Below are 72,089 nucleotides of genomic sequence, written 5' to 3' on the forward strand. Positions count from 1 at the left end.
ATTAATAAGTAAAGAATTAAATAAGCATGAAACAGTCTCACGAATTTATATTTATATGATGTGTCAACCTAATAAATATATGTTTGTTAATATGTTTTTGATATAAAAAGTAATATATAAGTTGGAACAATGATATATGCGCCTATTTCATAAAATATAATTAAATGATCCATAAGACGGATCTGAAAAGAGTCTTTTGTGCTATATTATATCAGTATAATTGGACACTCAAAATCATTGAATTAAAGAAATTAAAATATGAGTATGTCTCTTGTGAGACGGTCTCATCTTATCTTACTATATTATTATAGTAGAGACTCTCTAATTAACTAACTTCTAATTGATTGGTGAAACTTGAGATTAAATTACGATTATATCCTAACTTAATTTCCAAAAAAACCAAAATTATTAGAAAAATTAGTCATTTTATATAATCTCCTCTGTTTTTAGCCACCAGAAACAATATTATTTATCAAAATGACACTTGCTATCTTTGTTTGTATTTTTAAATTTTTAGATTAGATATATTTTTTTTGAAAAATTTAGATTAGATAATTATCACTTTTAAAATTTTGAATCTAATCATCATATGAGTTCTAAAATAATATGAAAACTAATTAACATAAAAAAATTATGTATAAGCATGTATCGCGTGCAACGGACCCTAATAGCAGGGGCGGCCCTGAGGTAGGGCGAGTCGGGCGATCGCCCAGGGCCCCACCTTGAGACGGGCCTCCAATTATTTTTAAATTAGTATTATATTAATATTTATATAATTTTAGTTAATAAAAAAATTGATTGTATAATTTTATTGTAAAACTTTTACTTTATCAGTTAAATCACCACTCTCGTAGCCATTAATTTTTTTTTTTAATTTCATCTTCTCTCCTCCTGCGGTCCTGCAAACAATTTACTCTAAATACAAAAAATTATCTCAAACCTCCATTGGTTCATAGGTAGGCATATCGTTATTTTTTTTTTGTTATTGTACAATTAAACCATGATAATTACTCGGATTGCAACTTTGAAATTGTGTAATTTTACAAAAATGTAACATTTTTTCATTTATTCACTTACTAATTACTAATTGATTATTGCATTGTTATGTTATTAATTCATATTATACTAATTTATTATTCTCCTATGTATGTTTATTTTTGTTCGTTTTCGAGTTCATTATTTAGTATTATTTTTATATTGCATATGAGTTTAGTTAACATAGTTTTATTCTTGCATAATTATTCATCTTACGTAAAATGTCAAAAAAAATAATGACTTTGCTTCAAAAAAATGCGAGAAGAGTGCAATTTAAATATTATTGGTTATTGAATAAGTTATTTTGAAAAATTACGTAGAACGTTTGTGATGCGTAGTTTCTTTAATTACATATTATCATTTAATTTGACTATAATATTCGAATGGTTTATATATATATATATATATAAATTTTCAGTTGTCCAACCAATGATGTTCAACTCGTTCCCGACAACTAAAACCCAGTAATGGGTTTTAGAGATACGAAATTTTTTTAAAAAAAACAACTAAAACCCGGTAGTGGGTTTTAGTGATCGGGGACGAGTTGGGCAGGAATGGTTGGGCAGCTAAAAATTACTCATATATATATATATATATATATATATATATATATATGTTCAAATTAATGAAATGATGAATTTTTTTATTCGCCCGGGCCTAATATGTCTCAGGACCGCCCCTGCCTAATAGATCATTATCCGTGAGACGTGTCAATCCTATTCATATTTACAATAAAAAAAAATTATACTTTTGACATAAAAAATAATATTTTTTTCATGGTTAACCCAAATAGAACATCCGTCTCACAAAATTGACCCGTGAGACTGTCTTACATAAGTTTTTGTATCAAAATATAATGAAATCAATCTAAATACACACTGAATTTGAGAGGGGAGGAAAAAATGAACTCCACACTAGAAGAACCGCTACGGTTTACTTTCCTTTTTCCCACATTTTACAATATACCTTGTCTAAAAGATTCGAAAATTGGAATGTTAGGTACAAAATTTGAACATATGTGATCAACCGGATTAAGTTCATGCTAGTATAAGGATAACTTTTGATAATAATTTCAATTATCCAAAATTGATTTGGATATATATATGGAGTCTAAAAACATATATGAATGCCGCATAGCCAAATTAAAATTGGACCATTGAATATACTGTTTGGGTACTACGTACGCTAATATTTAACGGCCGGGTACTTATAATGAAATGACTTCGTTCATTTGCTGTGTGATTACCATGGCTACTCATGAGAGTATTAATCTATCTCAACGACATTGTTTATGATATGATTTCATTGCTTTAATACTCTACTGTTTGTGTTGTATTTGATTTATTGGAAGAGAGAGGTTTGATTTAATTTTTATACATTTTAATAAGGTGTAAAGTCAAAAGTTCCTGTTTTATGAAATAAATGAAAGACTAGTTTACACCTAAAATTTGATGCTACACACGAGGTATTACCCAAAAAATTAAAAAAAAATTAGTAGTATATAATTAATATATTTGTGAACTAACTATATATTAAAACGGCCCCTTTAAAATATTTTTCCTCCTCTTTCACAACGGTAATTTGTTCTTATTATTTCTCTCTTCTTCTTTAACTAAATTATTGTTATTATTTAATTAATGATTGATGATGGTTTTAAAACCAGGGCCCGGGTTATCAAGGTAGTGTTGTGGGCCTGACGTGGTGACCGGGCTAATGAAAGTGATATATGAACTGCCCTTCCTTAATCGAGATGAACTGCACACCAAAGAAGGAGATAAAAAGCACGTTAGTGGGACGCCGGAGGAAGTTCCGGCGGGGCCACTCCGATGCTTAAGTTAGACTTAGAAATAGAGTGGGCTTTTTAGAGAAAAATGAATATAGTGCTTTGGAACTTTAAGTGAACATACCCCTACCAATATCTGTGACCAAATATTTAAAGGCCTTGGAGTGAGAGTGTCACTCCGCAATTCCAGAGTAGTGGCCACGATCTGGATCGTGGGTGTGGTAGTTGCCCATGTTTGCCTGTCATGTACGATGAACCCGGAAAGCTTGGGTTGGTGATAATCGTGGGGATCATGCCCCTAAAACACGGGCCTTATATAAGTCCTGCAGACCTGGTTTTCCGGGCGCCTGAGGCTACTGGGCTACCTTAATACAGCCCTACCACTCCGGGTCATTCGTGTCCCGGTCCCCCTGGCTTACCGGGACATCACTACTCATCCCAAAAATAGTCGAGCTAGAGTCTTAATCGCTGTCCCGACTTACGGTTCCGCCACCCTTGCTTTAATACAACCCTATAATCCCTGACTGTTTATGCCCCTGTTCCCCAGGGCATATGCGGCCCTGCTCCCCTGTCTTGCCGGGGCATCACTACTCAGCCCAAAAATAGTCGGGCTAGAGCCTTACTCGCTGTCCCGACTTACAGTCCTGCCCCTGGCTGTTCAAAGGTTTGCTACCCCGGCCTTGTAGGTGTATCGTCCAGTAATGTCCAAAAATTGCAGGGCTGACGTTAACCCTAGAATTTTGAAAAGACGGGCAGGTGTCAGAAGCCGTTACCTGTCCTTTCGACTGCCCGCGTCATCATTACGCTGCCCGGTTCAACTTCCCAAGATCATCCTTACCCTTCGATCATCTTTTCATCTACGGCCAGCATTGAAGCTCTTCGCCTATAAAAACAAAACCCCCTTTCTTCACTGTTCCTTTACCTTCCCTATTCGCATATTCCCTCCCTGCTACCAAACTTCTCCGGCTCCGGCGACTCCGCGTAGCAAGCTTGCTTTCTTCTGTAAGTTTTCTATCTATCTTACCTTAAAGTTTTCCTTGTCCTTTGAACATGTCGAATTCCACATCTTCAACTTCCGGTGGCCACGTTCGTGGCTCCTCTGATATAGAATCCGAGGCCTTACGCCACGATTCTCCCCCTCCTGTCACCTCCCATGTTCGATCCACAGTAGCTCCCTCCTCCTCTCGTCCGAAGAAGGCTAAAATCGGGCCTTCTAAGGACAAGGGTAAGGCTAAAGTATCCGAGTCTGGGCCTATTCTTCCTTTGCCCAAACCAAACCCCGAAGGTCCCTGGTTCTCCCACTTTACCAGTACCCTCCGCCCAGAATCCATAGAGGAACTTAAGCTTATGGGTAACATTCCCCCGGCGTACTCGATTATCATTCCGGGGCCCCTAGGCCGGGCTGACCAGCCGCCCGAGGGGTTCTATACCTTCTTCAGGGAACAGCTCAGGAATGGGCTTCGTTTCCCTATTCATCCCTTTTATTATAAAATTGCTTCTTTTTACAAGGTTCCCTTGAACCAATTTCATCCCAATGCCTTCCGCATGATGGCTGCCACTTATGTTCTTTTTAAAGCGAACAACTTAGCCATCACCCCTCTCATCTTTCACTACTATTATGCCTGCCGTTTCACGGAGATGGCTTTCTCTTTGAATGCCCGGCAGCATGCCCGGTTTCTAGATGATACCCCGTCCTCGTGGAAGGGATGGAAAGAGAGATTCTTTTATATTCAACTCCCTGGTGCCCGAACCAGACCTACCCAATTCTTGACGGCCCTTCCTCCTCAACCCGAGCTCCCTAAAAATTATAAGTTGGAGGAACCCTACCTCCGAACCCAAGAGCTAGTGGAAAACCAAAAGTTTCCTTCAGCCCCTCTCCTGGAGGAAAAAAATTTGAATGATTACGGGCTGGGTGCCCGGGTAACTGATCCGGTTGACCGGATTATTGATGAATATGATGAGTCGGCCCCAGTCCCTGGTATGCTTTACTGTTACCATATATTTGCTTCTCTTATATGCTGTTTGTAATGTACCGATTTTTATCATTTTTGCGCAGCATCCCCAGCCCCGCCTAAGAAGAAAAAATCTCGACTGATGAAGCAGGCCTTTGCTCAGAAACGGGCAGCCGAGAAGGCAGCTGCCCGGGAAAAGGAAGAAGCCAGGGCTGCAAAGGCAGCGAGAAAAGCCCGAGTTCTTCAACTAGCGGAGGAACGCAGGGCTCAACAAGGCCTAGGTGAGGAGGCTGCCACTGCAGTTGTCATCTCCGAGGTCGTCGCTCCTTCACCTTCTGCCATACCCCTGCCATTTCCATCTGTGGAGGCAGGGTGGACGAATGAGCCGGCTCCTTCTGCTGCCGGTCCCTCCTCTCCTTTGACGCGGAAGAGGAAAACCCTAGAGGAGCCAGAAATGGTCATTCTTAGTGACCCAGAAGAGGTGGCTCCTTCCTCTCCCTCCTTCCCCCCATTGGCCCCCTTTTACCAGGCTGCCCAGGGATCTAGTCCCTTTGGTGCAAGGGAAAATATATTCCAAGCCGGGGCCTCTGGCCGGGGAGTGCGGATGCTGAAGGACCTCTTGACTTCTGTGGAGCAGCTCCACCTCTACAACCAAAACCCAACCGGGAAGTATTTCGAGGGCACCAACCGGGTTATATCCGTAAGTTTACTTCTCCTAGTCTCGAACGTGTCATGTTTTCTATTTCTAACACCTCTGCTTTCAGGGATTGCATATGCTGGTGGACAGCTATGAAGATGCAACCAAATTTGGTCGGATTGAGACTGATCGGGCACACGTAGAGGCTGAGAAATCTTGGGCTGCCGCGGAGTTGATCAAAAAGCTGGAACAAGACTTGATGATGGCACAACAAATTCATGATCAAGTGGCGTCTAGTCTCCGTTCAGCCCTGGAGGCGGCCGAGCAAAGTCTTCACTCTGCTCAGCTGGATCGTGCCCGCTCTGAAGCTGATCTAGGGCAGGCTCGAGATGCTCTAGCCACCACTACGGGTGAGTTGAGAGCGGCAGAAAACCGGGCTGCAGAGGCTCAAGCGGAAGCGGCTAGCGCAAGGGATAAAGCGGAGAAAGCAGTGTCAGCTCTGGAAACTCGCCTGAAGTCAGAGAAAGAGCTCAAAACAACCTTCCTATCTTCTGCTGAGTTTCAAGAGGCAGTGGTGGACAGATCGTACACCTTTTTCCAGGTCGGATTTTACAAATGCCGAGATCAATTCGAGGAAGCTGGCCTATGGTCTGCTGACAAGAGAGATTTTCCCGACTTGGATAAGGCCATCGACTCCCTCCCCGCCACCCAAGGAGCTGAAAATGCGAGGGCTGCCCCGAGTCAGACAACTGTAGATGTCGGTCCCTCTAATAGCCCCGCCCTTTGAATTATTATTTGTAATTGGGCCACAAGAGCCCCTCCTCTTATATTCTGTTGTCAATGGAACTCCTCTATTCTTGTTATTCATTATGTAATGCCTGATATATATAAATAAAAGAGTAGGTAATGCCAAGGGCTTATGTATGCCTTGGGCTTACGATGGGTGTCGGGGCCTGGAACCTCCCGGGCTTATATAATGCCAAGGGCTTATATATGTCTTGGGGTTATGATGGGTGCCAGGGCCTGGAACCTCCCGGGCTTATATAATGCCAAGGGCTTATATATGCCTTGGGCTTATGATGGGTACCGGGGCCTGGAACCTCCCGGGCTTATATAATGTCAAGGGCTTATATATGCCTTGGGCTTATGATGGGTGCTGGGGCCTGGAACCTCCCGGGCTTATATAATGTCAATGGCTTATATATGCCTTGGGCTTATGATGGGTGCCGGGGCCTGGAACCTCCCGGGCTTATATATGCCTTGGGGTTATGATGGGTGCCGGGGCCTGGAACCTCCCGGGCTTATATAATGCCAAGGGCTTATATATGTCTTGGGCTTATGATGGGTGCCGGGGCCTGGAACCTCCCGGGCTTATATAATGCCAAGGGCTTATATATGCCTTGGGCTTATGATGGGTGCCGGGGCCTGGAACCTCCCGGGCTTATATAATGCCAAGGGCTTATATATGCCTTGGGCTTATGATGGGTGCCGGGGCCTGGAACCTCCCGGGCTTATATAATGCCAAGGGCTTATATATGCCTTGGGCTTATGATGGGTGCCGGGGCCTGGAACCTCCCGGGCTTATATAATGCCAAGGGCTTATATATGCCTTGGGGTTATGATGGGTGCCGGGGCCTGGAACCTCCCGGGCTTATATAATGCCAAGGGCTTATATATGTCTTGGGCTTATGATGGGTGCCGGGGCCTGGAACCTCCCGGGCTTATATAATGTCAAGGGCTTATATATGCCTTGGGGTTATGATGGGTGCCGGGGCCTGGAACCTCCCGGGCTTATATAATGCCAAGGGCTTATATATGCCTTGGGCTTATGATGGGTGCCGGGGCCTGGAACCTCCCGGGCTTATATAATGCCAAGGGCTTATATATGCCTTGGGCTTATGATGGGTGCCGGGGCCTGGAACCTCCCGGGCTTATATAATGCCAAGGGCTTATATATGCCTTGGGCTTATGATGGGTGTCGGGGCCTGGAACCTCCCGGGCTTATATAATGCCAAGGGCTTATATATGCCTTGGGCTTATGATGGGTGTCGGGGCCTGGAACCTCCCGGGATTATATAATGCCAAGGGCTTATATATGCCTTGGGCTTATGATGGGTACCGGGGCCTGGAACCTCCCGGGCTTATATAATGCCAAGGGCTTATATATGTCTTGGGCTTATGATGGGTGCCGGGGCCTGGAACCTCACGGGCTTATATAATGTCAAGGGCTTATATATGTCTTGGGCTTATTATGGGTGCCGGGGCCTGGAACCTCCCGGGCTTATATAATGCCAAGGGCTTATATATGTCTTGGGCTAATGATGGGTGCCGGGGCCTGGAACCTCCCGGGCTTATATAATGCCAAGGGCTTATATATGCCTTGGGCTTATGATGGGTGCCGGGGCCTGGAACCTCCCGGGCTTATATAATGCCAAGCCTTCTTTCATGATAAAACTTCTTCATTAATAAAACATTAAATACAAAGCATGACACAAAATACTTCTTCAAATGTAAAGCATTCCACGGTCGCTTGAGGGGGCGTCCCTGGCCATCTTGTAGGTACCAAGTATTGGCACCGACTTTTCTGATAAGCTTATATGGTCCCTCCCATCGGGCATCTAGCTTCCCTACTTCCCCTGCTGGATTAACTCTTTTCAACACAAATTCTCCCTCTTGGAATTCCCGAAGCCGGACCTTCTGATTATAGGCTCTCATCACCCGAGCTCTGTAGGCCTCTATTCTACGAGCCGCCTTCTCTCTTCGCTCTTCAATGAGATCCAATTCTTGTGCCCGGGCTCCTTCGTCTGTGTCCTCATATGCTTTAATCCGAGCTGAAGGCTGTCCGATCTCTACAGGCAAAATAGCCTCCGACCCATATACCAGGCTAAAAGGTGATTCTTGTGTTGCAGTGTGTGGAGTGGTGCGATAGGCCCATAACACACTCGGGATCTCTTCAACCCAATCTTTCCCCATTCCATGCAATCGCGCCTGTAAAGACCGAACAATAGTACGATTGGTTACCTCTGTTTGGCCATTAGCTTGAGGATAGGCGACCGAGGTGAAAACCTGCTTGATGCCCATCTCAGCACACCAGTCTGCCAATTTTTGGCCCTGAAATTGCCTGCCATTATCCGAGACCAGCTTTCTTGGTAGCCCAAATCGACATACTATACTTTTCCATAAAAACTTCATCACCTCGGCCTCTGTTATTTTCGCCAAAGGCTCTGCCTCCACCCACTTGGAAAAATAATCAACAGCTACCAACAAGAACTTCTTCTGTGCCCGGGCTAGTGGAAAAGGTCCCACTATGTCCAGACCCTATTGATCAAAGGGGCAGGATGCCCATATCGGAGTCAAGTTGCTTGCCGGGCTATGTTGTATAATTCCGAACCTCTGACATCCTTCACAAGACCGGGAAATCTTGTATGCGTCTGCCTGCATAGTTGGCCACCAATATCCTGACAGCAACACCCTTCGGACCAGACTCATAGACCCTCCATGTTTTCCACAACATCCCTCGTGCACTTCCCGCAAGACATATTCGGTTTCTCCTTCCTCCAAACATTTGAGCAAAGGGCCCTGGTAGGAACGCCTATACAGGCTTCCTCCCAAGATAGCAAACCTGGCTGCCTGTCTTCGTATGATCCGGGCTCGTCCTTTGTCCTCCGGGAGGCTCCCCTGAGTTAGGTACTTGACAATCGGGGCTTTCCATGTGTTTACTTGGAGGACCGGTTCCCCGGCTTCTATGGCAGCCACCGTTTCCCTTTGCAGAAGGGATTCGCTACAATCACCTTCCCCCGCGGCCGCTTTCTTAGCCAAGGCGTCTGCTTCCATATTTCTTTCCCGGGGTATCTGCTCTATACTCCAAGTGTCGAAACTGGCCCCGAGCTCTTCAATCATCTTACAATATTTTATCAATTTCTCCTCTCGAGTACAGAAGGTTTTGTTTACTTGTTGAACAACCAACTGAGAGTCAGAATAAATTATGATATGACTTACCCCGACATCCCGGGCTCGTTGCATTCCCGCTATCACAGCCTCGTATTCATCTTCGCTGTTGGAGGCCTGGAAGTCTAGCTTCACGGCTATCTCAATCTTCTCTTGGGCCGGTGAGATCAGGATGATCCCCACACCACTGCCTCCAGCACCACTTGCTCCATCTACAAAAACCCTCCACACTTCTTCTTGGCCAAAAACGGCCACCTCTATCAAAAAATCTGACAAAGCCTGGGCTTTGATGGCCTTACGTGGCTGGTACTCAATATCATATTCTCCTAATTCCACCGACCATTTCACGAGTCTTCCCGAGGCATCTGGATGAGTCATAATACGCCCCAGGAGGCTATTAGTAAGAACAGTTACCGGGTGAGACAAGAAATAAGGTCTCAATTTCCGGGCCGTTATTACTAGAGCCAAGGCCATCTTCTCAATTTCCGTATATCTAACTTTCGCCCCCTTCAAAGCATGGCTGACGTAGTACACAGGCCTCTGATCTCCCTTTTCCTCTTTTATCAAGACAGTGCTGACCGCCTTTTCTGTAGTGGATAGATATATCCACAATCGTTCCCCTGGTTCCGGCTTAACCAAGATAGGCAAGCTAGCCAGATGCTCCTTCAACTCCTGAAAGGCCTGCTCGCATTGCTCAGTCCAGCCGAACCTCTGGGCTTTACGCAACACTTGGAAAAAATGATAGCTGCGATGAGCTGATCGAGCTATAAACCGGGCCAGGGCTGTAATCCGGCCGGTTAATCGTTGTACCTCTTTAATAGATGTTGGTGAAGGCATTTCCCGCAACAGCTTCACTTTTTCAGGGTTGACTTCTATCCCCCGTTCAGTGACCATGAACCCCAGAAACTTGCCACTTTTCACCCCAAACATACACTTAGCCGGGTTCAATTTGATCCCATATCGCCGAACTGTCGCAAAAGTTTCCTCCAAGTCGGGTAAGAAAATATCCCGGGTCCTGGACTTCACCAATATATCATCCACATATACCTCCACATTTCGGCCCACCTGTTCCCGGAACACTCTGTCCATCATCCGCTGATACGTAGCTCCTGCATTCTTCAAACCAAATGGCATCACTACGTAGCAGAAAGTACCTCCCGAGGTAACAAAGCTGACTTTGTCTTGATCTTCCAGGGCTAAAGGAATTTGATGATAGCCCTGGTATGCATCTATGAAGCTCAGCAACTCAACCCGGATGTAGAGTCCACCAACTGGTCAATTCGGGGCAGAGGGTAACAATCTTTGGGACAAGCTTTATTTAAATCCCGGAAATCCACACACATTCTCCACTTCCCCGTGGCCTTTGGTACTAGCACTACGTTGGACAACCAAGTAGGAAATTGTATTTCCTTGATGTGCCCGGCCCGCAGTAGCTCTTGAACCTGCTCCGCTATCACCTTATCCTTATCGGCCCCAAAATGCCTCTTCTTTTGTATGACAGGTCGGGAACCTGGGCTGATGTTTAGTTTGTGTTCCGCCACCCGGGATGAAACTCCCACCAAATCACCCTGAGCCCAGGCGAACACATCTTTATTCTAAATGAGGCAGCCTCTCAATGCTTCCATCAACCATGCATCTAAATCCCGAGCTATCTTAACAGACTTCCCTGTTTGCCCGGGTTCCATCTCTACCTCTTCATACTCGCTTTTAGATTCCTCCACCGAACAGACTTCTCTTCCCCCCAAGGCTCCTACCTTTCCATTCTGTTTTGCCCTCTTGTAGTCTATCTTCACTGTCTCGGCATAGCATTTTCGGGAGGAAGTCTGATCTCCTCGAACTTCTCCGACCTTATCTCCCACTGGGAACTTGATCTTTTGATGGTAAGCTGAGGCTACGGCTTTGAAAGAGTTCATAGCCGGCCTACCCAAGATGACATTATAGGAAGAAGGTGCTTCCACTAATGTGAATCTTGTCATGACCGTCCTCTTCTCATCTCCTGATCCCAAGGTGATAGGCAGCAACATTTCCCCTTGGGATTGGACAGTGTGCCCGGCAAAACCATATAAGGCGGTATTTACCGGGCTCAACTCATACCCCTGCAAATCCATCTGCTCGAATGCTTCTTGAAAAAGGACATTCACTGAGCTTCCCGAGTCAACGAACACCCTTCGAACATCATAATTGGCGATCCGAGCTTGTATAAGCAAGGCGTCATTATGGGGTAAATTTACTCCCTCCAGGTCTTGGGGTCCAAATGTAATGATTGGCCCCGCCCCCTGCCTTCCTTCCTCCACCCCTAAGCTTTCCCTCCGACTCCAGGCCTTCCTAGCCCGGTTGGAATCTCCATCCGTAGATCCTCCCGATATCATGTTAATGATACCTTTGGTCGGCCCATCTCCAGATGTTTTGTCTTTTTTTGCATGATCCATTTCTTGTTTTCCTTTTTCCCGAGAGCTGGTGGCATCCCGGGGAGGAATCGACGTCTGTGACCCCCGAAACCAAGGCACGCTTCGAGGCTTTTTTGGGACCGGCCTACCATCTCTAGCATAAGGCAGTTGGTGTCTTTGCTGCAGAGTTCGACACTCACTGGTGTCATGAGTGCACTCTTGATGAAGTGCACAGTACTTCCAGAGCTTCTCCTTAGAAACAGGGGTCTGCGTGTCGACCCTTTCTTCACACATATGAACAGCCTTATCTCGGGTCCCTCGGTACGGAGCATACCGGGACAATCGCCCCATGGGATCATGGTTCTCCCTACTTCTTCCTTGTTCCCGGCCTCCCTCCCGCCGGGCCACCTCCTTTTTCTGCCTCTGAGCTTCCTCCATGTTAATGTATTTTTCAGCCCGAGCCAGCAAATCTTCGAAGGTCCGGGGTGCTTTTTTCACCAGTGATTTGAAAAATTCCCCCTCCCGAAGACCTTGAGTGAAAGCCGTGATCTTGGTCTCCTGGGCACAAGTCGGGACCTCCAAAGCAATTTTGTTAAACCTTTTGATGTAGGTTCGTAAAGACTCCTCTCCTGACTGCTTTGCTTCAAAAAGGCTATAGGCAGTTTTCCTATACCTCTTGCTACTACCGAAGTGCTGCAAAAACACTTGCTTGAATTTAGCAAATGATTGAACACTCTGGGGCTCCAACTTCTCAAACCATCTTTGGGCAGAATCCACCAAAGTGGTTAGGAAGACTTTGCATTTGATCTTATCTCCATAGCAATGTAGCATGGCCACATTTTCAAACCGAGCCAGGTGCTCCTCTGGGTCTGTGCTCCCATCGTATTCCCGGATTTTAGCCGACTTGTAATTTAGTGGCAAGGGTTCCTCTATCACCTCTTGTGAAAAAGGGAAACCCGGAATTTTGATGGGGCAAGCCATTTGGGAACCCCCCTCCTCCAACTTCTGTACCTTTCTCCTGAGCTCATGCAACTCATCTGCCATGGACGGCTGTATTGAGTGCATCCAAGAGCTTTCTTCTTCTTCTCCTTCTTGAACCTGGGCAATAGGGTTTGGATTACCCTGATTTCCTTCTTCCTCCACTGTTATGTCCTTTGATTGTGGTTGCTTTGCAGCTATCAACGACTTCCGTACCACATCTTGGACAAATGATTCTAATTGCTCCAAGGGAATGGTAATATTCCGTCCTGGCTGATGGTCTCCAGGTAATGTTTGATCATGAGAAGCCATATCTACGTCTATAGAACAAGCTTCCCACAGACGGCGCCAATGATGATGGTTTTAAAACCAGGGCCCGGGCTATCAAGGTAGTGTTGTGGGCCTGACGTGGTGACCGGGCTAATGAAAGTGATATATGAACTGCCCTTCCTTAATCGAGATGAACTGCACACCAAAGAAGGGGATAAAAAGCACGTTAGTGGGACGCCGGAGGAAGTTCCGGCGGGGCCACTCCGATGCTTAAGTTAGACTTAGAAATAGAGTGGGCTTTTTAGAGAAAAATGAATATAGTGCTTTGGAACTTTAAGTGAACATACCCCTACCAATATCTGTGACCAGATATTTAAAGGCCTTGGAGTGAGAGTGTCACTCCGCAATTCCAGGGTAATGGCCACGATCTGGATCGTGGGTGTGGTAGTTGCCCATGTTTGTCTGTCATGTACGATGAACCCGGAAAGCTTGGGTTGGTGATAATCGTGGGGATCATGCCCCTAAAACACGGGCCTTATATAAGTCCTGCAGACCTGGTTTTCCAGGTGCCTGAAGCTACTGGGCTACCTTAATACAGCCCTACCACTCCGGGTCATTCGTGTCCCGGCCCCCCTGGCTTACCGGGACATCAATGATAAATTATTTTTTTACTGAAATTTTTAAATTTTATTCTCTAAAATTATATAAAATAAAATGACATTATAATAACAAATAAAGTGGAAGAAGATACCATATTAATCGAAGAAAAACTTCAAATATCTAAAATATTTGTATATTTATTGATATCTTTAAAATTTATCATTTAAAATTACACATTGTTTCATATGTAATCACTTTTTTTTATTTTTTTTCCAAAATATATAGACTTGTACGATAATTAATAATATTTTTACCACTATTTTTTTTATTAATATTTTCATGAGATTTTCATTAAATATATAGATTACTTTCAAAAAAAATTTTACACCATATAAGTATTCATTAAATAAGGATAGATTTGAAAAGTTATTTACCAATTGAAATTTTCAAAAAAAAAATGTTGATATGTGTCAAAAGGAAGTAAGTATATATATATATATATACAATTTTGCTATTCTGCCCACTCACCGTGCCCACCTAATGTGCCCACCACGAGGTGACACTCAACTATTGGATGTGATGAATTGTGCGTCCAATAGTTGAGTGTCACCTCATGGTGGGCACATTAGGTGGGCACGGTGAGTGGGCAGGATAACAAAACTCTATATATATATATATATATATATATATATATATATATATATATATATAAGGTGAATTGAGTATAAAATAAAATGATATATACATATAGAGTTTCTTTCAAGTGCCCACCTATCATGCCCACTACCATGTCCACCAATGATGTGGCACTATTCTATTGGATGTGATAAAGATGTGATAAATTATAGGTCCAATAGAATAATGTCACATAATTGGTAGGCATGATAGGTGGGCATTTGAAAGAAACTCTATATATATATATTTGAAAATAGACATATATATATTTTTAAAGTAATAAAATAACATATTTGAAATAAATAAAAGAGAATGAGAAACAATAGAGATATAGGATCTTGTTTTTAGAGTGATCGTATTTGTGGTTACTCTTTCAGTTTCTATCGTCATTATAGAAAAAAGTCATTCTCAGCCATGGATATTAAGAAAACTAGGTTTTGGAGCAAAAATCGAGGACGATTTTCTCTTGGATGCATTGATGATATTATCATTGACAACTTAAAAAATTCTAATGAACGTCGAATTCCTTAAATGTACAAATATATTCGAAACATACAGTTGATGCTTAATTAGCTAAATATAACTATCACTGTAATTTATATTTTATCTTTTAATCGTGTTTTGCTTGTAGGCGGCCCCCCAAGCCCGAAACCCTGGATCCGTCTCTGCTCCCTAGTCACTCCTCAGTTACCACTTAAAATTAATGGTAGTGAACTGAAGGTTGCATTTTGATATAAGGATTTAGATTTGAGGGGACACATGCATAAATATATGATCAAGGGTTGATTTGAAATGAATCTTTAATTGAGATGGATTTGAGAACTTAAAAAATAATTAGTTTAGGATTTTAAAAAATAATTAGTCTAGGATTTTGATATGCATATCTGCAAATGGTGATGAACCGTAAATGTATATGTATATGCATGTTAGGATTTTGATGGTATTATCATAACGAATCTTACTGCAGGTATCAATATTGTACGTTAGTACAGATTTTATAATCATGTATATAATTCAAAATGTTAAAATATTTAAGTTGCAACCATTTTCCAACTAAACAAACACATACATATAATCAAGAAGCTATTTTAAAAGTTTCAATTTACCAGACAGAAATGAACATGTCCACGTTACTTCATGTCTAGCATTCTTATTAATTATTTAAACTTTGACACGAACTTTGAATCTAGCTACTCACAACGATAAATTAGATACAAGGAAAAAAATGATTTGAACATAAATAATAAATATAAAGTATGATTGAAAAAAATAAATTTAAATTATAAATTGTTCGAAACTAGATTTCAACGTAGTGAAGATCGCCCGCCATCCAGCCTGCGTTGGATGCGACGAATCCCAGAAAAACGAAGACTTGGGATCGCTGCAAACTGTGTACAATTTCGTGCCGTTCAAATCCACGCCGCCACAAGAACATCCGGCGCATGTGCCAAAACAGCAGGGCTTCAATGGAGATTCAAATTTCAACTTCCCTGCTTCACGTACAATTATATAATTTTTTTATATATATAAGATCACGATCCATATTCGACATGTAAAAAGCGAAACTAAATAAAGAAAGAACATGATACCTTTCAAATCGTTCTTCTGATCGAGAAGAGTGGTGAACGAGTCGTATAGATCGAGAACGAATACGCCAGCTCGATTAGTCTCGTTATTCAACTTGGCGACGGCTTGGCGCAACAGGAGATTGTGAAATTGGACGGCGGTGTTCTGAGTAGCGTTGCATTGTTGGAAGGAATTCAGCTGAGTGATGCGAGGGAGACACCCCAACGGCTGCAACTCGGTCACCACGATTTTCCTTGCTCCCAACTCGCTGATCCGCTTCAGGTTCAGAGCTAGTTGAGTCACCACTCGAGGGATAAAGCCTTGCAAACCCTACATGCATGTGTAGTAGCAATTAAATAACAATATCAATACAGTATTATAATGCACGAGGGTGTTAGAGTAACCGTTTTTGTTCATTTTAATGGTTAGACCAAATTACCCCTTCTATTATTCACTAAAGATAGCATATTATTACCCCACTTTCTCACATTCTTCCTCATGATGTTCTTTCCTTAAGCACCTCTTTTGTAATAATGAAAAATAAACTAAGTTAAGCGTGTACTTAGATGCTAGTATATATAATTAATGTTACCAACAAACCAAACGCATAATTCTAAACTGCTGCATGTCATTGAATGTGATATATATGTAATAAATTTTACCTGGAGAGTGCCACCATTCTGCAGAAAAGCAGCATAATCATTGCCTGAAAGAGTGACAAGAACAGCAGACGAGTGAAAATCCCATTTCGTGTACACCGATTCATTGACGAGATTCTGGAAGAAATCGATTTGGGTGGTCATGTTGGGCAGAAAAGGCCCCAATGTATCGAACACGCCGCTTCCCCCGACCGCGAAGTTCATCCCATACCGGAGCCTTTTGGGCCCAGCCATTTTCCTCAATGCGTAGGCTATCGGAGTCTTCAGTCCCAAGGATTTCGCTGCACGTCGAGATAATATTTGAGAATTAGAAGTGCATATATGTGCATGCCTCCACATATATATATAATTGCTCAACCAAACCGAGTAAACGAGATCCTACCTGTACAGTAGGGCCTAAACCCAGCCTCTAACCAGATTCTAGGGTTGAATTTATCTATGTAGAGTAGGGTCTACAATTATTTCATTGAACCCCATAAACATTATTTCATTGAACCCCGTAAACATTGATAAATCTCTACCTTAAATATATGGTTGAGATAACACGAGGTAAGATGAAATTATCTGCAAAGTATAATAATGGATTATATTACCAGCTTCATTGATCATGCCTTTTCCCGATAAATAATAATTGGGGGCTGTATTTTGAAAAAGCAGTCTCCTGATTTTAAATGCAAACACGGTGCGTAATGTACGTAATTAATCGCTAACCAATACAAATAACGTTAACCGACACTAATAAGGTCTAATTATTAGGCTGGTTCCACGTTTTATTATTTTTTTAATCATAAAAAAGATTTTTTACTTATGATATATTAAACTTTTTTAACCCAAAAAAAAAAAAATAGAAAGCACATACATAAGTTCTTATATATATGTGGAGAATTAAATTTGTGACTTTCAGCTATGTATCTCACTCAAATTTTGTTGAAAAAATCTAAATTTAGGCATTCAATTAATTAGCTTTTACTCTACTGTATTTAATTATTATCCTGGAAGCAAGGTTCTTCACCAAACATTGCCTATGCTATACATTTTTTATTGGTTCCGTTATAAAGAACACACCAGCTCACCAAAAAAGGCAAATCGAGCATTAAACTCCAATAATAAAGAAGGAAAATAAAAGTAAAAGATAAAGTGCCCCGGCCCCCAAATAATGATACAAAATGTTGAGTATATAAAAATAATGTCATAATAGTTTTTACACGTAAGCCCGGCCCGCAGTCAATTATATATAACCGTATAATTAATAATATAAAATCAATAATTTATTTCACTCACCTACATAATCGGTGAGAACCCGGCCGTCGGAGAATCGGCCGGAGGGTTTCCCCGGAAAAGTGATCCCGTAGGGTACATTCCACGAGTTAGCCAATGATTTCCCGACGTTACCAGTGTCCGCATACGAGTCTCCGAACACAAACAGCTTCGTGTGCCCATAATCGCCACCGTGTCGGTGGCCGCGGCCGCCGTCGTGGTGGTGAGATGAACCTTGTGCACCTACACAAATTAATAAGTACTTAACATTATTAATCTTCCCAGTAAAATAGAAAGAAAAAAAAAAAGACATAAAACTAATTAATTTTATCATAAATTATATTCATCAAATCCTTTCTGTAAAGAATGAGACTTGAAGAATTATTTGGCACCTGAGATTATGAGAGAGCAGCAGCAGAAGAAGAAGGAGAATATAAGAGTAGAGAACTCCATTGAAGAGAATGTTAGGTGCTGTGAATTCAGAAGAAAAAGATTGTTGGGTCAAGTGTAACAATTTACATGGCAACGGTGTACATATATATATATATATTACGCACGCACTGATTTAATTAAGGCAAGGAGTTTGTTTTGGAAATATAAAATATTTTTGGTCCAAAAAAAAAAAGCCATTCTAATATTTTCTTAGAATAGATTGAATATGAAAACACCAAGGTTTGGTCAAATTTGGTTTCTCACTTGGTTGACCTGATCTGGTTAGCTGGAGTCGAAAAGTTCTGAAGGTCGATCCAATTATGCAACTGTATTAATGTACTATATTATATATAAAACAGATTATTTTATGAAATTAATTTGTGGCACATTGAATTTGAAAGATGGCGGGTGAGAAATTTATATAGATATAGAAATAAACAAAATTTAATAAGATAATCCCACAAGTTAATGTTATGATATGGATTTTTGACTTGAGTATTTATAGAAAATGTATTATTTTTATTTTATATCTTATCTTATAAATATAAATATAAATATATTAGATTGTCACGCAATAAATAGTGTGCATCTAGATTATCAATTCCAAAAGGAGGATTTATTCCGGCTGTAAACTTTTTAATGGCAATTCCCATTGAAATACTTTAACGATATATATGCACATGCATTTGGTCAATAATATTAAAAGAATTTTTTGAAAATATCAATAATATATTTTTTTTTTATTTGGAAAATGGCATTCATATAATATAATTGTGTATCGAATTAGAACTCCGATATGTATGTGATAGGTTTTGAATTCAAATTACTTCTCATTATTATACCAAATTGGATTTGCTGGAGTTTAATTATTTATTTAATTTACATTTGATTATATGGAGCAGTTGTTATTTGAATTCCAATTAAGTTTGTGTTGTTGAAATGAAGCTTCTGAATTGCAAGTATATATATATATATTGAATATAAAGATAAGTGTCAACATGTCTTAATTATTATATTATTGTGGATATATAAAAAGCACATCTATACCTGTATATTAAGATTCGGCATAGGAAACGACCTCCTTGGGTGGTATGGCACTTTTTTTTTATTATTATTTTTAAAAAAAATTATTTACTTTTTCCTTTTTTTTTTTTTAGACACTTCAAAATTTGCCGAAAGAAACCGATCATTTTATAATTTAAACTAAAAAAAGCTAGATGTCAAAATATTAAATACTACAACACGTATATCGAAATACTAATATATGTTATTGTCACGTGGAAGGTGGGAACTGGGAAATTATCAATTATTCGATTAAAGAATTATATTATAATTATAACATAAAAAATTAGAATGACTGGAATTATTGAATGGAAATTAATGGGACTTGTTCCTAGATATATCCTATAGTTTTTTTTTTTTTTTTTTTTTTTGAGAATATATCCTAGAGTTTACATAAGGTGGAGTGAGTAGTTTCGTGGAACCCGCAATTAAAGTCCGCGTACGTGTGGCCACCCTCATAAATACTTATACATTCACCAAGCCATCATTGACTATCTTCAAAATGATAAATAAGATCCTACGGGTACTTCAATTCAAATTCAAGAGTTGAGATTTATAGATACATATGAGATTACTATTTTTTTCTATTGACTTCACAAATATTGATAAATATTTACTCTTAAATGTATTGTTGGGATAGTGCCGAAAAAATAAGATGAAATTATCCCTTCAGAATGGGGTCATCCATCTTGTATATTCAAATTTTAAATTTCTTTTTTTAAAAAAAAAACGATTTTTGGCATGCCAAAGTTTCATTATATATATATATATATATATATATATGATCAAATTTCGTTGTTTATTTTATATTTTGAAGGAATAGGTTTTTCACATTTAAATGAGCAAATGGACGGCCGATCAAGTCATTTTTTAAAAAATATTATAGACCTAGTGTGAATTGGCTAGGACGGTGCCATGATCATTAAGAGGACAGTTGACTATTATCAAATAATTAATTAATAATGTTATATGTCCAACGATATCTGCACGTAAATTTTTATACTATAAAATTCAATACAAAATTATAATTTATTAAATCACATGATACATTGAATGCAAATTCTTAATATATAATATCAAAATCTCATAAATAATAGCAAAATATTATGGCATGATCGTAATAAATATCGTTGTACTATATATATATATATATATATATATATATATATATATTGAAACTTTAACATTAATTATTCTTAATTTATACATATATTTTATTGAGAGAACCGTAAATCTAATTTTTAGCCAAGGAATCTGCTTCTTGGACTTATAACGTATAGTTATTTTAATCTCAACTAGGTCACCAAATGGATACTTGTTTGCTTTCTCGCATTCAAAGCTTTTAAACTTTATTATTCATGAAACAAGAAATCTACACGGGAAAATTGCGAGTACAACTAATTTATGTTATATGCAAAAATAAATAAATATTTTAATTATTTTAAAATTTTAAAATAAATATGAAATATGATAATTATAAAGATAGATAATAACTCAAATATGAAAGTATGACTATTTGTACATTATTATATAATAAGATAATAATTAAATGCATTACTTGTCTATGGCTACAGCGGCCCAAATTATTGGGCCTTCTCTTTGAAGGTATGTTCTTGGGTCGAAAATTATGTAGGAGGCCCATAATAAATGGGGGGTTGATAAAAGATGTCATTTACGTGGTAGACGAACCGGTTTGACTTTGAACTCCATCCAGCTTCAGCTCAATTTTATCTGGTCACGAGATTGTCAGATTTAAATTATTTTTTATATATTTTTAAATAGTATATAAACCGAAAACTAACATTTAAAATGTGATAAATAGATATATATTATATTATAATTAATTTAACATGTAAAAGTTCGCGATCAAATCATGCAGCTTAAGTTAGTATGATCTCGACTCATCGTCATCTCAACTCGCGAATATATTTATGAACTCACAGTGAACCTGTGATCAGTTTCGAGCTCGAGCTTTCAAATAGATACCGTAAACACTTTTTTGTTACTTCTCTCCTGTGAAGTATATATATATATAGAAAAAACTGCAAATTTGGTCATGTATGTTTGTCACTTTGCGATTTTGGTCCTCTATGTTTTTATATTTCAGTTTTAGTCCTGCATGTTTTGATTTTTTGCAATTTCGTTTCTTTTTATTCGAAAATTCTTGCGTGGCACTCCACATCGGCACTGAATTGTAGCCAAGTCAGCGCCACGTCGAAAAAAGGACTAAAATTGCCAAAAAAATAAAGATAGCGGACTAAAACAAAAATCTAAAAATATGAAGAACTGAAATCGCAAAGTGACAAACATATAGGATCGAAAAAGCAATTTTCCCACACACACACACGACTTGATCCCTCGCACCCTAAGGTGCGGGGAATCCGTGCACACCCGTGCTCAAAATAATTCCGATTGACTTGAAATTTTTATAGTAGGAACATTTCAAAAATACGAATCCAACGATATATCATATGCTATAAATTTCAATCTCGATGGCCAAAATCGTGAATATGACCAAAAATTATAAATTTCAATCTCGATGGCTAAAATCGTGAATATGACCAAAAATTGCACATTTAACCCTATTTCCGGCCATCTTCACGATTCCGGCCATCGAGATTGAAATTTGTAGCATGATATATCGTTGGATTCGTATTTTAAAAACAATCATAATGTAAAAATTTTAAGTCAATCGAAATTATTTTGAGCACGGGTGTGCACGGATTTCCCGCACCCTAGGGTGTGGGGATCAAGTCTCATATATATATATATATATAAAAATAGAGAAATGCTATACGTACATCTTGGTTTATACATTTACTTAAAATTTCTCTCGTTACTACTCATAATAAGAAATAAATATCTAGTTGGCCGGTCAAAAAAAATTTTGTAATTATAATATATAAGTGAGGATGTAAATCAAGTGTACATCTAGCGTTACTGGTATAAGTATATGACTAAACTTACAAACACCGCGTATTCGACTCAACTAGATTCGTAACATATAGCAACTACACACAAAGCCTCCTCCGATCAAATTTTTTCCAGATGAGCCTAATAAACCTTAAGTGATGCACCTTTCAAAGGCGTGATCTTGATTACCAAACCCGGGAACACATCGTCCGGGTCATGAATATGCGGGTTCTCCTCGACGATATATGGATCCCCACACTTGTCGCTTATAGTTTGCAGCGTCTCCCCTTCCCTCACGACGTAGATTTCGTCGCATGGCCTCATGTCGTGCACCACCGGAGATTCCTGCGTCCAAAGGTCGCCTCCTCCGCTCGACTCACAGCTGCTCAATATCAACATCAATGCAACCAACAACGTACCGTGCCACAAAATCGCCTCCGCAAATGCCATTGACTGAGAATTTGCTCCGGACATGGTTGGCTCTGAGATTGAACTCAGAATATGTATGTATGTGTTTTTCTTGTGTTTTAATTTATTGTATAGATATTATCTCCGAGTGTTGAGCGTGGGGTTTATGGGGTGGTTGTATGTATATATATGTAGTGTGAGGAGGGAAGATGCGTCTTTTGACTTGGCTAATGGAAAAGATAATTGGCTAAATTCAACAACTTCATTAAGTGCGTTTGGTATCTGTCAATTTGAAGAATCCGACTGAACAATTAATGAGAAGAGAAGAAAATTTTGGGTGTTTGGCCAATAAATTTTGTTAAGTCGACGTTGTTAAGTTAAAATTTTATATCGATTTTTTTTAAAAAAAAATAATTATTCTAATTTTGTTGAAGTTTTAAAATTAGAGTTTTCAAATTCTGAATCACACTATAAGTGGCTCAAAAAATTTTGTAATTTCTTTATTGGAGTTCTAGTGGCCAATAACAATCGAGTGGTATACAAGTGTCGAGCTTTGCATATGCATATCCTTTTTTGCATCAAAGATTGGATATTTTCGGGTAATGCGCAAAAACATTTTTGGGCGACTTTTTATTACGACAAGGAGTAAAACTTAGGTTTAAGGAATTTTGATTGTAAGCATGCAGTACTTGATGAGCTTATTGGTTTGAATTCAGTCTACATATGCAAGTGAAGAATTGAAGAAATTTACGCCCAAAATTGTTGGGGTAGCTGGGTGATTTAACGTATTTCAAAAAATAAAATGAATTTCTTTATATATAAAAAAAATTATACTTAAAATATTAAGATAATCTCGTTATCTTGAGAAAAACCTTGATTATGGCCATCTCTGTTTATCTAAGCTATATTTGACTTCAATGTATCTTAATTAGTGTACTTAGTAAATAGGTCGAGTATGTGTCCTGATTCTTGATTTTTTCAAATCCCCTACCTTCTGACTTAAGATTTCTTATTCGAGCCTTGAGAATTAAAATTGGAAGAGGTCAAACCCGTTGACTAATGTTAAACTTTACTTTATTCGTCAGCTTAGATACAGGTAGGGGACTGGTGGAACAAATAATTAAATCAATATGGGTCAAAAGTTAAAATCTTATTTGCATTAAATGAAAGTGCATCTCTTATATCTCGATTATGTATTCTTCCAGTCTCCAAACAAATAATTAAAAATCTTCATTGGTTCCCTTCCCCGAGAACTATATTCATTCTGGAGTTTTGGCCAAAAAAAAAAAAAAGGAAACTGCTTGATTGAATTGTGATCCTATCATCTTACAAACTAGGATGTTGGAGGTTCGGTTCCGATGGTCTCGATACACATTAGCATGAGATTAAAGTAAAGTAAATTCGATGCCATGTTTTAGCTGTTTTAAATAAAACAAGTCGTTTTACTTACATAGTCTACATTGGCATGAATGTACAATATTTACGAGAACTAGTATTACAGGAAACTTGATACAGGAAATGTTTGGGAGATATTTTCACTTCAACCTAAACGTGATACAGGAAACTTGCCCTCTAATGTTAAAAAACAATACAGGCCAAAAATCCCGAGTCTTAGCTCCAACTACAGTATCTATGCCAACACTTGCAATCCCCTGTTATATTGTTATACAAAAGGGGATTCGTTAATGGGAAAAGTAGCCACAAGAATCCCAGCATCCCCGCTACAAATGCCACACTCACCATCCCTGGAAGAAAGAAAAGCAAGCCAATTCGACGTGAACACAAAACGACCAACACTTGGGAAAGATAAACCCTTGCATACATTAAGACTGCACTCGAAGGAATAAACTTTCGAATTTCAAGTAATACAGTCGCCCGCTGAGGTATAAGACCAATATCACAAAAACAGGTTTGGTTTGTACTCGAGTTTTGTCATCGATTCATTGCACTTGTAGAGAAATCCAAAATAAAGAATTTACTTCATAAAAGTTGGCAACAACCAGAGTGAAACATACCAGATCTACGTGAAAACATTGCAGGCAAACCCATGAAGTTGCAAAAGATATGAGCAATTAATGGAGCAGATAAATGTCCTGCCATTAGTAAAATATTACGATGCATTAATAATGCCAAGTAGTAGTTGAATGAAATATGGGAATGTAATGTGATGCACCCCAGGCAATCTCATTCAGGAAGGACGACTCACCAGTGCGAATAAGAAGAAAGGATGCATAAGCCCCAAATATGACAGTGTAGCCTAGTTGGAAACCTGAACATGTGATACGTGTAACAAGAAACTGCAATTACTAAAATATATCTTCAAAAATGGAAACTCAAAACCTAAAAATCAGAAGGATGATAATATAAACCCTCATCCAATCCAACTGGATTACCTTATACCTCTACTGCTGAAAACTCGCCTAAGATTATGAAACAAGATACATCTACATTAATGCAATTGGCTACAGTACAACCATTTCATAAAAATCCAAAACTCAATGTAAGACTCATCCTTTATCACTCTGCCAGGTCAGTTACTTGATTTCACGCATCAGCAATATCAAAGCAAATTAGACAATATTTTACCTACAACCGAACAAGCTTTGAGAAAGGTATAGTCTTCACGGACATAGAACTCCAAAAAGTGGTTTAAATGAGCTGCAAACAAAAAAAATTCAAACTTTTATTTACTTTGTTATAAACAACAAACACAGACAATTGGAATCTTGCAATGTGTATAAATGCAATAAATATTGGAGGGAGGATATAAGTGAACAATGAGCCTGACCGCCTACGCCATGCCCAGTAGCACAGTACACCCACCCCACCAACTTCCATAAGCCAGCCAAGTGCTCCAGGGAAAGAAAGATGAAGAATTTTGATAAAGAGCTCGTAGTAATAGCAGCATAATTTAGATCGGGCCAAGACATTGGGGTCAAGACAAGTAAGTGTTATCACTGAAGACATTTCCCCTTCATAGCACCCCTTTACTCCACAATCTTGAACCCTACTTTCGGAATATACAAATCTTGATCAAGAAGGTGCAAGAATATGCTGATATGAACTTCATACATTTACCTAAACTGAAAAAAGTAGGGCAGAGGAATATGACAACAGAAGTGCTGAATCCTCCACAAAGTAACAAAGGAATCATGCAAGCTCTGAACACCAATTCTTCCGTCAGTGGTGCCTATTCAAAGGAGGAGCAATATCAAAGTTTTAGCATAGCCAAAATCGAGAGTACCGTAAAGCTTTCTTCTATGCAAGGAGATAGACCACAGCTCTGCTTTGGTTATCATCTATCAGATCCTCAAGAAGCTCTTGACTTATGTGATCCGGGGGTGGGTTCTTAAAAAACTGTTAATTTGAGCCACATGCCGCCTCTTTTATCTCTCAATAAATAACTCCACAGAGATCCATAAAACTTCTTGAAATACCTTTAGGCTTTAACCTACATATACGCTCAATTCATGACTCTCGGCTCTGTAGGCTGTAGCCATTAGATCGATGTCCTCTTACACCTTTCCAGAGTTCAGCGAAATAAGCAGGAAAAATTGAAATTAACACTGAAATGATGTTCATAATCTAGAACTTATTTACCCTTTGAATTGTTTGACAATGAGCACAATCTACTAAATTCTAGATGCAATTGAATAAAATACATATAAATTGGTCCTTTTTTTTATCACAAGACTCAGATCTGTCATAGGGCCACAGCACTCACCAATCTTTAGAAGTGCTAAGCAGCGAGAGTATATTACTTATTAGTGTACAAAACATAAGAAGTGAGAGAAAAATATGAACATGAAACTATTAGATGTAAAAAAGAAAAAAAAACAGCAATATTCCCAAACATGATAAGCTAGTGGAAAAATACGGCATTCAGACACACAGAAAATATGCAAACAAGGACACTAACCACGAAATAGTTACGCAAGGATGAAATACTGTAGACCATTGGAATTGCTTGATTGATGAACCTTTGAAGAAAGTTTTTGCAAAAAAGTGACGGATTTCCACCAGCATTCAAATATTCATTCCTTGCTTCGAGTACTGAAAAAAGATTCCGCACAAAAGACCCCATGTACATGCAGGAAGTCAGTGAAATGGGGTAGATCAAAGTTTGCCACTGTACAAACATAAAATTGCATTAAGTAATCAGTCACTCTTTTCAATCTGCACATCACAGAAGCGAATAAATCGCTAAATAGTACTATACCCAAAACTATTGAGTTGTGTTAACATCAAATATTGTTTTTCAATTAAATTACTCACGGCGTGATCCAGCCTGATGCCATAAACACCAAATAGAAGTGATGCATCCCACTTCCTTATCTATTAACAAGAAAAGGAGGTAATAAGATAACAATTCAAGAACATACTTGCTCATGAGCTAGCAGACTGCCATAACGGTTATTAAAATATAAAACTACATCACCTCCTACTCAACGTGGTTTCACAATCAGGAGGTCAAAAGCTCGAAACTTGGGGGCAAAAATTCCATACATTTCTTAAAGTTAGTTTTAGACCTTTATTACCTAATATGTCCGACCAACTTGTAATGTCTGACCAACTTATCTGTTCACATAATCTTCCCGTCTTTAGTTTGTTAAACTAAAGTACAAAAAACATTCTCATTTCCACGAATATTGTATAAGAAGGGTCAACCGCCGCAAAGAAGTGTTCACCAGGCATATGTATACCAAAAGCCACCGCCAATTCATTTCAAGTAGAAATTCAAGAAGCAATTCATCGATTATAGTCGCAGATTCCGAACCCTAACAACACATTCTTCAAAACCATTGAGCTGCACAGGTTTTCTATCAATTAATTGAGGGAACAGAGGTAGAAGGCTCACAGGGAGGACGAGGGAGCAATAAACGAGACATACGACTGAGGAAACTGCTGCGCATACGAAACGTCGCACCATAAAGGATTTGAAAGAGGTTGGCTGAGGTAGTCGAAGAATCAGCGTAGGAGAGTAGAGAATCGCCACGTAAAACACAGCCATCGCCGTGCACGCAGCCACCGCCCCTGACTTTGTGAGGCCATTACCCACGCCATCGTAGCTGTGGTGTTCCATCGTCGCCGTCGTATTGCCGTCTACGGGATCCACGGGCGACAAATGCACCGATGAGTGTCTGAAGCTTGTAGGTGCAGCGGACTGTTCATTGACTTGGAGATGGGCTTGATATCGCTTCATTGGGCCAGAATAAATCGATTTGGTTGAATTTATTTACTTTAATTGGTCCGTCCTGTGAGGCCCAATAGAGCAATCAATGTAGTGAAGCCGAATTCTCCTTTTCTTTTTAAACTCACTTCAAACTTATATAACAAATAAATATCTCATCACTTATCCACGATGGTCATCATATCTTAATCAACATCATCTGATCTATTGAATTTTCAAATATTTTATTTTGATCCAAACTGTTGTAGACTTGTAGTTATTAATTTTTTTAACCAACTCGAATTATAAAAAAAATTGTTACACTTAATAATATATATATATATATATATATTTCATCTCTCAATGTCAATGTCGACCCAGCAGAGTGCTTCGCTGCACCCGCATTGCGCGTGTTATATAACAATCTTTGCATTGCGCATGTTATATAAGTATATAACATCATGATCAGAAACTGTTTTCCACAAAAGATAGCCCCATACAACAAATTGCACAAGAAAATGTACCAATGCATTCAACGGCTATGATCCGTGGATGAAAATATGCAGGCCCTTCCCAAAGGATATCAATATGGTGGTCGAATGGGATCTTTCGACCCTACCTATTGGATATTACTTCATGGATGGTGTGTAATTATTTTATTGGTCCAATCATGTGGACTTCACAAAAATTATGTAGGGCCCACAAGATTTAAAACAAATCACATCACTACACACCACCCATAGAGGCATATGACTGAGTTCGAAATTTAATGTTGCTTGAGTAATAACTAATAAGTAACCCTTTAAAAGGCGGCACAATGTACCATATTCGATATTTCTCAATTACAGACAAATGTCACTTGATTGATTTTTCTTTTTCAATAATTTATTTAAATTTATTATCTATTTCTATTACATATATAAATATGTGAGTTGAATTGTAAATTTAGTCATATGCCCTTCTCTCATTAATGTCTTCAATTTAATGTGTTCTTTGTTTTCTATTACATATATAAATATGTGAGTTAAATTGTAAATTTACTCTTATGTTCTTCTCTCATTAATGTATTCAATTTAATGTGTTCTTTGTTTTATTATATATCTATTATCTATCTATTACATGTATATTAATTTCAGTTAAAACATGATGTGAAAAATTATGGCTTGACATTTCTATTCTAAGCAGAAAAACCAAGATCATACAGGTATCCTTGAAACTTCGACAATCTCAATACCCAATACTGCACGGGACATACCATTTATCTGTAATTCACCATTCTCGAAATTCAAAGAGAGAAGAGTTGACTTGCGGATTTTGATTGGTTAAAATCAGTGGACCCCACATTGGGATTACACGTCGCCCGCTGGGTAGTACCCCGCGGGTGGCATGAACAAACCGTGAATGCGAGTCACTAGGTTTAATTGATATAGCCAAAGCCTGTTTCTCTGTCAGAAAAAATTTAAGCTGTATAAACTATCTGAAGTTTAGGACTCTGTTATGATTTCCAGCTATCACAAGCAAAGTAGATTGCCACCTTCCGAATCCATTACACCCCATTTCTTTGGAAAAAGTTTTGGATCCCATGGAGTCCAAGGATGAGTGCAAATGACATGGAAATGAAGAATTATTTATCAGCGTAATGAAAGCAGTGCAATTCACAATTCAAGAATGTATAGACAAAAAATAGTAGCACATACAAACATAGCCTTAACTTTAATACAAAGAATGCAATCAGTTTATATCGCTCTCAAGTCCAATAATTTTCACGGAAAGACCAAACTGAGGGCATTATGAAGAATCCACTCTTGACATCAAACTCCTGTGCGATAAAAATCTACTCATATTCAAATTGAACCTCTATGTGTAGGTATTTCCGCATAAGTTTTACGATAGATGAGGTAAAGTTGGCTAACATGTTGCACTCTTCATGGGTTTTGGTCTCTGACACGACCCCATGGATGACCAACTTTCTGAGATGAGGGCATTTTTCAAGAAGTCCCGAAACCCACATTGTAAAGAGGTCGGTTATCACCGTCCACCCAAGTTCCAACAAAATCACATTATCTAAAACAAACGAACCTTGCAAACCATACTGCACCGCTGCATCTTTAAGATCATAGTTCAGGGATAGATGATTCAGTGAGGGAAAACACGAAGAAATAGTCTCCATATCAACAATCTCATCCTCATCATCAAATACAACACCCCAAAGTCTAAGTTTTTTCAACTTCGATGACCGTGAGATCATGTGGTGAAACTTTGCCCACATGATTGTGAAATTGCTCACATCCACAACCTCGAGATTCTCAGCATTCTCACCAATATCAAGATGAATTACACTGACATCATCAATCTTTAAGAATTTCAACATCCCTTTGCCGACGAGCTCGAAAACTTCGAGAGTACAATCTTTCAAGTGCAACTTCTCTAAGCTGTCAGCTTCCAGTATAAATTTATCCAAGCTGATCGCCTCAACAAAAATATCCTTTAACGAGTTACTACTTAGGTCCATTGTTGCTTGCAGATCAGACATGACAATATCGAGATTAATTAGGGTCAAGGATTCAATCTTGGGACAAATGGTAAGAAGAAGACTCAGATCCAAAGCCGATATACTGACATAACTCAGAGAAAGAGATCGCAGGCAGGGTAACTTCTGATAACTCGGTTCAACTCCAGTAATAGTATTGTGAGACAAAGCCAACATTTCAAGCTTCTGCCTACCACATTTTTCGAGAATGTTAATGTTGGGAGTTGTCCTTACATTATATCGTAAGTGGCGCAATGTTTCTCTAGTGTACATGAGCCATGCAATAACAGGGGCAGCTGAGAATTCATCCACATCATCCATAATGATCGAAAGGGACTGCAGTCCATTGGTTTGGAGAATTGTTTGAGTAATAAGTATCTCAAGTCTAGTAGTGGAAAATTCATGATACAAAGGCCAGTCACTTGAATCAAACGAAAGTGCATGGAGATGATTCCTCCAAGCCTCTTGCCATTTCCGGCAAGTCGCAGATGCAATTACAACATCCCGAGCAGTCCCAAGCTGTGATAATATGTTCCCAACGACCTCAACAGGAAGAAACTCCATGTGAAATCAAATAAGCAAGAGTAAAACTGAGAAAGTCTATATTATACCGAACTCAATCAAATGGCTGAACTTTTAAGGCGTGGGCCTAATTAACCAAATACAGAAAATAAGTAATCAGGTTTTTCAACCCTAGCATCAAACCAAAACTCACAATAGTCTGCCTCAACTTCCTGTATTGCTCGAAGCCAAAGCCAACTGGTCGGGCATTCAAACTCAATCAATATTTTCGAGCAAGTTCAGAATATTTGATCTGCACCAAGTAATTTCCAATAAATTATCCTAGACTCTGATTATTCCCGAAAAAAGATTAATTATCCAATTTCAACCAAAACAACAATAAAGCACAGCATCAGAAGCCCCTTGTCTCCTGAACCAAAGGCATAAATTTTCATCGCCCAATCAAATAGAAGCCGTCAATTTTCCCCGACTTTAATCCTGAATCATAGGTTCAAGAAATTACGCAAATACCAGCATAGCCCTTATTTCTATCAATGAATCAGGAATAATTACGATTAAATAAATAAATGAAACGGGGGTCAGTTACCAGAAGAATCAAATGCCGATACAACAGATCCGGAGGCCGAATAAAATCGAGCAATCTTGTGAATATGGTATCGAAAATTACAAGTATTTCAAGAATCAAAAAGCATCGATTTCCCGTGAAAGGGAGGAGAAAGGAAGAAAAGGGTGGAAGGGCAGGAATCTGATTCGCTGGATGGTGGGGGCTGGGTTGGAATTTGGAAATGGTCAAGCTTTTTTCTTGCGAGGGTATCGTATTTCAAACTGTGAATAAAAATACACGCAGTCACGGTGTATACGTGCATACTGGTGTACGTCACACAACGGAGCCGGTCGGGCTGTCACATCCAACAATCGGTTTACATCGATGTTTTTCACGTATGTCCGATCCGATCAAATGGTGGATTGTGGTAACATAGAGGCCAACCGTCACTAATTCACTTAATTTAACAAACAAATAGTTACGTTTGTAGGTTTAACTCGTCCCACCTATCAAACGATGAATCGTAATTGATATCCCGATAAGATAACCCGCGTAGTCCCGAAAGACCCGGATGGTCTCGAGGACCCGGGTGGCCTAAAGGACCCAGGAGGACCTAAACGCCCGGGTGATCAGGGGAGCCCGGGTAAATTGCGGGAGCCGGGCATTCAGAAATAGGCTCCCGGGAGACAGGAGAAGAAGAAAGCTGGTGGGGCCTGGACTTTCTATTTTAAGGGTCAGAAAGCGGCCACGCCTACCTTGAGTTTATCAGGCTCTTATTACGGACCGAATCATTGCTAACCATGTTTCAACGGTATGGGTTCTTCCGAAAGTTACGGAGTGTCTAATCACAAGTGGTAACTGTCTCATCGCATTAAAGGCCGTCAGTTAGCTCATACCATGTAATCATTAATAACCCAGACCGATGATATAAATACCAGGCTCCTGCGCCTGGCCAAGGTACGTTATTATCACCTATCACTATTGTCTCCATACACTCACTTTACTTAAGCATCAGAGTGGCGACGCCGGAAACCCTTCCGCCTCCCCACTTACGAGTTTCTTTGTCTCCTGGTGTGTAGATTGCATCCAAAGTGGGACGAAGGAGCTTGCTGGAATTTCATCAGGTACTCTGTCCACTACGCGGGAACTCATTTTATGATAATCGCATCAGTAACGAATTCTTGACTCATCACAAGCTATTTAGACAAAACTATGTACTCGTAAAATGCCTAACTATATTAGGTGTATTTTGAGTTTTTCTTTTCTTTTCTTTTTTTTTAAAAAATGGACAGACCTAGGATTCCTCGTGAATTCGTGATAAGCTAGTTTTTGCAACAAAATATTTTATCTATACAAAATGGATCAATCAAAATATCGGGTTTAAAATAAAAATTATGCACGTTTTAAAAAAAATTAAAAATATATAAAAATTTTAATTTTAAATAGGTTTTTTTATTTTTTAATCAAAAAAACGTCATCTCATTAATACATCAACAAATCATTAGATACAACATTTTTATGAACAACGGAATTTTTAATAAGTTTACAATAAACTAATTTAACATGAGAGATAAAGTCGGAGTTGAGAGGTCGCTTGCTCGTTAATTTGAGAGAGAACTCAGGATCAAATAACTCGTCTTCTCTCTCGTATATAAAAAAAAAAAGAGTCGATCCAACTAAAAAATATGATTGATTTTTTTTTATTTAACCAGACTATCTTTTATACCCTTTTTAATGATATAAATATTTTAAAATTCAACCATTATAAATAATATAAAATTTTCAAAATTAATCAACAACTAGCGTATCGGTGCACACAACGTATTTTAAAATTAATTTGATTTATATCCAAATAGAAGTAAATCATAGTTGTAAAAATTATCGAGAGATTAGATAATAATTTGAAATGTCAAAATAAAAAAAACAAATATCAATATCACGTAAAGGTGATTTGGACCAAAAAAAAAATCTTCTTTTGTTTAGTAGACATATTCTTTATATATAATCAATCAACAATATGAAAATCATTATAAAATACATTGTTCAAAATTATAAGTTATACATGAACTATTATAAATAATATCAATCGCTTAAAATTAATCAAGCATACATAAACCATCGTAAACAATAGATTCTGAATATTTCAATAGCAGCTTTTATAAGACATGTTGATATAGTTCATACTCTAAATGAAAAAGTCATATTTTTAACAAAAAACGTAATAATTTTTTACCATTGGATCGGAATAGATATTCCTCTCGCCAAATGACATGTGAGACTAACTCGTATAAGTTTTCAAAATATTTCAAAATTTATCAAATGAACATCTAAAATCATAACTCAATTTGCTTTGTTTTAGTGGTTGGACGGGTCCAACCCAAATGTCGAATCTAACATTGATAAAGACTTATTTATGATTTATTTTATAATAAAAATTATTATTTTAATTTAAAAGCTAGATTACAAAATGATTGGAAAATTTTTTTAATATCAAATCGGCTCTTTCCTTTTTTATGCAAAGTTGAAGTTATTAAAAAGCGTTAAACGATAGATGAATGGCCACTCACCGCCAACCGCCTAAGTGTCTAAGCATCGAATAGACTGTGTTCAAGTGTTTTTTAAGAAAATATTGATTAATTATAAAAATATATTATAAAATAAAAAAAAATTAGTAAAAAATTTATGCATAAATGTGTTCAATATTTTCATTAATATTTTTCAACCATGCTTGTTAATGTTTATATATTTGATATTTCGACCAAAAAATTCATAAATTTGTCCAATCAATTTTTTTAAAAAATTATTATTATTGTAAATTTAATTTTTTAAAAACAAAAATCAAACCATTCAGGCAATTTGTTACTCGTCCAGGTTGGTTTTGAGCTGCCAGGCAGCCAATTTTTCCAACGACGTCTAGACCACCGTCTTTCTAAAAATTGAGTCGGTGCATGGGTGACCATCTAACGCTCAAGCGCCACTTAACTCCTAACTAACAGGAGAGTTTTAGACTTCAGTACAAAAATTTGTCATCGGGCTACATTTTATTAATATTAGCGACTTGCACATACAATGCGTGTGTTTGTTAATATATGTATTATTAAAACATAGAAGATAAAATATATGTAATAATTGTAATTATTATCATTATTATTTATTTATTAAAAAAATATCCTCAAACAGTGAAGTTACTTTTCAAAATCGAAAAATAAACACATTTGATTTTAATTAATTAAAAATTACTTTATTAGATGGAGAATAATTTTGAAAATTCACTTAAAAATATCAAAACAGTTACTATAATCTCCTATCACTTTGTTAAATAGTAATAGATATTCGGACGGACCGGGCCGAAATTGGCTGCAATTACAAAGACGGGTCCCAAAAAATATAAATCTTTTGATTTTAACCTTTCTACAGACAATAATACTTAATTAAATTCATAGGCCCATTGCGTACGTCTTGTACTGAAATTTTGATTTAAACATTTTGTTGTTTTCAAATTAATTATTTTTTATATTTTTTATTAGGAGTGATGAAGTATTTAAAAAGAAGTAATATATATATAAAAAAAATGTTTTGATCTCTCTGGTGACTACAAGAGCACGGACTGACGATACAACCAATAAATGAATTATATGTCAGTCGGTATTTATGTAAGTGTCCACTGTGGTTGCCCAAAAGATCAAGTTTCTAGATAAAAATATAGATAAAGATAGAATTGACTATTTCAAAAGTATGCATGTTATATGAAATGAAAAAAAAAATTAGCAATAAATTTACATGATGATCGTCCCGTTGTAATTATAAATAAAATTTCATCGACTTGATTAGAAGGTTATTAGTACAGAGACTTCAAATTCGATAGCAAGGTAAGACATTGAGTCCACTGAAAAAAAAAAAGATAAAATGTTGAGTTCCTCATATATATATATATATATATATATATATATATAGTGACGTACTTAAGATTTTTATCCAGGAGGGGGAAGATCAATAAATTTAAAATTTTAATACAACGCAAAATATATAATAAATGTCATACATAATTAACTTCATATGTTTTTACAATAAAACTTACCAAGAATTCATAATTTGAAAATTAAGAATAATACGCAATAAAAATAATAATAATAATGCATATATTATCAATTGTCTCAAACACACATCGCTCAATATATGACATCAAACAATAATTTAACAACATTTCATCTCCCGGACTATTACGAAGTGATTTTTTTATGATTTTCATTGGTGAAAACACAATATTTACAGTTGCAATAGTAATAATAATGCTAAATTTAAAAGTAAATCTATGTACCAAATGTATAATTGATTTTTTTAATGAACAATTCTTTTAACAAACTCAATAATCACAACAACTTCAGATAAGTAATTGTTATTTTTAAATGTAAAAAATAAAGCTATCAAGTTAGTACTAAGGTACCTATACTTTATGAAATCAAATGGATAAACTTGAGCAAATTATAACAATTTTCCCTTATCATATTAAAGTCAAAAAACTTTTCGTTTTCTTTAAAAAAATATTGGACAATAAAAAGCATAATGCCAAATTTATTATAAATTTATTATAGCTTAAAATAAATTTATTCTTATCTTATTCATCAAAGATCATCTTAATCAAAATAAAATTAAATTAACATTTTAGAGAGATATATATATATATATACATACATAGTACTAAGTTTTTATTAAAAAATAATTTCGAAGAGGCGACCGCACGATTAAATTTGTATTTAAAAGTGATATTATGTATATAGTACTAATTTTTTTTTTAAATTTCAAGAAGGGCGATCGCACCCTTTCGGGACTATGTAGGTCCGCCAATGCATACATATACACTGTAACACACACACACATATATATAATAATAGAATGAAACGATTTAAACTATTATCATAAAGGTTCTTTAGAATTAAAAGAATCGTACATTTAATAATAAAAATAATAATATATTGTTACATAAAATTACTAGTTCTTAACACTTTTTTTTTATAATCACTTTGTATAAAATTACATCGTTAGTAAGGATTTTTATATGTTAAAACTACGCAAAGGTAGTTTTGAGAGAGTTTTTATATAGCATGTTTTTAGCTTTTTTCATGAAATTTTGAAATTTTGTGAAAAAAAGTTTTAGAGGGTGTTTGTCTAATCTTATTAAAAAGAGCTCATAAACTTATAGGCAGTTAGAACTCATTTTAAAAATAAGCTGTTAAAGTGTTTGGATAAACTTATTTAAATAACTTAAAGATGTTGATGCGTTTGATATTATAAGATCTTTTTATCGTCAAAATTACCAAAAAAAATATAATTATATGAAAATAATGTTTCGAGTTATACATATATGAAAATAGTTTTAGAATAAACATATATTAAAAAATAAAATTGTTATAATATTTTATTTTAGAAAAAATTATGTGATTTGTCATTTTTAAAAAATTAATATTTAATATTTAATGGGTGGAGGATATGATGGAGATTTATTAAAATATTTAAGGATATTTTAGAGAGATAGAATGTTAAAATAAGATATTTTTGAAAAAATATCTCCCCCCTTGCTTTTTTAAAAACAGCTTATAAGCTGTCAAACGGTTTATTTTGACAACTTATAAGCTGTTTTTAAAAAAATTTACCAAACAAAAAATTAGAACTTAAAAATTTGTTAAAAAAAATTTCATAAACACTTTTAGAGTTGCAATTTGTTAAGAGAATATCCTTAATCAATGGCGGCCCAAAAAAGTTATATATATATATATATATATATATATACATATACTAGCAAATTTGGAAAAAAAATCCCGGTTCAGTCCTAAATATTTGGACACATTCCCGGTTCAGTCCTAAATGTTTGGACGTTCCCGGTTTGGTTCTAAATATTTCTCAAAAGTTCCCGGTTCAGTCCTAAATGTTTATACGTTCCCGGTTTCGTCCTAAATGTTTCCCAAAAGTTTCCGGTTCAGTCCTAAATATTTTTACTTTGCCGATTTCGTGCCAAATATTTCTCAAAAGTTCCCGGTTTGATCATTTCATCTACTCGTGTGTTAAAACTAACACCGCGTAGTGTTATATCATTTATGATTGAGTTTTATATTATTTATTATATATTTAATATTAAACAAGTTGTAAATAAAACACAAATTTATTAGAGTTTTTATCCAAATTTAAATCAATTTTACACAATGTTCAAAATGAAAATATTAAATTCATGATGCTACAAAATAAAAACTTAAATAAAATAAACAAAACTTGAGGAATTAAAATTTAATGATGTTATTTCACATTTCTTTAATTTTGTTATATTCTCATTCACGATGCTTGCAAATTTAAGAAAAAGTCTGGAGGTTGGAAAAAGATATATATCTTTTTAAAATTCTTTTTATAATTTAAAAAATTAGTATTTGAGAAACATTTACTATTAAATAAAACTTAATTTCATATCACTACTTCAACCGTGGTCAAATAATTCATTATATTTTCTCAATTGTTAACCATAAGTATTATTCTTCTGAAAAATTTGTTGAAAATTTCAAATATTTTGTGAAATAAGTAATATTAATTATTTGATAAAACATTTGTTTATTTGTTTGTGATTGATAATTTTTTTAACTATAAGATTGCACGGTTCAATTATTTTTTTATTCTATAATTTTATTTTGCATAATTTATATTATATTTTCATTTGAAAGAAATTCTTGTTCATTTATTATTATTATTATTATTATTATTATTATTATTATTATTATTATTAGCTTTTATTTTATTTAACTTTATCTTTTGTTTGTAAGTTTTTTTTTTATCACACTTTGTTTGTAGATGGAAGGACCAAATCGATAACTTTTGGAAAATATTTAGGACGAAATCTGGAACCTAAAACATTTAGGACTGAACTGAAATTTTTTTAAAACATTTGGGACCAAACCGGAAACATAAAAATATTTAGGACTGAATCGGGAATTTTTGGAAAATATTTGGGATCAAACCGGGAACGTTCAAACATTTAGGACTGAACCGGGAATGTGTCCAAACATTTAGAACTGAATCAGGATTTTTTCCAGCAAATTTAATGCAATTTATGCACAAATTTAAATTTTTGCGTGAAATTTATTGAGGTTGAAGTATCTTTGAAGTTAAAATAATTTGATGTTTAGGTATGACACTAACATGATCTTACTTAATATATAGTCTGTATATATTATGTAAAATTTTTAGATTCAAATTTTTAATTTTTTATTTATATGCTATTATTTACATGCTTAGTTGTTCACACTAAACCCAAAAAAATAATTATTTTTATTTTTATAAATTTTTAGACCCAAATTTTAGATTCAAATTTTTACCTCATCTACACATTTTGTACAATGTATTTTTTTCATGAGTCACGAGTGTCATGCGTTTGAATTTCGATTAACAACCACTTTAATTCATGTTACTTGTTTCATATTTCAAATTCTTTACAAAATCCACAATTTCACCAAAATTTAGGTTTACTTTTTTCTTTCAATGTTTGTCAATTATTAAATTGTTTGTAGATTTTATATCATTTTTGTAATTAGGAGTTAATATAATTCATGTTTATTTTTCGAATGAAGATTTTAGGTCATTTCCAACCCTACGCTAAAATGGTGCAAAACACCATTTTAGCACCGAGAAATTGCTTTAACGGGGGCGCCAAATTCTGCCCCATTTTGGCGCCCCCACCTTGTTTGCCGCATTCTTTTTATTTTTTTTTATTTTTTTAATTATCTTTTATTTGTTTTTTTAAATATTTAAATATTAATTTAATATTTTTGGTATTATTTTAATAACTAAATATTAGAGAAAAAAAATAATATATAATAATTTAATATAATAAATAAATAAGTATTTTTATTTATATTTAATTTAATTTTTAACATTTAAATAATTATTAAATAATTATTTTATAATTAATTTATTTTGTAATACAAGTGCAAATAATTAAACTACAAATATAAATTGGACTACAAATATCAAATTCAAATACATAAAAGAATACTACTAGTTGAAAATTGAAATACAAATACAAACTGAAATACATACTCAATCTAAAAATACGTGATTGAAATACATGATAGAAACAGACATGCAAATTAGAACACATAATTCAAAATACAATTAGAACGACATCATTGAAACAAATAATCAATACGGTGGTAAATTAGATCCAGATCCTCCAATATCACCCAAATATTGGCCATACATGTCACGATCTTGTTGTTCAGATGCTTGTTTTCTTTTTTCCTTAATTTTTGCCCGTTCAATTCGCACAATTTCACGCATTTCTGGATCGCCAATTGTGCTCAAATCCATGTACAGAACTCTATTTTCCTCTTGAAGTTCAGCCAACGCCAATTGTTGTTTTCGAGCTTCGATTTTATTTTTCTGATTTTCTAATTTTAATGCGATATTGTGCTGCTCAAGCATTTTAATATCATAAGTTTGTTGGAGTTCAGTAGATCCCTTTTGTAGAACATCAATAATTTCGCGATGCCCTTGTTTAATCATCGATAACAATTCTGCAATGTTGTCATCCTTTTTTTTCTTCAATTTTGCTTTTTTAACTCCAAGAGGTCGACCGGATGAAGTGTCACCTACAGTTTCATCACTACTTAAATTAATAGTAAAAGAATTTATTCCTTGAGAACCTGATTCTGGTGTCTGAGTTTCTGACTGTGATGAATCCAAGTTCGTGACATTGGTTTGAGGTGCGAAGCTCGATGGATGGATGTCACTAGAAAATTTTTCAAGATCTTTCAAAATTGGCCATACATGATCAAACGTGAGTCCTTTGTTGTAATTAGGATCTTGAATGAACAGATCTTTTGCTCTGTGTAACTACGAAAAAACCAAATCATATTAGAGTCTTTATAGCAAACTATAGATATATATAAATAATACTCACAATGTCCTCGTCAGATGCACCACTTGGTTTGAGAATTTCGATTTGACGAATGCATGCTCTTAATCTTCCAACTTCACGGAGTATAGTTTTCACGCGGCACTGCAGTGATCTTTTGTTACGTACTTGTAGGGTGTTTGGTTTGCTACTATAGTAAGCTTCTTCAACACGAGCCCAAAACTGATCTTTGGATTGATTGATACCGATAATAGGATTATGTGTTATGTCAAGGTACATATGACATAAAATCTTATCTTCTTAAATGGTGTAAGAAGCAGTTCTAGCATTAGATGTCATTGTGTTGCTTGAAAAAGATGATAAGATTGAGTTTGTATAAGACTAATGTACCCAATTTATACTGAAATCCAATCCATCCGACGGTTGTGATTTAGCTATGAAAACACACATCCAACGGTCAGGATCTTGATTCGTGTAGAATCCATCCAACGGTTGTGATTTAGCTCTAAAAACACATATCTAACGGTCAGGATCTTGATCCATGTAAAATCCATCCAACGATTGTGATTTAGCTCTGAAAACACACATCCAACGGTCGGGATCTTGATCCGTGTAGAATCCATCCAACGGTTGTGATTTAGCTCTGAAAGCACACATCCAATGGTCAGAATCTTGATCCGTGTAGAATCTATCCAATGGTTGTGATTTAGCTCTGAAAACACACATCCAACGGTCAGGATATTGATCCGTGTAAAATCCATCCAACGGTTGTGATTTAGATCGGAAAACACACATTGTTACGCCTTAAACGCATACAAATTTCATGATATGAGATTAATGTTTTTAATGCATTAACAAGTCTCATAATATTATGTTTTGATGATTACAAAACTCGGTTAAATGTTACTAAATCTTTAAAGTGAGATTTTGCAGATTAGATATTATTGACAAATAAATTCTTGAAAGCTATTTTGAAGCTATAAATGTATTTATGAAGTCTCATATTGCTCATATAATGGACACAATGTTATGTGGATGATATGGAACATTGTTATGAGGATATGAAAAAAAGGACAAGAAGAAGCCAAAGTATGGAGCAGCAACTTCTGAAAATTATTGGGAATTATTTAGGAATTGAAATCCGATCTCCACTGGTCATAATCTAGATGAGGAAGTGTTACATGTACTGTTCAAATTTCAGTAAAATCCAACGGCTATAATGAGAGATATGATTTTTTTCAAATATGCTGCACAGTGCCCACTTCTGCAAGGAACGAAACCATGAAGATTCGACTTAAGAAAATAACTGGGAATGTTTGAGATATCTAAATCAAATCTCCACCAATCAGATTCAATATTAGGATGTTTTAAAGCTTATGTCCAAATTTCAAATCAATCCAATGGATAGATTTGGAGATATGAATATTTCAAATTTGTTGCACAGAACAAGTTCGAAAACATGATGAAGCGACTTCCGAAACATACTGGGCATGATTTATTTGTTCAAATCAAATCTCCACTGTTCAGAATGCAGATCCAGATTTTTAAAGCTTCAGTCAAAATTTCAGATCAATCCAACGGTTAGATTGTGAGATATGATTTTTCCACAAAATCCGCTCAGTGCTGGGAAAAAGTAGGCAGCGACGCCGAACACTTTTTGTCACTCCTTGACTTCTTAACACACGCTCCAAGCACTCAAATCAGATTCAAATCTTTGCCAACTATAAATAGAGGTCATCCAAGTTCATTTGGACATATCCCAACTCATCTCTTCTCTCCTTTGCAAGCAATTTCTCACTATCAAAGTGTTTGTGTGATATATTTGAGAGTGTTTGTAAAAATAGTTTGTGAGTTGGTTGTACTATTATTGTAAGCACTTGAGTGTGAAGCCAAGTGTGTTGTGCTATCGTTGTAAGCACTTGAGCGTGAAGCCAAGTGTGTTGTGTTGAGGCTATCCTTGGAGCCCTTAAGGCCAAGTGTTGAGTTGTATCGGCGCGGTGATCGTGTCAAGTTGTAAGGCTATCCTTGGAGCCATCAAAGCCAAGTCGTTCGAAGTTCTAGTGGATCCTTAGTTAATCGATCTTAACCAAGAAAGGGAGACTGAGACGATTTATCGTCGAACTTCCATAAACATCTCTTATCCCTTTTACTGATTTATTTACATTACGCATTTATTTACCGCACTTATTATTAATTGCTTTAAGTTTTCCGCTTGCGTATTTTCATAATCGCTTTAAATTGCTAAAGTTGCCAATAGAACCTAAATCTCCCCCCCCCCCCCCCACATTAGGTTCTAACAAGTGGTATCAGAACCACCTTTTTCAAAATATTTTCAAAAAGGTTCTTATGGCAAATCTAGCGAGCGACTATGCTCAAGGGCAATCAACAAATCGTCCTCCTCTTTTCAATGGCATAAACTACGGATACTGGAAAAACCGAATTTCCCTATATATTCAATCCGTAGATTATGACCTTTGGAAGGTTACTGTAAAAGGTTCCTACATACCTACTAAAGAGGTTGAGGGTGGTGTCAAAATTCCTAAGGGAATGGATGACTTTTCTAAGGAGGATATGAAACTTATATCTCAAAATGCTAAAGCCATGAATATTCTTCATTGTTCCTTAGATATGAATGAGTACAACTGGATCTCAATGTGCTCATCCGCTCAAGAGATATGAGACAAGTTGAAGATATGCCATGAAGGGACTAATCAAGTCAAATAAACGAAGATCGATCTACTCCAACTCAAATATGAAACATTCGAGATGGAATCAAATGAAGATGTAGATACTATGTTCCGAAGGCTTACTCAAATTATCAATGAGCTATCCCAACTCAGGGAACAATATCCAACCAAACAAATATGAACGAGAGCTCTACGCGCCTTACCCAAGGAGTGGGATGCCAAGAGGACGGCTATCATAGAATCCAACAAAGGCGACACCGCTTCCTATGACCTTGATCAACTTCATGGGACTCTAAAAATTCATGAGTTGGAACTGTCAACAAGGAAGGAAATAAAGAAAGAAGATATCAAGGCAGAGGGGATTGCTCTATCTAGCCAATCCAAAGAAGATGAAGATGATGATATGACACTCTTTGCAAGAAAATTCAAAAGATTTATGCGAGGAAACAACTTCAAAAAAAAGACGTACAAAGAAGTTACCTGCTACAACTGTCAACAACAAGGGCATTATGCAAATGAGCGTCCTCTCAAGAAAAAATCTGACAAAGGAAAGAAGAAAGCACTTCTAGCCACTTGGAGCGATAGCGACGATGACGAGGAGGAAGCTAACATTTTCCTCATGGCTAAAAGTGATGACATCGTCTCCGACGACGATGACGAGGTACCTTCCTATGATGAACTACTACATGCATATAAACAAATGTTTGATATGGCTAAGTCACTTAGAAAGAAAAATAAAAACCTTAAAAATGAATTAGAAACTAAGGGGCATGAAAACATAAGATTAAAGGATGACATAACCCACTTAGAAAAATCTTTTAATAAGTTCAATGTCAGTAGTAATAAATTGAATAATCTACTTAGCATGTAGAAATGTAGTTTTGATAAGGGTGGACTAGGGTATGGTAAGAAATCAATTGACTTTACTAGCCTAATTGCTAAGGCAAAAATGAGATTACCCCCTACATGTTCTTATTGTTGTAAAATAGGTCATGTTAGACATAAATGTAGATCTTTAAAATTTCAATATGATCAAAAGAGCTATATGAAATGGAGGCCTAAGAGTACTTAACAACTCATCAGTTGGCATTATGAGATCATGATCTAAGGGAGTTCATCATAGACCGGTTTAAACTGCCTTGACTTGCGACTGGTCTTCCTGATGAACGCTGCTCTGTCCAAGGAAATAGGTTTTTAAAGAGGCCATAGCCCTACCTACTACTGGGAGCACTCTTGAAAAGTGGCGATGATGTTGCTATGAGAGACTGAACTCTTAGAAGTCTATTTTGTATCTCTCTTTTCTAACACTGTGGACCCAAAAGAACTAAAGGGTACCAAAATAAATTTTTGCAGGGAAATAGGAAAGCTGTTCTTCCAAGCATATGGTATCTAGACAGTGGATGTTCTGGACATATGACTGGAAACAAAGAGCTACTCCAATCCATCAAACCAAAGGAGAAAGGAACTGTCACATTTGGAGACAACAACAAAGGAGTTATCGAAGGAATCGGCTCAATAGGTATATCTGAATCCTGCTTGATTGATGATGTACTCCTAGTGAAAGGGCTTAAGCATAACTTACTAAGCATAAGTCAATTGTGCGATAGAGGTTATGAAGTCAAGTTCACTCCCCAACACTGCACTATATCACTCACGACTGACAAATCCATAAATTTCAAAGGATATAGAATTGAAAATGTATACAAGGTTTCTTTAAACAATTTATCTTTATCAAATATTAAAAGCCTTGTATCCTTGAATGTTGATGACAACATTCTTTGGCATAGACGACTAGGTCATGTTGGTCCTAGTACCATAGAAAAACATTTTAAACTTGATTTAGTTGTTGGTATGCCAAAACTTAATTTAAAACTAGATTCTGTTTGTGATGCGTGTCAACTTGGCAAACACACAAGGAAATCTTTTAAAAGCAAAAATTTTGTATCAACTTCTAAGCCCTTGAACTTCTTCACCTAGATCTATGTGGTCCCTCGAGGAACGCTAGCCTAGGAGGGAAGCTTTATGCATTTGTCATTGTGGATGATTTCTCACGTTACACGTGGACATTGTTTTTAGCCCACAAAAATGATGTCTTTGATTATTTTAAAACTTTTGTCAAACGAGTTGAGAATGAGAAAAATCTTTAAATAAAACAGATCCGTAGTGACCACGGAACTGAATTTCAAAATGAGAGTTTTACAATTTTTTGTGAAGAGAAAGACATCGGTCACAATTTTTCTTGTCCTAGGACTCCTCAACAAAACGGGGTCGTTGAGAGGAAAAATAGGACACTTGTGGAGATTGCGAGGATCATGATATGTGAGCATTCTCTACCAAAATATTTTTGGGCTGAAGCAATGAACACTGCTTGTTACATCATTAATCGTGTATCAATAAGGTCAATTTTCAAGAAAACTCCATATGAATTATGGAGAGGGAGAAAGCCTAACATTTCATACTTTCGAGCTTTCGGTTCCAAATGTTATATTCATAATAACGGTAAGGACAACCTTGGCAAATTTGATGCCAAATCCGACAAAGGTATTTTTCTCGGATATTCTACCACAAGTAAGGCTTTTCGAGTATTTAATAAACGCACTTTACTTGTTTAAGAATCCATGCATGTTATCTTTGATGAATCTATAGTTTCTCGTACTACTAACGATGATGTAGAATTACTCGAAGAAGAGATGACTTCATCAAGTCTAAATGATTTAGATGTTTTTGTTGAGGAAACACCACTTCCAAAGGATTGGACGCTTCACAAAGATCATCCTTTAGATCTTATCATTGGTAGTCTTTCGAAGGGAGTAACCACTCGTTCTTCTCTTAATAATATTTGCAATCATCTTGCTTTTGTTTCACATGTTGAACCTAAGTGCATTGATAATGCTTTATTAGATGATTCGTGGATTATTGCTATGCAAGATGAATTGAATGGGTTTAAACGTAATGATGTTTGGAATCTTGTTCCTAGGCCCTATGATAGATCTATTATTGGAACTAAATGAGTGTTTAGGAATAAACTTGATGAGCATGACACTATCACTATAAATAAAGCTAGGCTTGTAGCTAAAGGATATAGTCAAGAAGAAGGCATTGATTATGATGAGACATATGCGCTTGTTGCTAGACTAGAATCCATTCGCATGCTACTTGCTTTTGCTTGCTCTAGAAATTTTAAGTTATTTCAAATAGATGTTAAGAGTGCTTTCCTGAATGGTGAATTGAAAGAAGAAGTTTATATTGAACAACCTGTTGGCTTTGTTGATGCTATACTGTCTGATCATGTGTATAGATTAAACAAAGCTTTGTATGGATTGAAACAAGCTCCTAGAGCTTGGTATGATAAATTGTCTACTTTCTTGCTTTCAAATGGTTTTTAAAGAGGAAAGATCGACATTACTTTATTCACCAAGAATGTCAAAAATGATCTTTTGATTGTGCAAATTTATGTTGATGATATAATTTTTGGTTCTACTAATGAAACTCTTTGTCAAGAATTCTCTAAGTTGATGCAGGAACACTTCGAGATGAGTATGATGGGGGACATTAACTATTTCCTCGGATTACAAATCAAACAGTGCAATGATGGGTTCTTTGTGAACCAAAGCAAATACATCAAGGAGATTCTAAAGAAGTTTGGGATGGAGAACACAAAATCATCATCCACACCGATGACCACAGCAATCAGACTCGACAAGGATGAAAATGGTAAAAGTGTAGATCAATCTTCATTTCGTAGTATGATTGGCTCCTTATTATATGCTACTGCTAGTAGACCGGACATTATGTTTAGTGTTTGCTTGTGTGCACGATTTCAATCATGTCGAAATGAATCACATTTATTCGCCTTAAAACGCATTTTCAAATATCTTTCAAATACTCCAAATCTCGGCTTGTGGTATTTGAAAAATTCTTTCTTTGATTTAAAAGCTTACTGTGATGCCGACTTTGGTGGATATAAGGTGGACCGAAAAAGCACTAGTGGACTTGTTTCTTTTTAGGAAACTGTTTAGTTTTTTGGTTTTCAAAGAAACAAAATTGTGTTGCGTTGTCAACGACCGAAGCCGAATATATGGCTGTAGGTAGTTGTTGTGCGCAAATTCTTTGGATGAAGCATCAATTGCTTGACTATGCTGTATCTTTTTCAAAAATTCATATTTTATGTGACAACACAAGCGCCATATGTCTTACAAAGAATCCGATTCAACATTCGCGCACCAAACATATTGACATTCGTCATCATTTTATTCGTGACCACATCAAACGAAATGAAGTTGAAATTCAATATGTTGACACAACTAATCAAATTGCTGATATTTTTACAAAACCACTAGATGAAAATACTTTTATTCGTTTGCGTGGTGAACTTGGCATGATTGAGTTGTAATCTCTTGTAGACATAAGTTTAAATTTAATGTCATATTAAGGGGGAACTTAATATTAAATTTGAGCAATTTAATGTTGGATAATACAAATTAATTGTATTTATTCAAATTTATAAAGCTCACAATTTATGTGAAATTTATGTGTTGCTTTTTTAGAAATCATATTTCAATTCTTTTGTTTTGCATTTACTTTTTCAGTCTTTTTGATTATCACAAAAAGGGGGAGAATTAGTTTGGTTAAATACTTTAACTAAGGGGGAGAGTTAGTTCGGTTAAATTCATAGAGAATAAAATTGGTTATTTGATAAACAAATTTTTAATTCTCTTCTTAGCTAATTGTTTAATTTAGGGGGAGTTTTATTTATAAAATTATATTGTGCAAATTTAAATTGTTTATTTAATATTGTACATTTATTTCTCCTATTTAACCAAGTTTTGTGATCATCAAAAAGAGGGAGATTGTTACGCCTTAAACGCATACAAATTTCGTGATATGAGATTAATGTTTTTAATGCATTAACAAGTCTCATAATATTATGTTTTGATGATTACAAAACTCGGTTAAATGTTACTAACTCTTTAAAGTGAGATTTTGCAGATTAGATTTATTGACAAATAAATTTTTGAAAGCTATTTTGAAGCTATAAATGTATTTATTAAGTCTCATATTGCTCATATAATGGACACAATGTTATGTGGATGATATGAAACATTGTTATGAGGATATGAAGAAAAGGACAAGAAGAAGCCAAAGTATGAAGCAGCAACTTCCGAAAATTACTGGGAATTTTATAGGCATTGAAATCCGATCTCCACTGGTCATAATCTAGATGAGGGAGTGTTACATATACTGTCCAAATTTCAGTACAATCCAACGGCTATAATGAGAGATATTATTTTTTCAAATATGCTGCACAGTGCCCACTTCTGCAAGGAATGAAACCATGAAGATTCGACTTAAGAAAATAACTGGGAATGTTTGATAAATCCAAATAAAATATCCACCAATAAGATTCAATATTAGGATGTTTTAAAGCTTCTGTCCAAATTGCAAGTCAATCCAATGGATATATTTGGAGATATGAATATTTCAAATTTGTTGCACAGAACAAGTTTGAAAACATGATGAAGCGAATTACGAAACATACTGGGCATGATTTATTCATTCAAATCAAATCTCCACTGTTCAGAATGCAGATCCAGATGTTTTAAAGCTTAAGTCAAAATTTCAGATCAATCCAACGGTTAGATTGTGAGATATGATTTTTCCACAAAATCCGCTCAGTGCTGGGAAAAAGTAGGCAGCGGCGCCGAACACTTTTTGTCACTCCTTGACTTCTTAACACACGCTCCAAGCAATAAAATCAGATTCAAATCTTTGCCAACTATAAATAGAGGTCATCCAAGTTCATTTGGACATATCCCAACTCATCTCTTTTCTCCTTTGCAAGCAATTTCTCACTATCAAAGTGTTTGTGTGATATATTTGAGAGTGTTTGTAAAAATAGTTTGTGAGTTGGTTGTGCTATTATTGTAAGCACTTGAGTGTGAAGCCAAGTGTGTTGTGCTATCGTTGTAAGCACTTGAGCGTGAAGCCAAGTGTGTTGTGTTGAGGCTATCCTTGGAGCCCTTAAGGCCAAGTGTTGAGTTGTATCGGCGCGGTGATCGTGTCAAGTTGTAAGGCTTTCCTTGGAGCCATCAAAGCCAAGTCGTTCGAAGTGTTAGTGGATCCTTGGTTAATCGATCTTAACCAAGAAGGGGAGACATAGACGATTTATCGTCGAACTTCCATAAACATCTCTTATCCCTTTTACTGCTTTATTTACATTACGCATTTATTTACCGCACTTATTATTAATTGCTTTAAATTTTCCGCTTGCGTATTTTCATAATCGCTTTAAATTGCTAAAGTTGCCAATAGAACCTAAATCCCCCCCCCCCCATTAGGTTCTAACACACATCCAACGGTCAGGATTTTGATCCGTATAGAATCCATCCAACGGTTGTGGTTTAGATCTCTCCCACGGTTACATTTTTCACAATTATTATATTAGGGGTGACAAATTTTACATAAATCCCGACCCGTCACGATTCCCGACCCGTTCCCGTCCCGAATTTTTCCCGTCCCGAACTTTTCCCGACCCGATCAATTTCGGGATCGGGATAGCTAACTCTTTCCGACGGGATTTCCGACCCGAATATAAAAATAATATTTTTTTAATAATATTTTTTAATTAAAAAAATATTTTTTTTAAAATTTTATGTTTTAATATTAATGTTTTATAATTATATACCATATAATTTTTTTTATATTTATCTTTTTTAATATTAAAATTGAGTTATAAATTTTTATTTTGTTTTTATTATTATTATGAATAATTATATGTTTTTTTTATTAATCAAATAGTTGTTTTAGTTTATTTGTAATGTACTAAAATGTTTTAGTTTTTTAATAGTTATATATAAAGAAATTTTAATTTATTTGTAATGTATTAAGAAATGGTTAGATTTTTTTCATAATTTTTTTTTAAAAAATATTTACATAGAATTTTTTTTTAAAAAAAATATTATTCGGGATTACCTATTCCCGACCCGACGGGATCCCAAACATTCGGGTCCCGAAACTTATCGGGTGCGGGATCGGAAAAAAAAAATCTCAATTTATATCGGGACAGGAATCGGGTAAGGGGGTTACGGAACGGGTCCCGACCTGATTCCACCCCTATATTATATAGTGTGATGTAATAATCTTATTTTCTCACAAAACTCATTTTACATTCTCATTATCTAGAAAATGAATTCTCAATCCGAATTACAATTATCTTCCACTAGCTCATCTTCGTTGTCGGGAAAATAAGATGAAACACAGAATGAGTGGTTGAATGTTGTTGAGAGTGTTAAAAATAAAAGAAAAGCAGTCATAGAAGTGATAACTCAAGAGCAAGAGTTGGTTGTTGCATACGTGATTCAAAATGATGAAGAATCCACACACAGAGGTTCGATTCCAGGTCATGTAGTCATCAATCGTGATCGAGAAGTCGCCGATCGTAATATATTCAATGATTACTTTGCTGGAATTCAAAGATATAATGAAGCAATGTTTCGAAGACGATTTCGAATGTCTCGAAACTTGTTCATTCGTATCGTAGATGAGGTAAAAAGTCATGATTCTTATTTCGTTCAACGAGCAGATAGTATGGGGCGGCTTGGTCTATCAACTCTGTAAAAAATAACAGCCGCATTGCGAATGCTAGCATATTCTTTATCCACGGATGCTACTGATGAATATATCAAAATTGAAGAATCTACTGCAATTGTGTGTATGCAACGGTTTTGTCGTGCTGTAGTGGAAGTTTTTGCAGAACGATACTTGAGATCACCTACTTCCGATGATATTGCCAGACTACTCTACATAGGTGAACAACGAGGATTCCCAGGGATGTTGGGAAGTCTCGACTGTATGCACTGGAAGTGGAAAAATTACCCAACGGCTTGGGCAGACCAATATGCAGGTCGTAGTGGTTCTCCGACAATCATTTTAGAAGCAGTAGCTGATTATGATCTTTGGATATGACATGCATATTTTGGAATGCCCATAACAAATAATGATATAAATGTTTTGGAGGCGTCTGGTTTATTCTCCAAACTTGCACAAGGTATTGCTCCTACTTCTTAATACAAAATTGGAGGAAAAGAATATGATATGGGATATTACTTAGCTGATGGTATTTATCCGAAATGGTCAACTATTGTGCAAAGCATTCATGATCCACGCGGACCAAAAAAGAAATATTTCGCAATGAAGCAAGAATCCTGTAGAAAAGACGTTGAGCGTGCATTTGGAGTTATTCAATCACGATTTGCTATTGTGGCATCCCCGGAACGTGGTTGGAAGAAATGTCATTTACATGACATAATGTCATCATGTATCATAATGCACAACATGATTATCGAAGATGAACGCAACCTCAGTGCACCCATTCAAGATGCGAGAGAAACACCTGCTCCAGAAGTAGAAATGATTGTCGATGAGAATATGAAGTTCCAAGAATTTCTCAGTCGATATAAAAAAAATAAAAGACAAAGATACTCACTACGCACTGCGAAATGCTTTAATTGAGCATTTGTGGGATGAATATAGTAGTTCAAATGTTTGACAGTTGTACTCGAACGGTCTAAGCATTTATGTTTGAAATTATATTTGTATTATGCTTATAATTTGTATGTCTTATATTTGATGTTGTATTCGTTTTGTATTCGTGGTATGTTTGAAGTTGTATCCATTTTGTGGTCGTCTTAGGTTTGAAATCGTACCCATATTTATCAATTTTAATCATTTCATATATTATTTGTATTATCTGTAATTAATTTATATAATAATAGTTAAATCATAAAATTAAAATTAATATTTATATTTATTAACAATAAAATAAATTTTAATTAATAAAAATATTAATTATATAATTTGTAAAAATATTTATTAACGTTAAAATATTTATTTTTTAAAAAATATTAATTATATAATTTGTAAAAATATGTTGAATAAAATTAATTAATATAATTGAAATAAAAAGAATATTTCGAGAATATTTTTTTTAGTGTAAGATTTTGTGTAAATGGATTGGAGATGGATATTGTGTTTGGTGCAGAAATTGCATTATTTTAGTGCAAAACTTGCACCAAAATGGTGCGCAGGGTTGGAGATGGTTTTACATTTTCTATCAAATTTACTTTTCATTACGGATTTATGTACACAATGTTCTTCGTCATTTTTTCTGGTGTTTTTCTATCAAGTAAACGTGCTTCTAACCGTGTGTAGTTTGTGTTCGAACTTAAGACACATTATTTCTGGTTGTCGATTAACATGTGCCTTTTTTTTGCATTATAATTATAATATATTGTTGTTTACACTCAACCAAAATCCTAGCTCCGCCTCTGTTCGTACTCACTTATTTTTAGAGGTTACAAACAATACCTAAATTTCATAAGTGTGTAATATGACCTAAATAATTTTCTAACATATTTTAAAATTAATATCATCAATGCGTGCACGCACACACATGTATATTAATATATACATACACATCGATTACTATACCCCATGGAAATTAATTGTTTCCATTCAGGGTAGATATTAAATCAAAAGTCTATTGATGAATAAATGGAACGTGGCGTGCTCTCTCTTCTATAGTTCGGGATCTAGATGAAATATTATAGTTATCATATCAGATATCGTTTAGTTTGAGATATTGTATAAGTAATATATAGATAAGTAGTATAATGTAATAAAAAAATAAATAAGTAATGATAGTTAAAATTGTATTGAATTTGATTGATAGATTATGATTTATTTGATTTGATTGATTAAATTTTATATAAAAATGTTAAATGACTATTTTGTCCTTTTAACAATAAATAAAATAAAAATTATATTATTTATAAGGGGTAATATAGTAATTTGAATTCAATGATTTGATTGATGTGAGATAAATAATTAATGATTTGATTGATGTAAAATAAATAGTTAATATATAGATAAATAATATGATGAGAAGAACGTGAATAGGATGTGATGAGTTATACATATATTAGTAATACGGTGAACAGAACGGTGCCTCAGAGTCCAATATCATTAAAGACGTTGTGTTATGACTAGGTGTGATAAAAAAAATTATTATAGTTATCATATCAGAGTCCAATATCATTAAAGACGTTGTGTTAAATGTGGGATCCATTTTTTTTAGTGGACCTCGCGCGTATTGATAAATGAGGACCCTTAGATCTATCATGAGAGTAATGTCTGTATAGGTAGGTTGAAATGAACCATGACTAGGTGTGATCAAAAAATTTTATTAGTTGCTCGGATGTTCTGAATTGAATTGCACTGTATCGTTTTTTTTTTTTTTGTTTTTTTTCTATAAATGAGATTAAAAATAATAATCATAAACAACACCGTATAAATGGAGCGGCAATTTTTTTTTGGCAAAAACCGCACCAAACTATCCCGCCTAAACCGTTTGTCATAGTAATTAACCTGTAGTTATTTATTTGTAAAATACAATTAACTAAAAAAATCATCATTCGCTCTTAAAAACAATTCTCATATTATTCCTAAACAGTAAATATTATTCAACATATTCTGGTATTTATTAGAGAATTTTTAAATTTTATTGTGAATATTTTGTTCTATAAAAAAATTACATCATAATGCAAATGTTATTTTTGTTGTAAATGTCTTGTTGTAATCAATTATTAACTTGATTTTAAATCTTGATTATTGTTTTAGCTAGTTTTAATTTTCTACGATTTGAACTATATTTTATATTTAAAAGAATTTTTTATTGTTTTCAAATCAATTAATTTAATATTTTTCATTCTATTTTATATTTGAAAAAAAAAATCGCAAACCGACCATCATAGACGCAAAACCGTAATACTAATTTTAAATAATGTGAAACCAAGATTTTTTTCTAACGACTAAAAAACCGTCATGAAAATTTGGTTTTAATATTTTTTTTAAAAAAAACCGCAAAATCGCATCGTGGGCATCCCTCATCACGAGACTTTAAATCAAATAGGGTGCATGGGTTGAGAGTTGAAATTCACATTCGTGAAATTACGACGATGCTTTAACCCAACAGTTTTTAGCATGACATGTTGCTATAAGCTTAGAACTTATAAGGTAGAACCATGAGAAACATCGAGCCACCTTAAAGGAAATATTGTTAAAATGGTCCTGTAAGTTTGCTCATTTTGTGTTTTGGTCTTGTAAGTATTTAATTTTGGATTTTGGTCCTATAAGTTAAGTTATAATTGGTTTTTAGTCTTTTTTTTCATAGAATGCTGACGTGACATCAGAAAATACTTACGTGACAGCTAAAAATGCTTAAGTGACATTGAAAAATGATGATGTGTCTGTAGTGACATCAAAAATTAAATGTTATGTTTTCAAAACCGAACTGTAACGACCGGTTCGACCAGGAACCGATCACTGATTTGATCCGATACACTTCCAAAAACCATTTTAATAGTTGAACTGGCAGAATTGATTAAGAACCGAAAAATTGGTTTTTTGATTTTTTTAAAAAATTATTTTTTTATTTTAAAACCTTAATTTAATATTTTATTATATATACATGATTATTTAAAAATTTTTTCTTCGTTAAAAATATTATTTATTAATATTAGAGTTTATAATTTTTTTGAATATATTTATATAATTATTTAATTTTCAAACTATGGTAAATATATTTTTTTTCTATTTATAAACATTTTTTAAGTTTTTATAATTTAAAATATATTATTAATTATATTATATTATATAAACGATGTTTCGATCCGACCGTCCAGTTAAAAAAGTTCAACCAGTTTGATCGTTTTTTTAAGTTAGATCGGTTTGATCATTGGTTCGATTATAAAAACATTGTTTAAATGAAAAAGGACTAAAAACCAAAATATAACTAAACTTACAGGACCAAAACACAAAATTGAATACTTACAAAACAATCAAATTTACAAGACTATTTTGACTATTATCTCCACCTCAAAAGAGTAAGAGGTTTTGAACTTGAACGCTAACTCGGGCATTTTAGAGCGAAAATCAGATCATATGCAGAACGATGAGCACCTATATAAAACGTAGACAAATAATAGAATCATGTATCATTTCATATTATGAGTATAATATGATGGTAGAAAAATATCAGTACGAGTTGTTGAATCATGTTATTATTAACGAATGAAATTTTTTAAGGAAATAACTTTTTGGTCCGATAATTTGACTGTTTTTTGGTTTTAATCCACTAGTTTTCGATTTTTGGTCTTAGTTTTAACTATAATTGGGTCCATTTGCCACTTAAATGTTCAATTTTCGTCAAAAACATCAATTACAAGATTGATAAAATATATTTTAGTGCCACGTACAATCATTGAATAGTTCCATAAAATGAATAAAACTTATAAATTTTGTTCGATAGGTCTAATTTTTTTTAAATGCTATCATTTCAATGAATCCATTTAGGATAAATTTGAATAGCTAGAATCTGATCAACCAGAAAATTAGTTGGGGGATAATTAATGCTATTTATTTATAGAAAGTGACTAATTTAACCTTAATTATTGAGAGCTTAATCATCTTTCATCAAATGACACATGTCATTTTTTTATTATTTATTGTTCTTGTTTTTTTTTCAACTCCTTGGGACTTTAAATTTTTTTCATTTATTTTCTCATCATTTTCGGTTTTTAAAGAAAAAAATTCTTGTAATACATTTTGTTTTTTTTTTTTTTTAATTTTCTCTTCTTTATTTGGTTTTCTTATCACTTTTTTTATACATACTTATTCTCACAAATTATAGAACTAACAAAGATATTATTTATTAATTTATTATAAATAATGAAAACATTAATTATATAGTAAAAAAACATATTTTTTTGGTAACTTACCATTATAAATTATATATATTAAAAATTTATAACAAATTTTCAATTTCATATATTAAAAATCATTGTAATATATTAATGACTAAGAAATGTTATGATAAATTAAAAAATATCAAATTGAATTCATAAGTTAATAAAACTCAAAGTTAAAGCTGATATTTATTCTTAACTATAACATATTTATATTCGGCTATACTTAAAAAGTCAGATAATATTTTAAGATTAAGACAAATGGATAAGTAATGTTACATGTCCCTTGTCAGAATCCCCTAGCACTCACCGCATGTACTGTTATAAGAAACTATAAGTACTGTCACGTGTTATTAGCTGCAACTTTTAGCGCGTTCAAAGACAATTTCTTATTTAATTTTATAATTATGATAAAACGAATAAACTGCATAATGTATTTCAATTATGATTTTGTTATTTAATCATATAATAAAATTATTGTGATTAATAATATGTTATTGTAGGAATAATACTATTGTTAACAAATCAATAAATTCAACTAACAATTTCGTTTTTAACTTTGGTTTCATAATTTAATAGTTTAGAGATCTCAAAAAATAGCAAATATAACAACGATAAAAGTATTATAGCTAGTAAACTCTGAACAACTTAAATATTTTTTTAATAAAAGTATTATAACTAGTAAACTCTGAACAATTTAAATATTATAGCTAGTAAACTCTGAACAACTTAAATATTTTTTTAAACATTGTTTACTTGACAATGTTGAGTCATATTGGTTTAGTAATCCAACATTAATCAAATCCAATCAAATATTTACTTACTATTATTTATCCATAGAATAACTTTATTAAAATAATATAGTTTCTTTATTAATATTTATTAATTATAATTAATAAAAAATTAAAATCGATATTTATAATCAACGTTTTAATAACCGGACCGGTAATCAAACCGGTCTACCTAAAAAAACGGTACAACCAGTCGGACCGTTTTAACTTTTAACCGGACGATCGAACCGAAAAACCGTTTATACAATATAATATAATAAATAATATATTTTGAGTTTTACAAACTACAAAATATATATAAGTAGACAAAAAAATATATATTTGTCATAGTTTGAAAGCTAAATAAATATGTAAATATATTCAAAATATCAATTATAGTTCTAAATTATTTAAATAAAAAATTATTTATTTTTAAAAAAACCAATAATTATTAAAATAATTTATTTAATGAAGTATAAATTTCAAAAAATCATTTATATATATAAAAATATTAAATTTAAAATTTTAAAAATAAAAAAAAAATAATTTTAAAAAAATTCGAAAAACCGATTCAACCGGCAGGTTGAATCGGTTTTCCGGTTATTGACCGGTCCAATCGGTTCTTGATCGGTTTTGATCGGTTCTGATCGGTTGGACCGATTTTCCAATTTTTTGTGAAGTTTCGGACCGGTCCGGCGAACAGTTTCCGGTCGAACCGGCTGGTCCGGTCCGGTTCTGAAAATAGTGTTTATAACTTTATCTCTAATTTAATTAATAAAAATTAATAAACATGATATTATTTATCAATCATTATTCCATATACATCTTAAATAGTTTAATAAGCACATTTTTCGCCCCTTTGTTTGATCAATCTAATCCAATTTTTCTCAACCAACAAGTAATACAATTTCTTTCTAACTCATTTAATTAACTTATAAAAAATAATCTCAATAAATCGATTATTCAATGTATACCAACAATTGATACCAGTAAATTATATTTAAATTTTGAAAAACAAAACAAATTAAAATAAAATAAAATCATATTAAATATTGATTTGTGTTAACATGCATAAGTAACTGATGTCAACGTACACCACAAGTTATCTGTACTAGTAATATTATAAGTATACAAGTTGTATAAATTATCTCGAATTAATATCTACCTCGTGATTAATTGAATAACTGATATTAGTGATCTATTTAATATCACCTAACATTATATACATGTGAATTATTTCAAAAATAAATTGATAAAACATTTTTAATCGAGTTACATGTAAGAGCAAAATGAATGAATAAAATTACCTGCTTTAATAACAACAAATGGTAATAACAATGCACTTGATTTTTTTTTTTTGCTTCAGATAAAAATATTTTATTGTTTTTTTTCTAAAACGAATAAAATAAAATACATATAGTGTTTTTTTGTTATAATTTAATATTATATTTTAATACTTGCACAAATGCTAAGATTTGATGAAAAAGGGGTTTTCTTAAAAAAGTTTATATTTAAAAATAGAAATATTGATATTGTAGTAACCCAGAAACCATTTTAAGATAATAATATGTTAAACATGATTAAGGGTTGGTATTTAACCAATTTCGGAGTGTTATTGGACTTCAGAAGTAAAATTTGGGCTTTTTAATTTTGGGCCGGATAGTAAGCTCCGATCCCAGATAGTAAGCTCCGATCCTGGATAGTAAGCTCCGATCGGAACGGAAGCTCCGATCCTGGAACGGAAGTTCCGATCCCCAGCTGCCAGAAATGATCGATGACTCAGTCGCAAGTTTTGACAAGTGTTTATCATAGAGCAGATCGGAAGCTCCGATCGTAGATCAGAAGTTCCGATCCTGGCGTGGCAGACATGCACGCAATGATCTGGATCGGAAGCTCCGATCCCGAAATCGGAAGTTCCGATCCTGGCCGAGAAATTTGGCTATAAATAGGGCCGTTCAGAGTTCATTTTCAATTACGAATTTCCGAGTTTCCTTCTTCAGTTATATAGTGTGAGATATACACTTGAGGGCCCTATCGGTTATAATAGAGGTTCTGGAATAACCAAGATGTGGTTATAGTCATCCGGGACTAGCGACTCCAAAGGGCTAACTACGGACGAAGGTATGGTTCGGGAATCTATTTAAGTTTTGGGAGTACTTATTAGTTTAGTTAAGGCTTATAGAATTTATGTAGTGATACGGTGAACTTTTGAATATAGGCTTGGAACCTAGGATCCTATTATACTTGAACTAGCCTAGAGGTATGTACACATTGACTGAGATTGCCAGCGAGTATACATGTTTATATGTTGCATTTATTTGGCATTATTATATGGCATGATGTATGCTTTACCATCTTCTATACTCATATGTCATGTGCATATACACGTTGAGCCTATACCTTGTTATACCTGATTATAGAGCCGCTCAGCTCTATACTCGATAGTCTGTCACTGAGAGTACCGCGACGGCGGGGGCATTTATGTCTTTCTACTCTGGTGTACTAGACGAGTGTGGTTGCACCCAGAGGTTGATCCGTGCGGTGGCAGCACTCATATGGCGCCGGTTCTGAGCATGACTTTTCAGATGATCTTTTACCAGTCATCATGTTGCATGCACTATATACATATGTTTACTCATGTCTATGTACTGGGCGTAGCGCTCACGTCCTAGTTGTTATCTTGGACACCCTATTCCATGGGGCAGGTCACAGGATGGACGGAACTGGTAGTTCAAGGCAGGACTAGGGAGCAGGAGCTTTGAAAGTTTTTATACAGCATGATTTATTAGCTGTATAATGTTTATTTTTAAGAATTTTGATATGGTTGTATCACTACAGATTTAATCCTGGATTATATTACTAAGCTGATATGTAAATTATGGTTAAGTTTCCGCACGTTTTTACTCTGTTAAGTATTTTGCTGTATTAAGTTTAATGCATGCTATTAGTTGCCAGTTAGTAGGTGATTCCATGCAGGGTCACTACATTTTTGGTATCAGAGCATGCATAGATTTTGGGATTAGTACTTGGGATTTAGTTTAGTCTTGAGTCATTCTTGCGCATTTGGGATTTTAATGTGCAATTCTTTTCAGGATATGGCTGACGAGAGTCACGGTAGTGTTGGCCAGGAAAGTGGTCATCATCATCGTCGCCATCATCATCAGGATGATCAACATCGTCCTCATGAGGGTCGACGTTGCTATACTATTAATAAGTTTATGCAGGTAGGACCGAAACCCTTAGTGGGAGGCGAGAATCCTGAACAAACTAGAAGCTGGATGTCTAAACTTGAGAGCACGTTCTGAGCTTTCGAGTGTACTGAGGAGCAGAAACTGGAAGTTCTAGAATTTGTTCTAGAAGATAGAGCACGTTTTTGGTGGGATGCCAAGGTTGCTCAGGCACGTACTGAGAGAGGACAGGTGACTTGGGGGGATTTCTGTCGGGAGTTTCAGAAATTGTATTTTCCTCCGGCTGTTCGCCAAGCACGATCTATGGAGTTGCTTACTTTGAGGCAAGGATCAATGACTATTGATCAGTATCAGCAGCGATTTCTTGATCTGCTACCTTTCAGTCCCCATATTAATGCGAGTGATGCGTCGAAGTATGATATCTTTCTGCAAGGCCTGAACCAAGATATCTACTCTCAGGTTGTCGTCTGTGATGACCCGGTATCTTATGAGACTTTGGTGAACCGTTGCCGTCTTGTGGAGACCAGCAACAGGCGTGGACAGTTGATGATGTCAGCACAGCCTAGTGGATTTGTTGGGCCTCGAGCTCAATCTGTTGTGCCATCTGTACCTACGTTTTCTTCTACTCCTACTACTTCGTCTGGTTCTCGTGGTTCATGAGGTACTTTCCGCTTTGGGAAGAAGAAGAATAAGGAGGAGTTTTGTAGCCACTGTGGTGGGAAGCATCCTGCAGCTTCATGTCGGAGAGCTACAGGGGCGTGTTATATTTGTGGTCAGTAGGGACATCTGCGGAGAGATTGTCCTCAGCGTATGAGTTATGCTAGTGGATCGGGATCCCAGGTTGGATCTCAGGCTTCTACTTTTCCACGTCAGCAGCCAGCACCACAGAGTTCTTCTGGTTTTCGTCCCCAGACTCAAGGGCAGGTGTTTGCTCTGTCTCAGGAGCAGGCTACTGAGGGAAGCGATCGCATGTTGGCAGGTAACTTCTTGTTATGTGATATTTCTGCACTTGTATTAATTGATACTGGAGCATCGCATTCCTTTATTTCTAGTCGCTTTGTTAAGAGACATAGATTACCTTACGTATCATTAGATATGGATTTAGTTGTATCTACTCCGTTGGAGCAGGAGGTAGTAACTAAGCGTCTAGTGATGGGTTGCCTTCTGGAATTTGAGGGTAATGTGTTATCGGCTAATTTGATGATATTAGCGATGACGGATTTTGATTTTATTTTGGGAATAGATATGCTGACTTTGTATCACGCTACTGTGGATTGTTATCAGCGTCTGGTACAGTTTCATCCCGTTGAGGGTGATAGCTGGTACTTTTATGGTGAGGGTGCGCGACCTCCGATGCCACTTGTTTCGGCTCTGAAGGCATGTCATGTCTTGGAGTCAGGTGGGGAGGGCTACCTCATCTATGCAGTTGATATGTCCATGAGTAGTACGGGTATTGATCAGCTACCGGTTGTCAGCGAGTTTCCTGACGTATTCCCTGATGAGATTCCTGGTTTTCCTCCGGTTCGAGAGGTTGAATTTGGTATTGATCTAGTACCAGGAACTACGCCTATATCTCGAGCACCTTATCGTCTGGCACCGTCAGAGATGAGGGAATTGAAACAGCAGTTGCAAGATCTGCTTGATAAGGGATATATTCGTCCGAGTGTTTTTCCGTGGGGAGCACCTATTTTGTTTGTCAAGAAGAAGGATGGATCGATGCGATTATGTATTGATTACAGGCAGTTGAATCATGTCACCATCAAGAATAAGTATCCTTTGCCGCGAATTGATGATCTGTTCGATCAACTACAGGGTACTTCTGTTTATTCAAAGATAGATATGAGATCTGGATACCATCAGATGCGGGTACGAGACTCAGATATATCTACGACTGCTTTCAGGACCAGATACGTGCATTATGAGTTTCTGGTGATGCCATTCGGTTTGACGAATGCACCGGCAGTCTTTATGAATCTGATGAATCAGGTATTTCGAGATTATCTGGATAGATTTGTCATCGTCTTTATAGATGATATTCTTGTTTATTCTCATGACAAGGATGAGCATGCACAACATTTGAGGATTGTTCTACAGACGTTACGAGATAAGCAGCTATATGCGAAATTGAGCAAGTGTGAATTCTGGCTTGATCGGGTAGTATTTCTCGGTCATGTGATTTCAAGTGAAGGGATATCTGTTGATCCTAGTAAGATAGAGGCAGTGCTGAACTGGTCTCGTCCGACAACGGTTGCTGAGATTCATAGTTTCTTGGGTCTAGCGGGATATTACCGTCGGTTCATCGAGAATTTTTCACAGTTGGCCAGGCCTTTGACTCAGCTTACTCGGAAAGATGTTACCTTCATTTGGTCCTCGGATTGTGAGGAGTCGTTTCACGAGCTGCGTAGACGTCTTACTACTGCACCTGTGCTAGCTCTACCTTCTGGATCAGGAGGTTATGTTGTTTATACTGATGCCTCTGGTCAGGGGTTGGGATGTGTGTTGACAAAGCATGGACATGTTATTGCATATGCTTCTCGACAGTTGAAGACGCATGAGAATAACTATCCAGTGCATGATCTCGAGTTAGCCGCCATTGTATTTGCGCTCAAGATTTGGAGACATTATCTTTATGGCGAGAAATTTGAGATATTTACGGATCACAAGAGTTTGAAGTATTTATTCACTCAGGCAGAGTTGAATATGCGACAGAGACGCTGGATGGATCTTCTGAAGGATTATGATTGTGAAATCAAATATCATCCAGGTTCTGCTAATCTTACTGCTGATGCCTTGAGTCGGCAGGTGAGATTGTCTGCACTTCAGACTAATGAAATATCTCATATGATTCAAGAGTGCTGTTCATTGAGTTTTACGCTCAAGCACAAGAAAGGGAGGAATGAGATTCGTTTGTATACTATTCTATCTGAGCCAGCATTGTATTCTCATATCAGAGATGCTCAGATATTTGATGTTAAGACTCAGCGATTGGCACGTCTAGCCAATGGAGTTAATACATCTGGATTCCATTTTCAGGCAGATGGTTTATTGTGCCTATCCAATAGAGTGGTTGTACCTAATGTTGCGGAGCTCAGGAATGATATTCTATCTCAAGCTCACAGGAGTCGATTATCAGTTCATCCTGGAAGTATGAAAATGTATAAGGACTTGCGAACTAGATTCTGGTGGAAGGGGATGAAGCGAAGTGTGTATCAATTTGTTTCGAGATGTTTGGTTTGTCAACAAGTCAAGGCTGAACATCGACGACCAGGTGGATTACTGCAGAATCTTGAGATTCCCGAATGGAAGTGGGAGCACGTAACTATGGATTTTGTCACCCACTTACCTATGACGTCACGTCAGTGTGATGCTATCTGAGTCGTTGTTGACCGTTTGATGAAATCAGCACACTTTATTCCTTATAACCGGGAGTATTCTTATGATCGCATGGCACGCTTATATATCCAGGAGATTGTGCGATTACATGGGATTCCAGTTAGTATTGTTAGTGATAGAGATCCGCGATTTACTTCACGTTTTTGGGGTAGTTTTCAGCAGGCGTTGGGTACCACTCTGAGTTTGAGCACTGCGTATCATCCGGAGACTGATGGGCAGTCAGAGCGCACTATTCGTACGCTGGAGGATATGATACGTTCTTCTGTCATGGACTTTGGTTTATCTTGGCAGGATCAGTTACCTTTGATTGAATTTGCCTACAATAACAGTTATCATCGTAGTATTGATATGACACCTTTCGAGGCATTGTATGGTCGACGGTGTCGTAGTCCGTTATTCAGGGATGAAGTCGGGGAACGTCAAGTCGAGGGTCCTGAATTGGTGCAGCAGATTGTAGACAAGGTAGATTTGATCAAGCATAGGATCAAAGTTGCTCAAGATAGACAAGCAAGTTATGCGAATATTCGCCGCAGGCCACTTCAGTTTGAGCCTGGTGAATATGTTTTTCTACGAGTATCACCTTTCAGGAAGGTGATGAGATTCGGTGTGCTTATCGTTTGGCTTTACCGCCATCTATTTCCAGTATACACAATGTTTTTCATGTGTCGTTGCTTCGACAGTACATAGCTGATGAATCTCATGTGATTCAGTCTACTGATATTCAGCTAGAGCCAGATCTGTCTTTTGTTGAACGACCAATCTGTATCCTAGACAGAAAGGAGAAAGTTCTTCGGAACAAGACTATACCACTTGTGATGGTACAGTGGCAGCGCCGAGGCGTTGAAGAAGCAACTTGGGAAACTGAGAGTCGTATGCGAGCAGAATATCCTGAGTTGTTTGCTTTGTATTTTTGATTACCATGTAAGATGTAATTACCGTTGTTGTAATAAGACATGATTTGATGTTTCATATTGTTATCTTGATTTGTCTTTAGATGTTATTTCGCGGATGAAATATCTAAAGGTGGGGAGAATGTAGTAACCCAGAAACCATTTTAAGATAATAATATGTTAAACATGATTAAGGGTTGGTATTTAACCAATTTCGGAGTGTTATTGGACTTCAGAAGTAAAATTTGGGCTTTTTAATTTTGGGCCGGATAGTAAGCTCCGATCCTGGATAGTAAGCTCCGATCCTGGATAGTAAGCTCCGATCGGAACGGAAGCTCCGATCCTGGAACGGAAGTTCCGATCCCCAGCTGCCAGAAATGATCGATGACTCAGTCGCGAGTTTTGACAAGTGTTGATCATAGAGCAGATCGGAAGCTCCGATCGTAGATCGGAAGTTCCGATCCTGGCGTGGCAGACATGCACGCAATGATCTGGATCGGAAGCTCCGATCCCGAAATCGGAAGTTCCGATCCTGGCCGAGAAATTTGGCTATAAATAGGGCCGTTCAGAGTTCATTTTCAATTACGAATTCCCGAGTTTCCTTCTTCAGTTATATAGTGTGAGATATACACTTGAGGGCCCTATCGGTTATAATAGAGGTTCTGGAATAACCAAGATGTGGTTATAGTCATCCGGGACTAGCGACTCCAAAGGGCTAACTACGGACGAAGGTATGGTCCGGGAATCTATTTAAGTTTTGGGAGTACTTATTAGTTTAGTTAAGGCTTATAGAATTTATGTAGTGATACGGTGAACTTTTGAATATAGGCTTGGAACCTAGGATCCTATTATACTTGAACTAGCCTAGAGGTACGTACACATTGACTGAGATTGTCAGTGAGTATACATGTTTATATGTTGCATTTATTTGGCATTATTATATGGCATGATGTATGCTTTACTGTCTTCTATACTCACATGTCATGTGCATATACACATTGAGCCTATACCTTGTTATACCTGATTATAGAGCCGCTCAGCTCTATACTCGATAGTCTGTCACTGAGAGTACCGCGACGGCGGGGGCATTTATATCTGTCTACTCTGGTGTACTAGACGAGTGTGGTTGCACCCAGAGGTTGATCCGTGCGGTGGCATCACTCATATGGCGCCGGTTCTGAGCATGACTTTTCAGATGATCTTTTACCAGTCATCATGTTGCATGCACTATATACATATGTTTACTCATGTCTATGTACTGGGCATAGCACTCACGTCCTAGTTGTTATCTTGGACACCCTATTCCATGGGGCAGGTCGCAGGATGGACGGAACTGGTAGTTCAAGGCAGGACTAGGGAGCAGGAGCTTTGAAAGTTTTTATACAACATGATTTATTAGCTGTATAATGTTTATTTTTAAGAATTTCGATATGGTTGTATCACTACAGATTTAAGCCTGGATTATATTACTAAGCTGATATGTAAATTATGGTTAAGTTTCCGCACGTTTTTACTCTGTTAAGTATTTTGCTGTATTAAGTTTAATGCATGCTATTAGTTGCCAGTTAGTAGGTGATTCCATGCAGGGTCACTACAAATATCCATAATTAAATATTTCTTATAATAAGTTATTTTTTTATAATATTTTATCAAGCTGAATTCGAACTAATTTAGCTAAAAAATTTACTACCTTAAAATTTAATCAATATGCATTTATCTTTTATTTAATAAAAATTATGAATATTGCACATACAAATATATTTTAAAAAACATATATGTTTATAGTGTTATATTTTTTAAATAAAATAAATTTCTTTAAATCAACGATTTTTATTATATATCAATATTTCATAAATACTAGATACTCTTGGATTATAATAAAAACAAGAAGTGAAAAAAAATTAGTGGTTATTTTGAGTAATAGTTAATATAAAATATTAATTTATTAAATTTAAATTTGTAGGACAAAGTGTAGGAGATGATTGGATGTCTTTTCAACTAATTTCTTAGAAATGCAATCAATTAATGTGGTGAGAGATAAATTTCAAATTTAAATATAATAATAAGTGAAAAGGTTATATAATTGCCTCGTAAAATATGATATTACATGGATATCCTTAATAATGAGCCTCAAAATTACCAACAACTCCATTTAGTTGGCCAGATTCTGGCCATTTAGCAATGTCCATTGATTTAACTCCAAAATCACGATTTATTTTTTTTGGAACATTAACTTTATTCATTATCAAATCAATGTTTTCTTACGAAAAAAGAAATGAACACTCCATTGTTAGATGAGCCAAATTAAACAACATTTGAAAGTTATTGTTTATATATATATATATATATAAAAACAAGAAAGTATGCTAAAAAAAGAAAAAAACAAGCATTTTCCCCCCAAAGCCCATTACTAAATATAGAAAATTTCATAATCTTTGTATTGTAAATATCTTAGCCCTTAATGCATAAAATATTATGAGATAACAATGAATCAAAATTTTTGCCGTTAAAAATAAGATAAGTCATTCGTAGATAACAATAAATTTAATTAATGAATTTAAAAAAACAATAGATTCATTTAAGTATTATATTAACAGATAATGTTGAATTCATCCCGGTAAAGCAGATTCATTAAATATTATATTAATGTTAAATATCCAACGGTAGATATGGAAAAATATTTAAAAGAAAAGAAGTTTCGAAAAAACAATATATTTAAATTATGGATTTAAAGAAGAAAAGCAATAAATTCATTTCATCTAGATAATGTTAAACATCCAATGGCACATATGAAAAAATATTTAGAGCCCGTTTGGATTTTGTAGAGATTTTTTAAAATAAATGCTTTTAAAAGCTACAATTTTTTGCTTTTAAAAAAGCTATAATTTTGACTTAAAAAGTGTTTATTTAAGCATTTTTTTGGTCAACCAAACACCTTGTGTAACACCCGGTATTTTAAATACGTAAATCCGCATGCATAATTAGGGTATTTAATTATTTAAATTTGTGATTTATGGGTTAAATAATTATGTGAATTATTAGTGCATGATTTAATTTATTTTTAAGCATTTAACCCATAATTAATGATTTCTATGATTTTTAGTATTTTAATTATTTTATCGCGTAGACGGGACCGTGGACGGACGAGATGACAACTTTCTAGCCAATTAATTTCATGAGCCTTTTTAGAGCCCTAAAATATTATTTTGAGTTTTATTACCTCAAAATTTTTAGTATTTAATTTTATATAATTTTAGGAGTCCATTTTATTCAAAATAAGCCAAAATATTGACTTTTTAGTATTTTTAAAATTTCATTAATTTGATATTTCGGGATTTTAATATATTTAAGTTATTTATCAGATTATTAAACTTTATATAGATTTTTAAGTGGTATAATTTTTATAATTAAAACCTTTTTAATTATATTTAACTATCCTATACTTTAATTTAATTAAACCCTAAACCTAATATACCTAACCTCACGTATTCAAGCCCCAGCCGACACCCCACTCTCCTCCATCACCCTCTTCATCGTTCCAGACATCCCCAAGACTCCATAGCTCAATTTTCTTAAAGCTTCGAAGGTGTGTTCGTCCCGTCGTCCCGGAATCGTTCCACGCTCGTTTTTCTCTTCGTTTCCGGTGAAAGGCATGATTTCCTTCTATATTTTTCGTGCCTATCAGATATATTAGTGTGTGTATTGAGTATGCATCAAAAACATTGAAGAATTTTCAGAAAACAAATTTATTGTGGTTGTATGCGCATGTCTCTTGTTTTGGGTTGATCATGTCCACGTTTTTCCTAGCCATGGATGTTCTAGCTGCTGGTAAGGGTCCCTAGGGTGTCTAGGGTGAGTCTAGGCTCGATTGGCTTGGTTGGTTCAAGCCAAAAGAGCCCAAAAACCGAGAGGTTGCAGATCGGGTTCCATGGGCATGCAGTGTAGGGTTTGTTGGAAGAGGCTTCGGCTGCTGTGCTTGGGGCTGCATGGGGTCGGGGTTGTGACCAGGTTAGGACCGCCCAGACATGGGCTACGTCTGGGCGGCGAAGCTCCGGCCAGGGGCGGCCGGAGCACGGCGGCAGCAGCCCTAGAAGGGCTGCTGCTCGCGGGCGGATAGATTAGGGAAGGGGTAGGGCAGTTCGGGTTTTAGGGTTTGAAGGGTCCGGGTCGGGTCAGTCTAGTCTTGGGTCAAGTTAGTTGGGTCCGGGTCCGGGTTGAGTTAGTTGGGCTCGGGTATTTTTGTTTTTTAAGTTTTAAGTTTAATTAAAGGTTTAATGGGCCTAATTAAATCTTAAAATTTTATTGGGCTCCATTTAATTATTTTGGGTTGATTTCAATTATTTGGGCTTAAATTGATTTAATTAAGTGAGTCCAATAATTTTCATGGGCTTTAGGGCCTGTGAAATTTATTGGGCCAGTCTTTGGGCTTTTGGGCCCATTGGGCCAGAATTGTGTTATGGGACTTTAATTAATTTTATTTGGGCTTAGAAAAATTTTATTGGGCTTAAGTATGTTAATGGGCCAGATTTAAGTAAATGAGCTTGAGTGTTAGGGCCAGCAGTCCAGTACAATCCATGAGAAATTGCATGTGTCCTGATTATATATTTAATTATTTTTATGCATTGAAGTTATTTTAATATGTATATGTTAGTATGAAATTTAATTAAACATATATGAAGGACACACATTTTATTTAAGTACATGCATTCATGAAATAATTTTATGTATGATTACATGTTTAAAGTTGAGCAATAAGAAAATATTTTATGTTGGAAGTTGAAGTAGTGTGACAATTTGAGATTTGAGGGGGATTCGTCCCCATATGTGAACTATTGAAGGGCAGTTTACTGCCAATTTAAGAGGTGATTCGTCACCGCCACGTACGTTGGTTTCCACGTTGATCAGTATTTAATGTATGATTTAAGGTTACACTATGGATACAACCATGCAATGTTAGAAAATAAATTGCTCAACAATATTTATGTATTATGTTATTTAAGTTAATTTAAGTTATGATATGTTATGATATTTTTTTTAAGCATGCTCATTCATGTATATGTTATGTATTAGTAGTAAATTGATTTAAATTATTTTAAACCCTTGTTATGTTAGCATGTTGGGCCTCTAGGCTCACTACACTGGTATGGTGCAGGTGAGTACGTAGAAGAGGATGTAGTACCCACCGGAGGCGAGGACGTATGAGCAGGCTGGCAGTGATCCCTGTGACCGTGATAGATGTCTGAGTCACATTGCATGTTTTTGATTATGTCAGCATGTTACACATTTTATATTATTTTTCAGTGGTTGTGAGTTTTGAATATTTTATTGAATATTGTCAGTGCATGCAAACTTTAATCATTTTTTCTTATGCAGTATTTTTAATTAAATGTTTGACTCAGATATTTATTTTATTTAAAGAATGCAATTTTTATTTAAGTTATTTATTTATTTATTTTAAATCTTTTTATTTTGTGCGTATATGTGTATGGGCATATATGTACATATTTTATTTAATAAGTATAAAAAAAAAAATTTCCGCATATTTATTTATTTATTAATTATAGAGTTAGGGTCGTTTCAGTTGGTATCAGAGCACGGTCCTTGGAGGGGTCATTACTGCTATGCGAGCTCAGAAATCCACGCTACCGGTCTGTAAGTTTTAAGTGTTTATAGCATGATTTAATTCTTTGGATTTAAGTTAGTATTACTTTTAAACAACTTAGTTATGCATGGCGATTTACGTAAAGAAATATGTGGTGGTGCAGAATGCCTCCCAGACCGATGAACAGACGTGGGGGATCTCCACCTACACCTCCACCTCCACCTCCGCAGAACCCTCTAGCAGCATTGGAGCAGGCCAATGCGAATATGATGGCAGGGATTACTGCTCTGTTAGAGCAACAGGCTACTCGTCCTAGGTTGTCCCATGAGGAGGACGTTGCTGAGAGGTTCCAGAAGAAGGGACCCAAGGAGTTTGTTGGTACCACCGATCCTTTGGTGGCTGAGGGATGGATTCGATCTCTGGAGTCCATCTTTGCTTATATGGGGATCACAGACACCGACATGATGAACTGTGCGACGTACATGCTGAGGGGTGACGCAGCTCTTTGGTGGGAGGGTGCTGCCAGGGGAGTTCTCCTTCCTACACTGACATGGACAGAGTTTAGGCGTATCTTCTACGCCAAGTACTTCACTGAGGATGTGCGCAGTCGCATGATCCGAGAGTTTATGAGTCTCCGTCAGGGGGACAAGACAGTGGTCGAGTATGTGAGACAGTTCGAGAGGGGCTGTCGCTTTGTGCCTCTGATTTCAGATAGTCCACCAGAGAAGTTGAGGCAGTTTGTGGAGGGTTTGAGGGCGGATATCAAGCATGATGTTCGCATGGCAGACGTCCTTACTTATGAGTCTGCAGTCAGTAGAGCCTTGCGTTCCGAGGAAGGTCGGAGAGAGATCCAGAGGGAGCAGCAGGGTAAGAGGCAGTTTCAGGCTGGGTATCAGCGACCACCTTCGCAGCCTCCTGCAAAGAAGCAATTTACAGGGCCGGCTAAGGGCCCGAATCCGCAGCAGAGGCCGCAGCAGCAGAGGCCACAGCAGCAGAGGGGCGGGGCCCCTAATGCCATAGGTTTTCCTACTTGCCCGAAGTGTCAAAAGATGCATTCGGGACCGTGTTTGTTGGGAGCAGGGGTTTGCTATCACTGTAGGGAGCCAGGACATCAGATAGCTAACTGCCCGAGGAAGAAGAACACTGCTGGTAGAGTGTTCGTCATGCAGGCCGAGGAGGTAGATCCAGACACCTCCTTGATCACCGGTATATCTTACCCCTAACATTTTAATAATTTTCCTTTGGTTAAAATTTCGTCTTTATTTTGGAGTTGTTGTTATTTGGGTTATTTAACTGCATGTTAGAATAGGAAGCATGTTTTACTTGTGATTAGAATTAAGAATTAGTAGTGACTCGTTTGGGAAATTTTAGTAGTGGTATGAAATTGTTGGGAATTTTCTGCGTGCAGGGAGAATTCTAGTTGGAGGTAACTCCACGTTTGCGCTGCTAGATTCAGGGGCTACGCATTCGTTTATCTCCCTGGAGTTTATCAGGCGGATAGGCATCACACCTGAGAGTATTGACAGTGGGTATGATGTTACTATGCCGTCAGGGCAGATTATTTCTACCTCGAAGGTCATTCGAGATTTGGAGTTGGAGCTTCAGGGACACTCCATTCGAGCATATGTAGTGGTATTGCCATTGAGTGGCTTCGATCTGATTTTGGGTATGGACTGGTTGACAGTCAATGGAGCTTCGATTGATTTTCATCGGAGATCAGTGTCAGTGAGACCTACAGTAGGCGACCCGTTCACTTTTCATGCATCTCAGAGCAGTGATATTCCTCAGGTAATATCTCTCATTCAGGCGAGGAAGTTGTTGAGACGGGGTTGCCAGGGGTTTCTAGCCAGTATTGTCACGGCCTCAGAACCATCTAGCAGATCTTTGTCAGAGATAGAGGTGGTTCGTGACTTTCCGGATGTCTTTCCGGAGGATGTTGTAGGGATTCCACCAGTGAGAGATGTGGAGTTCAGCATCGAGTTAGTGCCAGACACCGTGCCTATCTCTAAGGCACCGTACAGACTTGCTCCTACCGAGATGAAAGTATTGAAGGAGCAGATTCAGGAGTTGTTAGAGAAAGGCTTTGTTCGTCCTAGCTTTTCTCCGTGGGGAGCTCCGGTGTTATTTGTGAAGAAGAAGGATGGCAGTATGAGACTGTGAATCGATTATCGAAAGCTCAACAGGGTCACAGTGAAGAACAAGTATCCACTGCCGAGGATAGAGGATTTATTTGACCAGTTGCAGGGAGCTTCAGTGTTCTCCAAGATCGATCTGCGATCTGGTTATCATCAGTTGCGTGTTAGAGATGCAGATGTGTCCAAGACTGCTTTTAGGACACGATATGGGCATTACGAGTTCTTAGTGATGCCATTTGGGATGACCAATGCTCCAGCGATTTTCATGGATCTCATGAACCGAGTTTTTCAACCGTATCTAGATCAGTTCATCATAGTCTTTATTGATGATATCTTGATCTATTCTAGGAGCATTGAGGAGCATAGACAGCATCTGCAGACAACCTTGCATACTTTGAGG

The 72,089-nt window shown here is 36.0% G+C and overlaps 6 protein-coding genes and 1 pseudogene across 9 annotated transcripts; 1 reads left to right on the top strand and 6 right to left on the bottom strand.

The window, feature by feature from the left end:
- Positions 1-10,950: 10,950 nt before the first annotated feature.
- LOC140866887 (uncharacterized) lies at positions 10,951-13,032 on the bottom strand. The gene has a single exon (XM_073271952.1). It carries the CDS (start codon positions 13,030-13,032, stop codon positions 10,951-10,953), a length of 2,082 nt encoding a protein of 693 aa, XP_073128053.1.
- A 2,303-nt stretch (positions 13,033-15,335) lies between these two features.
- LOC140886011 (GDSL esterase/lipase At5g03610-like) lies at positions 15,336-18,293 on the bottom strand. Of its 2 annotated transcripts, none has more exons than XM_073292568.1 (5): positions 18,140-18,293; positions 17,772-17,990; positions 16,494-16,771; positions 15,855-16,161; positions 15,336-15,755 (listed from the first exon to the last, which is right to left on the bottom strand). In XM_073292568.1, the coding sequence occupies exons 1-5, from the start codon at positions 18,198-18,200 to the stop codon at positions 15,541-15,543; spliced, it is 1,080 nt and encodes a 359-aa protein (XP_073148669.1). In that variant the 5' UTR covers positions 18,201-18,293; the 3' UTR covers positions 15,336-15,540. The 2 variants fall into 2 exon arrangements, with proteins under 2 accessions (XP_073148669.1, XP_073148668.1); XM_073292567.1 differs by having other exon boundaries at positions 15,336-15,758.
- A 4,002-nt stretch (positions 18,294-22,295) lies between these two features.
- LOC140866896 (uncharacterized) lies at positions 22,296-22,628 on the bottom strand. The gene has a single exon (XM_073271963.1). The coding sequence runs from the start codon at positions 22,626-22,628 to the stop codon at positions 22,296-22,298; it is 333 nt and encodes a 110-aa protein (XP_073128064.1).
- Positions 22,629-24,021: 1,393 nt separating this feature from the next.
- Positions 24,022-27,878, bottom strand: LOC140891302 (CAAX prenyl protease 2). Its single transcript, XM_073299742.1, has 8 exons — positions 27,421-27,878; positions 26,838-26,897; positions 26,482-26,691; positions 25,641-25,752; positions 25,149-25,220; positions 24,769-24,831; positions 24,578-24,655; positions 24,022-24,307 (listed from the first exon to the last, which is right to left on the bottom strand). Exons 1-8 carry the CDS (start codon positions 27,763-27,765, stop codon positions 24,174-24,176), a joined length of 1,074 nt encoding a protein of 357 aa, XP_073155843.1. The 5' UTR covers positions 27,766-27,878; the 3' UTR covers positions 24,022-24,173.
- A 1,448-nt stretch (positions 27,879-29,326) lies between these two features.
- LOC140892603 (F-box/LRR-repeat protein At1g67190) lies at positions 29,327-31,585 on the bottom strand. Of its 3 annotated transcripts, XM_073301562.1 has the most exons (4): positions 31,371-31,585; positions 31,153-31,261; positions 30,978-31,076; positions 29,327-30,820 (listed from the first exon to the last, which is right to left on the bottom strand). In XM_073301562.1, exon 4 carries the CDS (start codon positions 30,581-30,583, stop codon positions 29,567-29,569), a length of 1,017 nt encoding a protein of 338 aa, XP_073157663.1. In that variant the 5' UTR covers positions 30,584-30,820; positions 30,978-31,076; positions 31,153-31,261; positions 31,371-31,585; the 3' UTR covers positions 29,327-29,566. The 3 variants fall into 3 exon arrangements, with proteins under 3 accessions (XP_073157663.1, XP_073157649.1, XP_073157656.1); XM_073301548.1 differs by having other exon boundaries at positions 29,328-31,076; XM_073301555.1 differs by lacking the exon at positions 31,153-31,261 and having other exon boundaries at positions 29,328-31,076.
- Positions 31,586-39,506: 7,921 nt separating this feature from the next.
- Positions 39,507-40,500, bottom strand: LOC140866906 (uncharacterized). Its single transcript, XM_073271974.1, has 2 exons — positions 40,267-40,500; positions 39,507-40,199 (listed from the first exon to the last, which is right to left on the bottom strand). Exons 1-2 carry the CDS (start codon positions 40,498-40,500, stop codon positions 39,507-39,509), a joined length of 927 nt encoding a protein of 308 aa, XP_073128075.1.
- Positions 40,501-40,525: 25 nt separating this feature from the next.
- On the top strand, positions 40,526-51,419 carry LOC140866918 (uncharacterized; annotated as a pseudogene).
- Positions 51,420-72,089: the final 20,670 nt, after the last annotated feature.

The sequence above is a fragment of the Henckelia pumila genome, chromosome 1 (genome assembly GCF_033568475.1).
Source record: "Henckelia pumila isolate YLH828 chromosome 1, ASM3356847v2, whole genome shotgun sequence".
NCBI lineage: Eukaryota > Viridiplantae > Streptophyta > Magnoliopsida > Lamiales > Gesneriaceae > Henckelia > Henckelia pumila.

Excerpts from the sequence above, each read along its gene's own strand:
- LOC140866887 (XM_073271952.1), bottom strand. The coding sequence starts at position 13,032 with ATGGCTTCTCATGATCAAACATTACCTGGAGACCATCAGCCAGGACGG.
- LOC140886011 (XM_073292567.1), bottom strand. The coding sequence starts at position 18,200 with ATGGAGTTCTCTACTCTTATATTCTCCTTCTTCTTCTGCTGCTGCTCT. Across the intron at positions 16,162-16,493 it reads AGAATGGTGGCACTCTCCAG|GGTTTGCAAGGCTTTATCCC; the intron begins GTAAAATTTATT and ends ACATGCATGTAG. Across the intron at positions 15,759-15,854 it reads TCAGAAGAACGATTTGAAAG|CAGGGAAGTTGAAATTTGAA; the intron begins GTATCATGTTCT and ends TTGTACGTGAAG.
- LOC140866896 (XM_073271963.1), bottom strand. The coding sequence starts at position 22,628 with ATGTCCGGAGCAAATTCTCAGTCAATGGCATTTGCGGAGGCGATTTTG.
- LOC140891302 (XM_073299742.1), bottom strand. The coding sequence starts at position 27,765 with ATGAAGCGATATCAAGCCCATCTCCAAGTCAATGAACAGTCCGCTGCA. Across the intron at positions 26,898-27,420 it reads ATTGCTCCCTCGTCCTCCCT|ATAAGGAAGTGGGATGCATC; the intron begins GTGAGCCTTCTA and ends TCTTGTTAATAG. Across the intron at positions 24,308-24,577 it reads AATGTTTTCACGTAGATCTG|GGATGGTGAGTGTGGCATTT; the intron begins GTATGTTTCACT and ends TCTTTCTTCCAG.
- LOC140892603 (XM_073301555.1), bottom strand. The coding sequence starts at position 30,826 with ATGGAGTTTCTTCCTGTTGAGGTCGTTGGGAACATATTATCACAGCTT.
- LOC140866906 (XM_073271974.1), bottom strand. The coding sequence starts at position 40,500 with ATGTACCTTGACATAACACATAATCCTATTATCGGTATCAATCAATCC. Across the intron at positions 40,200-40,266 it reads GTGCATCTGACGAGGACATT|TTACACAGAGCAAAAGATCT; the intron begins GTGAGTATTATT and ends GTTTTTTCGTAG.